This window comes from Vidua macroura, chromosome 4, assembly GCF_024509145.1.
Source record: "Vidua macroura isolate BioBank_ID:100142 chromosome 4, ASM2450914v1, whole genome shotgun sequence".
Classification (NCBI taxonomy): Eukaryota; Metazoa; Chordata; class Aves; order Passeriformes; family Viduidae; genus Vidua; species Vidua macroura.
The window spans coordinates 71,132,845-71,202,707 of NC_071574.1; the positions used below are offsets into that span (position 1 = coordinate 71,132,845).

A 69,863-nucleotide genomic window follows, 5' to 3' on the forward strand; every position below is an offset into this window, starting at 1 on the left:
CCAAGGTGGGGCTTTCCCCCCACCAGCTCCCCAAAATCCCCCTGGTTCTCCCCCCTTCTCCCAGCTGTGACAAACCACGCAGTCCTGTTTTTAAAACGGGGCCTTTCTCCATTTTATTTTGCCCAATAAAAATCCTTCACAGTCAGGTCGAGAGAGAGGAGAGTTGGAGATACGTATACATATAGATCTGCGTGTCTATTTATATATATACATACCTCTGTACAGATATATTTATATATTCACTGTAGAAAATGGCAAAGGCGGTAGCTCTTCACATCTGGAGAACCCAATGGGAACAGACAACAGGCCAGCAGGGAATTGGGAAGTGTGGTAGAGTTTCAACAAGAACCTCTGAAACAGATACACGTTTGCTGTACAAAAACCCCAGAATGGTGCAAGTTGCCTCTTTTTTTTTTTTTTTCTTTTTTTTTTTTTTTTAATTTTTTTCTCTTTTTTTTTTTTTTTTTTTTGTTCAACCTTTTGTCTTTAAACACACTTAACCAGAGGCAAAGTCAAGACAACAGTGTTTGGAAGTGACCAAGTGGACAGGAGAGACACCCGACTTTATGGAGTTTTTTTTTTAAATATTTTTATTTATTTTTTTAAGTATATATATATATTTATATATATATAATTTTTTAAGATTTTTGTTTTAAAATTTTTTTAGATTTTTAAAGATTTTTTTTAAAGTTTTTTTTTAGATTTTTTTATTAGATTTTTTTTTTTTAGATTTTTATTAGATTTTTTTTTAGGTTTTTTTTTTTTTAGGGTTTTTTTAAGAATTTTTTTTTTTTTTTTTTTGCAAAGTCTCATTTAAACGCAGTTCGGAGAACCAGCAACAGTCGACGCAGAGACAGAACAGTAACGGAGTCGAGTTCAGAACACTTCTGGTTTGAATTCACAGTCAGAGCAGAGAGAGAGAGAGGAAAAAAAGAGGAAGAGAGAGAGACACCGAGGCGTCAGGAAACGAGAGGGAAGAAAGCACGAGGCTGGGGTTGAATTTACACTCGGAGAGGTCCGGAATGGGACGAGGGGTGTCACGCAGGAGGTGCTGCAGAGGGGCACGGCCTGGCGCCAGCGCAGCTCCTGTTATTGCTGGTGAAGTGGGACAGCAGCCTCGCCCAACCCGCCCTCTTCCCTGTGGGGAGCTGGGCTTTGGGGGGACACCGACGGATCTGCTGGGCGACGGACGGCTCAGCCACCTGCATCGGTTTGGGGCGAGGAAAACCCTCCCCGGTGTGGTGCCCGGAGCGGGGCAAAGGCCAGCGCGGCTCCTCTGGGCTCACAGCGATTTCCAGGTCCTGGAGAGTGCAAACGAAGACACCTTGGAGGAGCCGCGGCCTCGGGCTGGGCTCTGCGGGGACACGGCTGCCTGGGAAGGGACTGCATAGACACATCAGCCGGGTGTGCAGCATCGGGCGGTGCCGGGACGCTCCTGCGCCGCTGCTGGAGCTCTGCCCGCACGTGTTCTGCTCCTTTCAGTCGCGGGAAAGGGGTGAAGGGGGCCTTCTCCTCCCAGCCTGGCGCTCAGGAATGGCAGAGCCACAGCGTCCCACTGGTTGCCACCCGAGCGTGACTCCGTGAGCTCAGACACCCCGGCGGCTCCCACGCGGAGAAGAGCTGCTGCAGGGACCCAGTGACAGCCATGGGATGGGCACCAGGAGGGCGTGGGTCACACCTCCTGGGTGTCCAGGCTGGTGGCCTGCTGGATGGGGGAAGCTTTGGGCTCTCCGGATAAACGGGGCCACCAAGCTCAGACCGCTGTGGTTGTTTAGAGCCAGACTGGAGCTTGCATCCCTTTCCGGAGGAGTTGAGGCCAGGGCTGGAGCTGTGAAGGTATTCACGGGAATGTTGGCTTGCCTGCAGGTGTCAGAGTTGGGAGGAGTCCCTTAGAAATCTTCCTGGAAAAACCTATTGCTTTGGGACAGAAAGCAGAGACTTCCTGCCGGAGAAAACAGATTTGTGAAAGAGCTGTGGAGACACAGCGTGGTCCAGACTCCAGACCTGGCACGATCCCCGTCACTGGGAGAACCAGGGAGGAGGATTACCCTGAAAATACAGGAGCTTGGTGCTGATGGCAGTTGGGACATCCTGTTGGGAAGCCAATATCTGCAAACAGCTGGATGTGATCCCAACCCCTTGATACACTGCAGGGTCCTGCGTGCCCCTAAGGACCTCGCAGACCCCTCAGACCCCTGTTTTTTCCGGAGGGTGGAAGGACCAGGGAGCTCCAGAGCTGGTGGTGATGGTGTGGAACCCTGTGCAAAGATCCCACAGGATTGCAGGCCATGGGAATGTCCCTCAGCAGGAAGCCAGATTGTCCTTGGAGGTAAAGCAGGGCTGATGGAGCTGCCGTGGGGATGTCAGAGAGGAGAGGATCAGTGTTCTGGAAAGCTCCTGGCAGCAGGGTTGGGATAACCCATTCTCAGTGGGGGCTGTAGCTCCAGCTTGTCCAGATGTACTTGGGAGAGCACTGGGAGAGGCACTGACTGCTCCAGTGGCATGGGGATGGTCTAAAAGGAGGCAGGAGAGCCTGGAGAGCTGGAGCAGAGGAGCAGCAGGGCACATGGACAGATCTTTAGCAAGGGGATTAGGTAAACAGTAACTTATATAAAGGGGTTTCGAGGCTTAAACTGAAGGTTTGGGTTATGGGTTGGGCTCTCTCCTATCCCAGGGATGGAGTGGAGAAGAGAATGGCTGGGGAGCAGAGGCACAGTTGAGAGGCATCTGCCCAAGGCCCAGACCTACCTGAACACTCACTTTCAGGAGCACAGATCTCCCACTGGCCTCCTGCCAGGTCCAGGAGCCTTCATGGAGCAAAGGCAGGTGGAGATGCCTTCAACACCCCAAGCAAGAGAAGTGAAGAGCACGCTGCCTTCACCTTGGAATTTGGTTCCTTGGTAAGGAAGGTGCTGAGGATGCCCTGGGGTGAGCTGTGGAGAGGACACCAAGGGGGCAGCCAGCAAGACCACCAGCTCTCAGAGTGCCCATTTTCCTGGACAATTCCCACTGAGCCAGAACAATTGACTGGACTCTTTAGTGGTGTCTGCTGGTAACCTAGAGGAGACCTATTGCTCTGAGATGAGAGGCATGAAGTTGCCTGAAGACAAGAGGATGCATGGCTTGGCGTGCATCCTCTCTTCTCCTCAAGAAGAAAGGGAATGGCATCCATCCCAACTCCTAGGAACAGCCCCTGGTCCATATTCTCCACGGGAGACGGGTGGAGCTAATTGGTGTGGCTGTGGAGAATACTGGTGTCACCAACTGGCGACGATCACCTCACCCAGGAACTCCTTTCTATCCTGTCCTGTTTTGCACAGGAAAGGCCCTTATGGACCTGTAAACATTCCCGTGTGGGACACAAGGAAATCATGTGCTCTGCCAGCTCTCATTCCCCTTTTCCTGCCCACAGCAGCCTCGTGTCTCTGCAGGAAAGCCGGGACACAGCTCCAAGCATGCATCCCAGTGCTCTGTGGAGATCTTTGGTCATGTTCTCGTGAGCTCGCTGCCTTGAGCTCGCTATAAAGTGCCACTGCAAGGGGCAGGAGGGGAGCAGGACAGTCCTTTCCATGGGCGGAGCTCAGGGGGACACTCTGGGAACCACTGTCTGCACGGAGTCTGGGTGTGACACCAGACGGGCAGAGGGGGACTTCACCCTTAACCAGGGGGCTGTTGCAAACCTGGCTCAGGGTGACAGCAAGCGTCAAAGCAGAACAGAGTGACACCAGGCCGAGCTAATCCCGAGTGGATTGCTTTCCTGGGAGGTGCTGAAGGCCAGATTCCCAGTGCAGCCAGGCCCAGGCTGGGGTGCTGAGCACCGTGTGTGCAGCGCTCAGCCCCCCTCGCCAACAGAGAAGCCACAGAGCCTTCTTGTCTCTGTTTAATCATCAACATACAGAGCTGGGCTCTTATTTACATCCAAATACACTTCTCTCTGTACAACAGCGTAAGAGCAACAATTCCATTCCCCTCTGGAGCGTGGAAACCCGGAGGCGAGTGACCACCACCAGTGACAGCAGGACTGGGGCCACCAGCTGCCAGCAGACAGTGGCAGGAGCTAAGTGGGGCTGTGTGAGGCACAACAACGTGCCCTGGTTGTGGTGTTCACCCTGGGGTGAGAGGGGTGTGCTGGAATCAGCCCAGCTGGGTTGCTGGACAGTAATAGCAGCCAGCCTTGGAGTGGTGGTGGAGCAAAGCAGCCTCGCTCACTGCAGAGTAAGACCTTCCCTGGCACCAGGACAGCCTGCTGAGCCCACATCCCCATGGATGGAAGCAACTGGAGCTGATCTGTGTCCTCTGTTTGCCGTGTGGATGTGCCTGGAGCATCACTGGACGCTGTACATGGGGGTCGTGTGACGCCAGAGCTGCTCCAGGACTGCCACCACTGGCCTGGCTCTCCCAAAAATCTTGGCTCGCATTGTCCAGCTGCACGTGTTGGGTATCCCAGAGCACCTCTAATGCTTGTAGACCCCGTGTGTGGGTAACTGAGCTGAGACCCTCACGGCCACAGCTTGTGTTGGTGGCCAGTGGCAAGTTAGGGAGGATTTTGGGGGCAGGACTTGGAGAATGACACAAGAGCCAGGATGTCATGCTGAATTCCACTAGCTCCAAGGTGGAGGAGACAGCTGGGGGATGGTCAAGCCCAAACTCTGGGTGGAATTGCATGGGACAAAACAATTCATCAGCCCTGCCTGAGCCTCCAAGAGACAGGCTGCCAGCCTCCTTGGCCATTCCCAGGATATGTCACCCAAACGCCAGCTTGGAACCCCTTGGCTGTCCTAATCCAGGGCTAAGACCCCAGAGCCTCAACGAAGCTTTTGATGAGAGATTTCCTCAACTTGTGAAAGTGTAAAAGATCTGGAAGGAGCCAGGTGAGCTTCACCTGGGCACAAACAAGAGGAATCCAGGTGTCTCACCATCATTTTGCTCCATCTCTGCTGAGCAAAGGGCTGGCACAGGGGAGAGGACTTGATGGGGAGCAGCACATCCAGTTGTGGGGAGGAATCCTGAAGCACAGGAATCCTTTGTGGCTCCCAAAACCATCTGTATTTTCTGTCACCATAGCAGGGGTGGGGTGGTTTCTGCAGGACAGTTGGGGGTGCTGCTTGGGGGATCCTGGGAGAATCCCGAGAGAGGGAAAACCAGCAGCAGAGTGTGTTAATGGGTGACTGCAAGGCTCTGTCATCCAGAGAATGTCCACAGTCAAGGTCTCTCAGATCTGGCTTGAAGCTCTGGGTTGATGTGATGCAGTGAGGAAGGTGGAGGGAGTGGGCCTTTCCTCCTCCAAGGTGTACAGACACCAAACACCTGCTTTGGGAAGGAGGACAACGTGGGCTTGTCCGATGTGAAACGAAAGCTGAGCTGGTGCAAGACACCAGATCTCCAACCCTGACACTGTGGGATGTTTGACTCTGCCTGGAAGGCCTGGAGTATGACATGGAGGAAGCTCTAGGATTTGCCTGGCCAGGTGCGTGTGGATGTCTCCCTGGGCATGGCAGAGTCTGCAGCTGTGTGGCACTGGCAGGCAGCTGCACTCCTTCCTTGCTGGGGTGCACGGCCTGATGTCCAAGAGCGCTGGAGCATCTTCAGGATTTGCAGTAGGGCTCTTCCCCACACCCATCAGAAGTCAGACCTGACCTAATCCCCCTTTTATGGCTGATCCAGGGAAAGGGGCTTGGCCTGAGCTTCCCTGGTGTTTTCCATGAGTTGTCTTCCTCCAGCTCCAAAGACATTGGCAGAACTGGTGGGAAAAGACAGGAACTGTCAGCTGGGATCTTGAAATGCCCTGGTCTTGGCACTTTTCCATTTTCAATGGCTCCAGGGATCTCTGGCAGTCACCACCAGTGGCACTGTCCGATGACTTGGGCTGGTGGGACTAACTGCAGTCTCCACTCTGCTCAGTCTGGAGCTCATCACAACAATGTTTGTTCTCAAACTGAAGGTCACACCTGGACATGAACAGGAGAGCTCTGGGGAGACAGAACCTGGAAAATGTGCGGCTTCAGGGCTTTTGTTTGGAAGGTCTTCAGCCCCTCAATGCCTCCAGGTTCTTCCTTGGTATGCACATGAAATTTAATCTGGCCAAATTTGCCCTGGAGTCACCTCACAGACATTTCAAGACATCCCAGTGCTAATTCTAATTTTTCTCTTCTAGCTGCTCCCCAGGGCAAAGAGCCAAAATCCCCACTCCTATTGATCCTTTGGCCAGCGCAAACTCCACTTTGCAACGTTTTTCTTCTCTTTATTGTGACTCGTGGTAAAAAATTGTCCGTGACAGGAAGAACCGAGCTCACCTTTCCCACATTTTAAAGCAGAATGCCAGGTTTTGCTGCCTCGGTGACTGTGCACGTAGGATTTGGTTTATTATTCTGCCAGGGCATAAGCACTTGCGTGATCTTAAGCATTTTCCCCTCTTACGACTTCTTTCATGCTCAGAGTTAGTAGCTGAGTATTTTCTTGGGCTAGGCCTGCGAGTTATTATCTCCATCCCTGGGGTGTGGGATGCCCCGTGGGATGGCTGCGGGTGCTGTTTGGAATGGCAGTACTGAAGGCTGGCCGTTGCAGTCCAGCTGTGATGCTGCCGTGCCCCCCCTGCGACTCCTGAGTGAGGCTTGAGTGCTGTTTTTTAAGCAGACCCTGGACCAAGAGAGTGCACCAAGGTATCACTTGTCTGGGGACAGGGTGGCACAATTGCCCACTTTCGGGGCAGATTGCTAAAGCTTCAGTTTGCATAAACATCCCATGGGTTTGGAGGCTTCCCCAAACCTCGATTCCATTGACTTTGGGAAGTAAGAGGGCTGTTGGGAAGGGAAACTAGCTCGGATTTCCAAGCTTTTTTCTTGCTGTAGCAAGCTTGGGTATAGAGTAAGAGTAAGGGGACCAAGGCAGAGGTGGGAGGGTATTTCTGCTCCCGGAGTTGGTCACAACCTGGGAGAGGAGTGGAACTGCAGGAGGAAACCACAAGGAAGTGAAAACGCAGCATATGTTAAGCTCTGCTGACCTCCAGAGAGGCTCCTGCTGGGACATCATTCCTTGTTGGCTTTTGTTACCAGGAGAGGCTCATCCTGCTCCTCAAGGATGTCCTAACCTCTTGCAACCAGGGCAAGAGGGAGTCGTCTGGTAGAGATATGTCTGGTTTCACTGAAATCAGTGGCCAAGCTCGCACTGACTTCACTAAGACCACCGTCTAGACAGGATACTTGATGCAGAGCACTCATCATCCCAAGAGCTTTGCTCCATTAGCCAATGTGGCTAAAAACGTCCTGGAAAAAAAAAAAAAAAAAAAAAAAAACAACAAACCCAAAAAACAACAAACCTGCCACTTTGAACTGTTTTGCTGCACGTAAATGCTTGGAAAACCAAAGAAACTGAATACAACCCTCTAAAACAACCAACTGAAGAAGGGTGAATTGTAGGAGAGGAGGTGGCAGCCTCTAGTGAACTAACAGTCAGGGCAGATTACAAAAGAGCCAATTGACCCTCACCAGCTGTACTAGGAAAAAACCCAGACGAGATGTCGCATTATCGATAGCAAACCAACGCACATCCGCAGTTATTTCACCTACAGAGCACAGAAGTGGAGAGTAAGGGTGATGGAGCCTGGTGGGACCATGCCCACACCGTTCCGACGGGAGCGCATTTTCCTTCGGAAGATCACTGGCTTGAGTAGGTAGTACATGCACAGCAATAAAATATTCCGTTGTGTCGCCTTGGTCCCCCCTCAGATCTCGGTGGACTCTATCCGCTCGAGTCTGGAGGGAGTCCACGTCTTCTTCTCCTCGGTGTGCGGGGGGCTGGTGGCCTTCGTGTTCATCTCATTGACCTTGTGCTCCAGGAGCTGGTTCTTCTGGTACATCTCCACGTAGTTCAGCTGCAGCTGCTTCTGGTACTTGATGACTTTCTCCTTCTCCTCCTGCCACGTGCGCCGCTCCTCCTCGAAGTCCATCACCTGCTGCTCCCGCTGCTGCCGCTCCAGCTTCAGCTCCGTCTGGAGCCGCTCCACCTCCCTCCGCAGGGTGTTCACGCTGTCCTCGCTCTGCCGCTGCATCTTGGCCTCGTCGCTCTCGCAGGCCAGTGGGTCCCGCAGCTTCTCCCCCAGGTCCCCGCCAAAAGACCCCGCAGGTCCCATGCTGGCAAGTGTCCGCTTCAGGCCGGAGACCTCCAGCTCACAGTGGTTCAGTTTTTCCCTCAGCACCTGGACCTCGCTCATCTTCCTCTGCAGCTCGCCCTCGCAGATCTCCAGGTTGACGCTCTTGGAGCTGTAGGAGTCCTTCAGGGTGAGGATCTGCTCCTCTTTCTCCCGGAGGAAGTTCTTACCTTCCTTGAGCTGCGACCGCAGTCCCACGATCTCATTGAGCTTCTGGGAGACGTCGGCTTGGGAGTCCTTCAGCTGCTGCTTGAGCAGGGAGATCTCACCTGCCTTCTGGCACACCTGTGGGGAGAGCACTCGTGAGGCTGGTGGATGGCAGCGAGGAGCTCCTTGTCCTCTGCACTGCCCACAAAACAGCCCTGCTCAAGCACCCAGCCTTCACCAGGACCCAGACCATGCCACAGACCTAGAGGTTGTCCCCCACTTTGTGTTTTTTCCTGGCTCTCAGGGACCTGATGCTGTTCCCAGCTGGAGTTGCCCAAACTGCCAAGCCCAGTGATGCAGTGCCCACCAGCAATGCTTCGCTCCTGCCTTCATTTTACTCTCCCACCCACAAACCCGCGGGGCTCAATTCCAAACCTTCTGCTGAGCATCTGCAAATGGCACATTTCAGAGCCTAATTAATCCCAGCTTCATTGTCTTTCCATCAGGATTAGCAGAATAGGGTCGTCTTGATTCTAGAGCTATGTTTTGCCTCTGCACCCTTAATAAATTTAAAGTTTCTAGCCTGTGCATGGAAGGATTAAAATTCTTCACATGCTCAAGATGAAAAAACGTTATGTTAGCACTGGCTATACAAGCAGACCTTGATAAAATGGTCTAAAAATAGGGACAGTAGGAAAAAGTTATGTAGGACTCAACAGGAGAACTAGAAAGAGGAATTTGTTTTTCAGCCTTTTAAGAGAGATCAACTTATTAACAACCGAAAAAAGTGTGTTACAATGGAAAACATGAGGTAAACATGGCTGTCAATGTCATTCTTAGCTCAGTTACTTTTATATCTTCAATTTAAAAAGATCAAATATCTGAAAACCGGTTTCAAGGTTTGCCCAGATGAAAATGGTAAAAGAATTTAATGAAAATCGACTTAAGCCCATTTTTTGGCAGGCACAAGTACCTGTGTGGAAAGACCTGTATTCCGTGAAACTGGTTTTGAATGTCACGACTTGGAGTGACCAGACTGTGAAGTCAAATTATTAACCAGCACAGGAGGGTGTGCACAAAAAGTTGTGCTTATTTTAGCTTAATTGAAATCAACATGCCTGGGACTCAGACAAATGGGGTGACAAGTGTCACCTGTTACCTGGAGGTCACCAACCCATGGCTGTTATCTGTGGGCTCCACTTAGGGCATGTGGGAGGTACTTTGGGTCACCAGATCCCACAATGGAAACCTCATTTACGGCCTGTTACAACAATGCTCTTACCTCCCACTTGGTCTCTTCAATCTTCGGGAGAAACTCAGCCTGCTCCTTCTTGAAAGCCACAAATTTCTTCTCCAGCTCCTCTCGTTGCTGGAGGAGTTGTCCCATGTCGTCCTGGAGTTTTTTTTTCTCCTGCTGGAGCTTGAAGATTTGGAGCTGCAGAGCCTGCTGAGCCCGCTGCGCCTTTTTGGAGACCTGCTGCAACTTGTTGGCATAGTTCTGCCTCAGGTCCTCCATTTCCCTCTCCCAGATCTTCTGCTTCTCCTCAAACACCTGGAAGATGGCCGCCTCGCTCTTGTCCAAGTTCCTCCGCATCTGCAGCACCTCCTGCTCCTTCTCCCACAGCCGGTCCTCCAGGTCCTGGATGATGTCGTCGGTCGAGGGCGAGTGGAAAGGCATCGTTTCGTTGAGATGGTTCAGTCTGTTGAAGGAAGAGGTGCTCTTGCTCGAGGACCGCCCGCTGTCTGAGGTAGATATCCCGTTGTATCCCACGATGTTCTTCTCCACGTAGGTGGTCCCGATGCGGTTGATGTGGCTCGTGGAGGCGCTCATGGGGCCCACGTGCTGGCTGTAGCCCGTGCCGTAGGTGGGCAGGCTCGTTAGCGAGTTACGGCCCGAATCCGAGAGCCCCCCGCCTTGGTTTGTAGTCCTGTTAAGGCTGCTCTTGTCGAGTCCACCCTTGGGTGCGGACGGGCTATTGCTGTTGGCATGGTTCAAGCTCTTTCTGTTCTCTGCCATCCCGTTGCTCTGCGGCGGGCAGAGGTTCTGCATGGAATGGAAGTTTTTAGGAACTACTGGTTTAAAGGCTGAGGGTCTAACTAAGGGCTCATTGCTCTGCAAAAAGGAAAAAGGACCAGGCATCAAACACAGCAGGAGGCTCGGTAACAACACACAAAAGAGACACATCGGCACAGGGTGGGGCTTATGCAGCTTGGGCTGGCTCCTTATCCCACCTTGTTACGCATTTGGGGTTGCACATGAGGGACCTGTGGTCACTCAGAGGGCAGCACTTTGCCTTCCCTTCCTCTAGCCGAAAAGAAACCGTCATGACTCACCCCAAACCTGCATGATTTTTCTCTAGAATACTCCTTGGGTTCTCTTAGTGCTTGTCACAAGGAGGGCTGCCCCTTGCTTGCCAGACCTGACCAAAATAACTCTAATTTTTTCTGATTATGTTTCTAGCCTTGAGGTTGCATTGCCCTTTTGCTGAAAGCTGAATTGAACCCTTGGATTAGCAGCCCTTTGGCCTCAGGAGCATCACATCTCCCTCCTGCCAGCAGTGACTGTGCCTGGGGGGACCTCATGTCCTGCTTGTCCTCAGACAGGAGCAGGTAGGAGCTGTGACAGCAGTGACACCAGGCAAGGAACATGCTGGAGCTGCTCTTCATTTGAAATTTGTGTTTTCTGTGGCATAAGCAATGCTGGGGGACAATAGATCGCAGCTGTAGGGGATTTAGAAAGGATTTTAAAGCCTTGCACATTCCTCTCCCATCAATGCTCCATTAGAAACAAAATTTTCCTCAAAATGGGATTGAGTCTCCCCTACTGCAGATTGGATTTTAGGTGAAAATTAAACTGGAGGAAGCAAAGGTATTCTGAAAATGCCTTTTAGGAGGAACAGAATAAGCCCCACTGAACAGGTTGCAGGCTGGAGACCAAGTGTGAGACTGAGATGGACTGCAGGGGCTGTTGGATTAACAACCCAGGAGAAAAGGCCACCAAATGCTGCAGAAATAATACTGGACACAAATTATGGAAATTACTGGAGCAGAGCAGCAGGCTACATAAAACACTGCTGGTCTGGGGCTCTGTTCCTCCAGGCCCGAGAGATTTCGCTCCCTGAAGCCAATATGAGCCATGAGGACTGGGCTGGGCTGGGAGATAACGTTTACAGGGGTAGTTCCCAAGTGTTTTTCCTTACAAGGGGCACTGGGATTGGGAACAGATGCTCATGGCTGCTTTCAGACAACGGCTTTAGGTGTCAGTGGGTGGTTGGAAACTGCCTATAAAAGGCACAAAACACAAAAAACAGGAATGGGACTCAGATGCTGGACCTACTGAAACAGGGGCCGACTCCAGCTCCCTCCCCATCCTTCAGGGAGGTAAGCACAACATCCCAGGGAAGCTGGAGTAGCCAGTGACTTAAATGAGCTGTATGTGGAAGACTTGTGGTCACACTCTTGGGTTCCTCAAGAACTAACAACGCCCCTGAAAGTCGTAAGAATTATATCATCTCTGCATAAAAATGTACAAAACAAAAACGAGACCATCAAGACTGCAGCGTTGCCCAAGGCCTCCCGGTCTGTGCTTCCAGAGAAGCACCACGGCCACCCAGCTGCTCCAGGAGTTTCTCACCTGGTCTAGCTTGCCGGAGATTGGCAAAATCTTTGGTGGGTTACCGGGCTCTCGGTACTGGGGCGGCGGCGGCGGCAGGTTCTTCTCGTTGTTGGTGGTCACGTTTCCGCAGATGTCCATCTTCACCTTCTCGCTCTTGCGCAGGTCGCCGTTGATGTAGAGGGAGTTGGAGACTTTCTCCGACTTGTAGGTCTTCTCCTCGCCGGAGTAGCGGTGGGGGATCTCCCGCGCGGAGTAGCCGTTGCGGGGCCCCTCCGTCTGCCGGCCGCTGCTCTGCGTCCGCGTGCCCACGCTCTTCATGGCGAACTCCTGGTCGTTGGCCACTCCGCTGCCCACGCTCCCCATGGTGCTCTTGGGGATGGTCTGGGAATACCGGGGGGCGAAGCCGTGGAAGTTCTCCGGGCTGGGGTAGGCCGGGTCACTGAGGACGGGCAGCGTCTCTAGCGTGGCCATGGCAGCGTAGGGGTGAGGTGGAGGCACAGCTCAGTGGCACTGGGACAAGGAGGGAAAAGGGTTGTTAAAGAGATGCCTTTTGTCTGCCGTGGCCTTTGCCGATCAAAATTATGTCCTGGTGATGGGGTTCTCCTCTCCCCTCGGAGGAGCAGCATTCCCCAAATCCCACCCACTGTTATCAAAAAGAGCTCCTAATCTTCTCAATCCAAGGGTTGTGGTTCCCAGGGGAGTGAGTTGCGTGGATTTTAGTAGGCACGGCTCTACAGCATCGGTGAGACACAACCGTTTGCTGTGCCCAAGCTTGAATTGTTTCTGTCACTTTTCCCAGGTTTGAGTAAATTTGTGTTCCCATGGGGATGGAAGGTCTCCATCCCTGGTCCTGGTTCATACATGTGCTCCCCCCAGCACATCCCTTAGGGATGACACCACAGGGTTTAAGCAACACAATTTTCTATCTTTCTTGGGATTGCTGCTCGCCTGAACTTGAGCTTTTAAAAAGATGCTTCTGTGCAGGTGGCATCCTAAATTTTCTTTTAAATCCTTATTCCCCTTCTCCATTTGATTCTTACTTAGGCTGTGCCCTGGGTTGGCCAAAACTAGGCCATGAGACATGGATAACATGCAAATAGTTGTCTTTCATTAGGGTTGTCCTGGGACCAATTATCCTTGGGACCAATTCTCACATGTCTAGATGCTCTTCATCAGCTTTTACACAAGGGTGTAAAATCTTATTTAAGGAAGTAAAAGACCTACAACAACCTTTTTTTTTGTTGCTTCATTGAATAATGGAGAATCCAAACCTGTACCAGGCAAGGATATCATTACCTGAAGGAAGGGAGAAGGTGCATTGCAAATTTTGACTGATTGAACCAGACCTAGAGGAGCAAGGTCAGTGGCTTGTGGACAGCTGTGGCCACTCAGCTGACCACTGCCCACCCGCCCTACTGAGTTCATTGACTCGGTCCCCATGGGACAGAATGGATGCTTTTCTTTTGTCTCAGGCACCTTCAGTTCCAAGTTTTCCAGGATAACCCATCCTGACAGTGTGGAGACTAAAGCAGGACTTAAGGGCAGCAGAAGGTGCAGGTTTCCCTGTGGATGGGATAAAAATAGAGGTGCCCTTTGGAGAAAGGTTCAGGGATGGCAGAGTTCAGCAGGAAGGGGAGATGGAGAAAATCCCCATTTCAGTGGGGTTTTCCCTCTCCTTGGGGTAGGGATGTTCATTCAGCCCTCCCTGAGCAAAGCAGAACTGGGTTTATTTCCCTGGAGAGCAAGCTGAGGTCTGGAGCTCAGCTCCCACGTGGTGCCTCACAGGGCCTTGCTATTTGCACTAATAATGGAATGGAAAAAGAATTAAAAAGGTTAAAGCAGGGTCTGTGCTGCTCAGCTTTGCTTTTATTAAACTGCATTTCTGGAGGATTCTCCTCCCCCTTTCCCAGCACCCTGCCCTGACCAAAGTACAGCCTGAGTGGCAGATGTGGCAACTGCTGTGCCAGAGGGAGAGGACACAGAGCTGTTGAGATGGTATTAAAGGTCCCTTCCAACCCAACCCAACCCAAACCAACCCATTCTGGGATTTTAAGATCAACGAGCATTAAGTGAGTACTTTGTGGCCCCTGCTGAGGACACCCTGCAGTTTGCACCTCTGTCCCCAGCAGATGATCTCATGTCATTCCCTGATGAAAGTCTAAAGACCAGGCAGTAAAAGGAGGATCACATGAGCACGTGGGGGGATCCACCACAGCCAAAACACGAGTGTTTATTGGTCATGAGTGACGAAACCTCTGCCAGCAGCAAGAAGTGGCAGGGTCTGGTCACGTATGCGGCATGTGACATTTGGACACGTGCTCCCAGCAGCACTCAAAGGCTCATGACCCCGTCACACCCTAAAGACACTTCCCAAAGAACATCCCCACTGACAGTTCATGAGTGCACAATGCCCAGGGGTTAATCCAGGTCCTTGCTGAGCACCTTGGCTGGGCTGTGGGGTGATGAGGAAGGATGGAGAACACCCACCTGAAGCCGCACTCAACCACTTCGGATTTTATGAGTCAAGGGAAGACTTTTTGTCCTCCTAATTTAGGAATAACCTGCTTTTCAGTGACTTTGGGAATCTTTATAGGCTGTGACTTCTTTTTATGGGACACCAGGCACCACGGGAGGGATGTGCTGGAAGGTCTCAGCTCCAGACAAGGAAGTGGCATTGTCTCCTTGAAGTGCTCCCCAGCCAGCCAGGGAGAAATCCAGGTTACTTTTCCCTCACTGGGTAAATTTCACAGTGACATTTGCACATTTACATTGACTCTCTGAGGGCAGGATGAGGTCACTGGAAAGTCTGATCCTTCCAAAAGAAAAAAAAAAAAAAAAAAAAAAAAAAAAAGGCCAACACAACAAGCATTTTCTTTTAACTGGGAATCATCCAAGAAAATATTCTGAAAAAAAAACCCTTGTTCTTAGCTTATGTTTACTGCAAACCTGGGATCTGATAAACAGAGCATACAGACAAGTGTTACAAATATGTTACTAAGGAGATTCCAGAAGTGCCGAGAGATGCCTGACAGTACAGCTTTGTTTGCCTAAAAGGGCCATTTTTTCCCAGGAACAACAGCCCTTGGGTTTGTATCTTCTGGCCAGTTCCCAGTCAGATTTTACATTGGTTGTTCCTTGGCAGAACTGTGAAATCACATTTTGAGCACAGGAATAACGTTGCCACGCTCCGGCACAGAGCAGGAGAGTCTTTTTTTCTCCTTCCAGGTCTGAGGGAATGTGAGGAAACTTCCCCAGGACATTTCTTCTCCTTAAATCTCATCATCTCTGGGGCAAGAGGACAAGAGGGAATGGCTTCAGACTGACAGGGCAGAGTTAGATGGGATATTGGGAAGAAATTCTTGACTGAGGGTGGGCAGGCCCTGGCACAGGGTGCCCAGAGAAGCTGTGGCTGCCCCTGAATCCCTGGAAGTGCCCAAGGTCAGTTTGGATGGGGCTTGGAGAAACCTGGGCTAGTGGAAGGTGTCCCTGCCCATGGCAGGGTGTTGGAAATGGGATGAGTTTTAAGGCCCCTTCCAAACCAAACTATTCCATGATTCCACGATAACTGCTTCCCTCCCATGGGAGCATGAACTGAAAATTCATGTTTGAACTTTTCACAGACTTTGTTTGTGATTCCCGGGGGTGCTGAGCCTGTCCATGAGTTTTTGCCAAGTGTTTTTGCCTTTATCAGCATTTCATTCCCAAGTCCATCCTTTTGGAAGAAAGAAGAGTCACCCTCGAGCATGGCTGGGTGACCTCTCTGACCAGGGACACTGGGAATCCACACACTCCACATTGCACCACCTCCCCATCCCATCCAACCACAGTGGCCTCTTGGCCTTTCCTGCAGCAGCCTCGCCTCGGAGGCAGCAATATTTTGATGCCTGATGCAGAAAATCTGGGGTGAAATGTCCTTTTCCCCAGCTATGCCAAGCAAACTCTGCATGTCCACCTCTTACCAAGGTTTCCCAACGTGCCTGCAGCTCCAGGACATTCGTAGATGTTATTGTAAGTACAGTGATTTGTAAAATAACAACTGCATCTTTCCACTTGCTCCACCCAAACCATTCAGTGAATGCCTTCCAGTTAGAAAGAAGAAAAATTGCTCTGAGATAAGCAGCTGAATGGTTAACTAAGACTAAATTATGGAGGCCTGGCTCTGTTTCTGCCTGAGGAGGTTAATTGTTAACACTCTCCCAACAAAGGCCTTGGGGAGAGAGACACAGCACTGGAGAAGGGAATCAGTCATCGGTCTTGAGCACGAGAGCTCCAGCAAAGAGCCCCAGAGCAAGGCGGGGCTTGGCACACGTGCCCATCCCAGGCATGTGGTGCTGGCAGCACGGGCAACAAAGGCACCTGAAAGGTCAAAAATTCCCCCCCTTGCCAACTGTGGTAACAGGTGTGCCCCTGACCTTCATTAGTCAGGTTTGTTTGCGTGGGCTTTAACGAGCGAGCAGTTACTGACACCAGAAACCCTGCTCTGTTCTGTTGTTTTTTTAGGGGCAGGGCCTACACCTGCCCCGTGTTTACAGCTCTGGGGTTGGCTCTGCCAGTTTGTTGGCAGCGCTGCCAAGGGGTTGGTTTGGTTGGAGGAGAAAAAGTCAGTATGTCCTGCGGTGATGGAACAGGTTAGAGAGGGTGGGAAAAGAATGGCTGTGATAATTTCAGCTTCATCCAGGAAGAGACGTGGAGTGGGAAGGACAGGAATGGGTCAGCAGTGAAGACACAGACCCTGTAAGGGAGCAAAGCCACCTGTGTCCAGTGAGGCATTAACAAGCCCTGGGAAAAACCACCACTGAAACCCAAGACTTGGACTTGTAGAATCATAGAATCACAGAATTATTCAGGTTAGAAAAACCCTCTAAGACCACGGGGTCTGACTGTTCCCACAACGCTGCCAAGGCCACCACTGACCATGTCCCCAAGTGCCACATCCACATGGCTTTTAAATCCCTCCCAGGATGGGGACTCCACCACTGCCCTGGGCAGCTGTGCCAGGGCTGGACAACCCTTTCCAGGAAGAAATTTTCCCTAATATCCAGTCTAAAACCTCTCCTGTTTAGAGGCTGTTCCCTCTTGTCCTCTTAGTTTCAGGTGCAGCTTTCAGTCACATCCCTCTTCCTCTCCCTCACCTTTTCTTGTACATCATGTCCTCCAAAAAGGCCACTCAGCTACTGCTCTGCCTCCTGTGTGTCACAGGCTGTCACTTGCCACCTCCTTATGGCCGTGCTGGTCCCAAACCTGGCTGAGAGCTCCTCCACTGGGATTGATTCAAGAGGCAAGGACACCACAGCTCCCCTCCCACCTGGCTCCAGTGCCCCAGCACCTCCTGTTCTCCTACACCCTTCTCAAATTGCTCAGTCTGAAGAGGGGAACAGAATGAGCTTTTCTTGCCTCTCACAGACATTTTTTCCAGCCCTCAAGTAACTCTTGTGGCTCTTTTCTGCACCTCCTCCTAGTCCTTTCCCCCCATCCTGGCTTGGTGGCTGCCAGGTTTTCCTCTGCCACTGGAATACGGCACGAACCCACTTGAACCTGTCTGCAAAAACATGCAGATCTCCAGCTTTTCAACCACAAGCTTTTTCCACAACCAAAAGCCAAGTGAAGTCAGAAGAACAACTCCTGCTCCTTCCCCAGGTCACAGACCTCTCTTTTCCCATTCATCCCTGCACTGCAGATCTTTTTCTAAAAAGCAAACTCAGGAAGGCAGCTTGGAGGGTCAAGGAGTGGCAGATTCTTGCAGCCACCCTCAGACACCTCTTGGGCTGTGGGGCTGCTGTGCATCTGCACATTTTCCATCCTTCTGTGCAAAGGACTTGTGATTGGATTGACTTTTGGACACAATCCTGAGTAACGTGCCCTAGCTGGAGCAGGGAGGTTGGACTTGGACTGCCCAGCATGGTAGCCCTGCCTAGGAACATCCAATTTGGGAATGTGGGGACCACCCTGACCCTTTCCAGCTACGCCTGTCCCAGCACCTGAGAGCACTGAGGGGTCTGCAGAGGGACCTGCAGCATCCTCAAAGCCCTCAGCCCTCCCAGTACAAACCCATTTCTGAGACAGGAAGATCACACTTTGCTTTTCTCTCCTCAAGAGAGGGGGTGGCAGGTTTAGGGGCAGGCAGGTCCCGGTTTTGGGGGCTGCACTTCCTCGGGCTGCTGTGGGAAATAAAAGTGAGCCGGCTTAGAAACATTTCCTTTTCCTTTCCGCCTGCTAATGAGATAATTACAGCCTTTTGTATTCTGGGAAACTACTTTCTCATTATGGGGGCCGCATCAGCTATTTACATAATAAGCCTGAAACAAAAGAAATGAGATGAAAAGACCCAGTTGGCTCTTCCTTGTTGGGCTGCCAAGGGACAGCCCGGCAGGATGATGGATTCCTGCATCCCCAAAGCTCCTCTGGTCTGGAGTGGGTGGCAGCACCTGACTCAGGATGTCCCCAGCATGGGATGCTCCTCACCCTCAGCTGTGAGGGTCCCCAGGGTGCTCAGAACCAGCTCTTAAAGCACTCACTGCAATTCCTGATGGCAAAGGATTTGGGAGGGTGGCCACGAATCCAGACCCACATCAAGGAGAGTCATGTCAGCGTCTGTGGGGCTCACAGCGGCACCTGGTGACAAGTCCCACCTCCAGAGGTGTTCGGTACCAAACTGGCCTGTCCCTTGTCCCATCTGCTGTGTCCCAGTTTCCTCCAGCTGTGGTCATGGGACAATCTGGGTACCAACCTGTGCCATCCCATATCCCATATCCCATATCCCATATCCCATATCCCATATCCCATATCCCATATCCCATATCCCATATCCCATATCCCTGTTCCCTGTTCCTTGTTTCACTTTCTGACCAAAGGACATGATGGGTACCAGACTGTCCCATCCCATATCCCAAATTCCAAATTCCAAATCCTAAATCCTAAATCCCATATCCCATATCCCATATCCCATATCCCATATCCCATGTCCCTTGTTTCACTTTCTGGCCAAAGGACATGATGGGTACCAGACTGTCCCATCCCATATCCCAAATCCTAAATCCCATATCCCATATCCCATATCCCATATCCCATATCCCATGTCCCTGATTCTTGTTTCACTTTCTGGCCAAAGGACATGATGGGTACCAGACTGTCCCAGCCCATTTCCCTGTCCCCCCAGCTGGCCAAGGGATGCATTGGTTACAAATCTGTCCCATTTCCCATTTCCCATTTCCCATTTCCCATTTCCCATTTCCCATTTCCCATTTCCCATCTCCCCATGCCCCAGCTGGCCAGTGTGTACCAACCTGTCCCACCCCATGTCCCAGTTCCCTGCCCCCATAGCTGGCTAGGGGGACACTGGCTACCAAACTGTCCCATCCCACATGCCCATGCCCTGTCCCCCAGCTGGCCAAGGAACTCTCTGTGCACCAAACTGTCCCTGCCAGCCTCACCACCTCTCTTCCCCAATAAAGGCCCCATTGTTCCCTGACAAAGCCTGAACAGTGCAGCCTGCTCCACCTTCCCTGGCCAGTCCTCCCACTCTGCTATCAGTTTTCCTCCCTCAGCTGGTCGCTGTGTTTAGGGGACACAGTCTGCTGCCACCCTGTCCCCATCCCCCAGGACGTGGCAGGAGGGGGAATCGTGGCAAAGCACAGCCACAATCTGCACTGTGGAGCACACGGCCTTGGCTCTGTGCCCTCCTGCTTGTCCCGCCTTCCCTCTCAGCTCCCTGAGGGTGTTCCTGGAATGGACACCCAGCCACAGCTTCCTGGAAACCCTTTACTGACAGTAAAATAAGCAGTAAATCGATCTGGGCATGGCTGCTGCTCATCCTGAAGAAGCTGCTCCACCTGTCCCAAGCCCACCTCCTCCACCCCAGCTCCTCATCTCTGGGTGTTTTATCCCAGTTTTAATCCACAGGATTTTCTGGATCCGAAAAAGCAGGCAGAGTGGAATTAAAAGCCAAGCACCTGGCAGGTCACGCCAGTCTTGAGCTGTTCCAGTAAGGGAAGAAATCAAAATTATTCTGAAGGCTGCAGCGAGGTGGGCAAAGCCCCAGAGAAACCTCGGCAGGTGACATGGGGGTGTGACAAGGTACATTTCTACAGTCCCAGGGAGGTTTTTTTGTCTCATCCTTGGAGGTTTTCAAGCCCTGAATGGACCAGCCAGGGTCCACCAGCAGCAGGATGGCCTGGAGAGCTCCTGGGATCCTTTCCACCAGGAATTATCCAGCCATGGAGTATTTTGCAAGCCACACTGGATATCCACCAGCATTGCCCTGGCCAAAGTCCTCATCCTCAGGGGGATTTTTTCCCCCCTTTTCCTCATCTGCTCTCAGAACCCTGGGTTTGGATCCAGGCTGGCATCCTCCAGGATGCACCTGAGGGCAGATAGGAAGGATTTTCCATGACCTGCCTGATCTGTCCCCATCATCCCAAGGGGCAGCAGGACAGGACGGCTTCAAGCTCAGCCTGAACTGCCATCCCAAATCCTGTGTGTCCATCTGGAAGGGTTCATCCATGCTCTCATCTGTGACCCTTGTGACTGCCCCCAGAAGATACTCAGGGCCAGCTGTGTCATTGTCCCCCGTGAGGTCCTGATGGCAATCTCTGCCCAGAAAAGCCCCAGCTTTGGTGGCACAGGGAAAACTCCCTGGATTCCCTGGGTACAGGGCAAGGACAGTTTGATGGAGCAGCCTCAGTGCTGGCTGCAGCCCTGAGGGTCTGGCATGCCCCATACCATGGGATGGACTGCTCGGGGTCATCCCAGCCCTGCGTGCCTCAGTTTCCCCTTGTTAAGGGGCTGCCAGTGGGATCCAGGGTGAGATTTCCCCACTTTGAACAATCCACCTCCGTGCACCCCATCTCTGCTTTGATCCCCTGGTGCAAACACAGCCCAGCAGGTACTTCTCATCCCTAAAAACCATCTGGAAAGGGCCCCACCAGCTCAGCCCTGCACTGATACACTGAAGATCCTTTGGAAAGGTGGCTGGAGATGAGGTGATGCCAGCTGAGCCTGAGGGACTCCCCAGCACAGGGGATATGTGGAAGCTCCTGGTCACCACTGAAAGTGTCCCAGCACAGAGCTGCATCCCTTGCCTGGCTCTCCAGCACCTGCCTGAGCATCCTCACACATCCCCACACCCCAAATCTCAGGGATCCCCGTGTGATCCCCTGCTCCAGCCCAGCTCCGTGGCCCCAAATGCCCTCTCTTTGTCACCAGACACCCCTGTTGACGAGATGCTGCCGGGGGCGGACCCAATCCTGCCCTTTGGGATGAGCCATCACCCCCAGAGCGGTTCCAAGGAGCCGTCCCCCGAGCCCTGCCTGACTCTGCCTTCCCCAAACTTTGTCCAAACCTCTGTCCCCGCAGGAAGGACAACGAAGGGACCGGCCACCGGCTGCCACCCGCCGCCCACGCCACCAGCCCGGCCGTAATTTATCATTAACTCGCCCCGAGGAATTTCTTGGGCGCGGAGCCAGCCCGGGAAGTGCTCGCTCCTCCCCGGCCACCACGCTCGGAGCAAGCCCCCACAGTGGGTGCCTTGTCCCCAGCGCCGGAATTAGCGCTGCTAAACCGGAGCGATGCCCTAAAATCCGCTGGGGTGCAAGGTCTCGGTGCTGGGGGGGTCCCATCTGGATCCAGGGGGGGTTTATAGAGGGGGAAATCGCAGCTTTGCCCACCCAGCTCCGCGCACCCCATCTCTGACCCCCGCGGCGAGCGCAGCCCGGTGTCCCCCCCCCCCCCAAAAAAAAAAAATCGCCTGCAAAGCGTCCCACCAGCTCAGCCCTGCGCTAATCCACCGCAAACCCTTCGCTCCCCTGCCCGGCCCCAAACAAAGACACCCAGCGAGAGGGGGAAGGAGAGGAAAGGAAAGATCCCACAAAAATCCGGCACGGGATTTACCTGCGCAGCCCAGGGGTGCATCCTGCAGCTCCCCATCCTCCGCCGACCGCGAAATTCATTGTTTCCCTGCGTGGTATCCCGGGAAAAAGTCCAAAATAATACCTGCGGAGAGCAACCTGCTGCTGGGCTGGGGCCAAGGGCTGCCCTTCGCTCGGTGGGATTGGCCACGGCGCCCGCAGGAGCTTTAACTCTTTGTGCCCACCTCCGGCAGGGATTTTGGGAAGGGATGGCTCCGTCTTCCTCAAAGGGGAATTTGGGGCCGATGGTTTGTTTGAGCATAAATGGGAACTTTGGAGTCAGACGCTGGGTTTTCCTGAAATACGGGTTTGGAGTTTGCCTTTTTCTGTTTTCAGGCGGGGATTTTGGGGTCTGATGGCTTGTTTCTGCACAAACAGGGATTTGTGGATATGGAAAGTTTTGGGGTTTGCTCAAGTAGGGATCTGTGGATTTGGAAGGTTTTGAGGTTTTGTCAAATAGGAGTTGTAGATTTGGAAGGTTTTGGGGTTTGCTCAAGTAGGGATTTGTGGATTTGGAAGGTTTTGGGGTTTGCTTAAATAGGGATCTGTGGATTTTGAAGGTTTTGGGGTTTGCTCAAATTGGGATTTGGGATTCAGAGGCTTGTTTTATCTCAATCAGGGAAATTGGGGTCAGACCATGTGTTTTTCTTCAAATGGGAATTTTGGGATCTGACATTTTGGTTTTGCACAGAGAAGGTTTTGAGGGTCTGACAGGTTGTTTTGCTTAATTGGAATTTTGGGATCTGACTGTTGGGCTGTTTCGTTTTAATAGTTTTTTTCTCAAATAGAGAATTTCAGACTCTCAGAACTTGTTTTCTCTCAAATGAGGAATTTGAGATTCAATTTGCTCAAACAGGGATTTTAGGATCAGACAGCTGGGGTTTGGCTTATTTTACAAATAGGGAATTTTGGGGTCTGATGGCTGATCAAATCAAGATTTTGGGATCAGGTCACTTATTTTGGCTAAAGGGGGATTTTGGGGTCTGGCAGCTGGTTTTCCTCAAATAGGGATTTGGGGTCTGACTGTTTTGTTTTTTGTTTGTTTATTTTTCAAAAGGGGATTTTAGGGTCTGGGGGGGCTTGTTTTGGTGCAAAATAGAGATTTGGGGCTCTAAGAGCTGGGCTGTTTTCAAATGGAATTTTGGGGTCTGACAAGTGGCTTTTTTTTCAAGTAGGGATTTCTCAAAACAGCTCGTTTGCACTCAAATACTAATTTTGGGATCTTTCTATCTTCTCAACTTTGCCATCCTTCTGGGGATGCTTCCCAGCTGCGTGGCTGAAATGAAAGGCTGTGCAGAGCTCTGAAAGAGGGGCAGAGAATTGGGATGAACGGGATGATGCATCCATAGAATGGTTTGGTTCGGAAGGGACCTTAAACCTCATCTCCTTCCAACCCCTGCCGTGGGCAGGGACACCTTCCACTATCCCAGCTTGCCCCAAGCTCCATCCACCTGGCCAAAAGCTGGATGTGGATGCTGCCCTCTTTCCTTTCCATCATTCAGAGCAGAGCCCTGGTGGCACAGGATGGCCCGGAGCTCCTTTTCCCACTTTCCCAGCTGCCGGCGCTGCGGCGGGAGAGCAATCAGGCTTCCCGTCGGGGGCCGTCTTGCCTCAGCACTTGCTCTGGATTATTTGCAGGCATGGAGGGAGGGAAATAAAGCCACACAAAGCTACCACTTATTTAAACACATTTGCTCAAGTGAATTTTCTGTTGGCAGGATGTCTGGGGATCAAAGGAGTCGCCGGTCGGGGCCTCGCAAACGGAGCCGGTGTTGGTGGGCAAATAACAGCGAGAGCAGGAAAACAGCAATAATGCCAAAATAATCAAATATGGGTTAATGTGCACTTAAGCCAGGGCAAAACACGCTGCTGGGGTGCAAGGGGAAGGTGTAAATTATACCAAAATGCATTCCTGTGGAGATTCAAGCTCGCAATTTTGCCCTTAAGCTCCAGAAGCGGAGAATTCTGACAAACAGGCTGGTTTTGGGGATATGTGTGCACCTTGTAGCCACACAGACAGAGAGCCCTTTCCATCCCTGGCACTGCTCTGGCAATGAGCAGAGCTGGCTGAGGAGCTCTGCTGGGACGTGGACCCTTCCCAGCAGTGGGATTTGGGGAAGCTGCCCGAGCGCAGGAGCCTGTGGCTGCCCGGCAGGGAGCTGCAGCAGTTCCAGATCTCACAGGAGACAGGCAGTTTCCTGACACTGCAGCTGCAGGAGCTCGTGCTCCCTTTGGGAGCTGAGTTATGTCTTAGTGCTCCCCACAGATGAATAAATCATGACGGGAGAGACTTTGGAGAAGGCTGGAAAATCCAGGATAACCCGTGCTCCTGGCGCTCTCAGGTGGGGTGTAAATGTTTGAACCCCCAGCTCCCATTTCTAACCCAGGGCTCGGGTGGCTGAGCCAGGAACCTCTCTGCCCACCTCCAGCAGAGCCCCTCCATCACCTCTGAGAGCCAACAGAGACCCCCAGTTCTCACCCAGCACCCCTTTGTGCCAGGGCTCCTGCACAGCCAGCTGCACCCAGGCCACCGTGTTTCCCTGTCCCCATGGGACTCAGCCACCAGGACTTGATCTCAGCCCTTTGTGGGGTTTATCCTTCTCTGCTCTGTCCTTTTTGGGTGGCCGTGGTCAAACTGTGTCACCCAGACCCAACCAGCTGAGGTGACCTCCAGCCTGAGACTACAGGGTTGGGTTTACCCACCTAAAAATCCTTCCCTACCCAGCCACCATGGCCTTGCTCTGTCTGGGGCTGAGGCTTTGAACATCCACCCAAAGCCTTCTTCCTCTTGAAGAAAGGAAAAATTTACTCTTCCAAAACCCAAACTATTTGTTCCCACGTCCTTCTGTTTTCTTTTCCCTTTTCCTTGCAGGAGTGGCAGCCCCCTGGCTGGGTGATTCCCATTCCCTTGGAGCCTTTCCATTTCAAGATCCCCGAGCTCTCTGAGATCCTTGGAGTGCACCTGCAGGATTGGTTCAGTGTTCTTTGCACTGATCAGAGAAGGAGAAAAACATCAGCTGCAGTGAGGACTGGAGGAGCATGGATGGGCTGGGGCATTCCCCAGGGAACAGGGGTGGAAAGCCTTGATGTGCTCAGGCGTGTGGCAAGGCAGAGGTGGAGGTGGGAATGGGAGCAGAGACAGCGGCTCCCTGCACTGGCATTTCTTCCTTGAAAGCTCTGGGGAGATGCTTTTCAGAACACGACATCCCAATGTGAGCAAGAGCCTCCCTCCTCTCTTCACCCAGACTCCTTTATTTAGAGGGAAGATCATTTTCAAAGCCTTGAGGAGCAACAAAAACCCTAAATGAGGGTACCCTGGCTGTTGGGCAGACTTTCAGGCCACGAATGAAGTGGCATCTCCATCCCAGGATGTCTGAGTGCCTTGGCTGGGCAATGCCAGCCTGCTCTGGTGATGAAGACAGTTCTGAATTTGTGCTGGAGGCCTCCAGAGCTTCCCAACCAGCACAACAACTTAAACCCAGCTCAGACCTCAGCTGTGAACTGACTGTACCTGTAAGTGCTTGACACCCATCAGGCTGGGCACTGAAACCAGAATTCCTGCAGCATCTCCTTGCCAGGCTCTGTTTCAAGCTCTTCCCCCCTCTCTGTTGCTAAAGCAGGGATTTCCAGCCTGGTTTTCAGAGGAAAGACTCTGTTTTCTGTGACACTCAATGGGTGTGGAACATCCAAGGGCTTCCCTGTGTTTGTGGAGAGATTCTGCCTTGCCTGATTCGTTGCGAGTGCCCTGCAGGGATCACAGGGACCACAGCCAAACGTGCAGGATGGGGCTGGTAGGGGAGCATGGCTACGCCATGCCAGGAAATCCAACCTTCCTGCTGGGAATGCTGATTAAATCCCCAGCAGCCTGCACAGCCTGAGCATGCTCCGTGGCTGAGCTCCCAGAAGAAATGGCAGGATGGCACCCAGAGTTTGTTTGTGCAAGAAGGAGCTGGTTATGTGATGAAACAAACCTTCCCTGCACCTGGGGGTTCCCCAGCACAGGGACATCCCACTGGTCTGGAAGTTAAAATGCTGGGAGAGGCTTTTCCTGCTCATTAAGCGGAATAATTTGAGCCTGTGTGAGACCTCCTCATACCCACACAGAGCTGGGGATGGGAGAGGACCTTCTCCAAGCTGCCACAGAGGGTCCTGAGGCTGGGTGGACCCCAAAAGCTGGGTTGATGCCAGCTGCTGCAGTGGGGGACACTTTCCATCTCCAATCCATGACATCTGCCTGCTCAGCTTGAGCCAGCACGAACAAGCCAAAAGACTCTGGTTTATGTCATCCAGAGGGATGGTTTCCTATTCTGGAAAAAAACATCCCTGCTGGTAGAAGCTGTCTCCTCCTGTACCAGCACAGAGCAGACAAAGCCTCGCAGCGCTGGCAAGCCACAGCCTGGTGGATGGGCCAGGGCTTCCCATAAATCAGGAGAGGCTCCTGCATCTCCTCCTGTGGCTGCTGAAAGGCCAGAGTGTGAGCTGGGTGTCCTGGCCGTGGGATTTGGGTCAGGCCTGAGCTGCCTGCGGGGAGTTTGTGAATTCTCAAGTTTCCCAAATAATGTCTGGAGCAGAGAATTGTGGAATGCTAGGGTCATGGAATGGTTTGGATTGAAAGAAGCCTTAAAGATCATCCAGTTCCATCCCTCTGCCATGGGCAGAGACACCTCCCCCTGGCCCAGGTTGCTCCAAACCCCATCCAGCCTGGCCTTGGACACTTCCAGGGATCCAGGGGCAGCCACAGCTTCTCTGGGCACCCTGTGCCAGGGCCTGCCCACCCTCACAGGGAACAATTCCTTCCTAATATTTAGTCCAAATCTCTCATCTTTTTGTTTAAAACCAAGCCTCATGCATCCTTGGTTTGATTATCCAGAATGAAGGAAACAAATCTCCCACTCACAGTCCCAAAGCATCAGGCCAGGCCTAGTAAAAATAAATTGGAGCAAACCAGCTTGCAGCCAGGAGGGCCAGGTTTCCACTGAAATCACCAGGTGTCCAAGGATCCTGTTTGGAAGTGCCCTTTCTGTCCGTATCAGGAATTAGGGATTTGTCACAACCCCCTTGGCCCAGGGTGGGAGGTTTTTTGCAGGGAGGAACATCAGGCTCAGGACTAAGTTATGTGTGCTCATCTTGTCCCGTCCATCTCCATCTCATCTCCATCTCCATCTCCATCTCCATCTCCATCTCCATCTCATCTCCATCTCCATCTCCATCTCCATTTCCATCTCCATCTTATCTCCATCTCCATCTCATCTCCATCTCCATCTCCATCATCTCCATCGTGGCCAGCCTCTGCTCTGGGGAAGAATTGGTGGCTGAGTGGCCTCAGCAGAAGCAGGAGGATGAGAAGCCTCAAGTCTTGGGAAAGATCTTCTGGAGGGGCAGTGGGACACCAAGCAGGAAGCCTGGAGCACCCCTGTGGTGGCTCCCAGGCCTCTCTGGGTGGGACACAAGGTTGATAGTCCCTTTCCAGGCCACCAGGACCCAGCTGACACAGTCCATGGAGCACAGGGAGGGGCTGAAATGCCACCTGAATCCATGACCCTGGACTCCTGGGAATTTGGATTTGCAGTTAATGAATGACCTGAGTGCTACAAACACATCCCCCAGGTACTGCCTCCCTCTTTGTCCTCGGAGGAATGTGGGTATTCCCTGCCCTGGGGACACATTCCTTTGCAGTCACTGGCACTGACCCATGACTGGAAACCAGTTTCCCCAGTGGGTGAACCATGATTTTGCCTCCAGTTCTGCTCCAGCCACCATCTCCCTGGCTTCCTTTCCTTTAGGCTGTGTGGCCAATTCCCCCATTTCCCAACTCTCTGAACTCTGAGGGATTCAGCCTCGCTCATCTCCAGGCTCATCCTCCGCAATCCATGCCCCGGCTCGGATGCCATGCAGAGAAAAAAAAAAAGAAGGAAAATTCTTCACAACCCAGAGTTGCAACTTTGGTGGCATCAGTATGGCCCAGAACTCGGAATCACCCCTCTGCACCACATATTAATCCTTAAAAACAGCAAGACAAGATCCAGGTTTGGCCAGGTAGAGGGATGGAAGAGGGTGGGAGCACAGAGCCAAAATACGTGGTGCCTGTACAGGGTGATGCCTCCAGGCTGCTTACCAACCCTTCTTCCTGAATATTTGTGGCCAAGGCAGGGTTTTACTGCTCATGCCAGGGGATTGGGTCCCCCCTGAGCAGCACTGGTGGTGGGGGACACCTCTGTCCTGGTGTCCCATGGCTTGGACCTCAGTGGCCTGTGGGCAGTGGGACAGAGAGACTTTGAAGTGACAAAATGGAAAACCTCAGAAAGGATCCACAGGCAAAAATGAAAACTTCTGAAAGGATCCATAGGCAAAATGGAAAATCTTGGTAAGGATCCACAGGCAGAAAGGAACACCTCAGAAAGGGTCCACAGGCAAAATAGAAAACCTCAGAAAGGATCCACAGGCAAAAATAGAAAAGCTCAGAAAGGATCAACAGGCAGAAAGGAAAATCTTGGTAAGGATCGACAGACAAAATGGAAAATCTTGGTAAGGATCCACAGGCAAAATGGAAAACCTCAGAAAGGGTCCACAGGCAAAAATGAAAATCTCAGAAAGGATCCACAGGCAAAACTCCCTCTTGAACTGGAGGCATTTTTGGCTGTGATCACGCTGTGTTTTCGCCTGGTCAGGAATGACTTTGTGGATCACCTGGGAGATCCTCCTGCGTTCTGGAGCAACCTTTGGAGCAACTCCAGCGTTTGTGACCCACCAAGCCTTCACCCTGCAGGGACAAGCCAGCTTTCCTCTGCAGTTTTCTTGCATCCTCAGCATCCCCAGCCCGTTTTTGGGAGGGTGCTCCATGCAGGTGCTCCTCCACAGCAGGAGAGTGGAGCAGTTGGCTCCTGGTCCAAGCCCCAGGAGATGCCAGGGATGGGGGAAACCTGGCCCCAACGTGTCCCCCATCCAGGAAGAGGGGCCTTTTCCCAGCCCTGCCAATGCCCAGCCATCACCTTCTCCTCCTTCACAGAGGGATGAGGGATGGGGAAACCCAGGAATGAGATTTCTCTGGAGCTGCCCTGGTGCTCCCAGCCTGTGGACCTCACCCATCACCTTCTGAACGGAGAGTTCAGGGCGAGGAAGAAAAAGAAGGAGTTGAGGGGATGGGCCAGGGAGGGAAAATTTCCATAGCTGCATAAGAAAGGTGATTACATAAGGGCATCCTGCGTCATCTGCGGCTGGCATCTCCGGAGAAGTAATTACATCTGCACCACACATCTAAAGAAAATATTATCACGTTGCCTTCCAAATTCTATAATTAGCTCTTGCAAGATGTGTGCCAGGGGCTTTATCATTCAGTGTACGTTGGCTTTAGAGCCAGGCACAGACACACAGAGGTTTTTTTTTTTTTTCATTTGCCAGCTAGGAAAATATTTGGAGTTTAGTGTGGCAGCTGACCTGAGTCCCCCTGGAAAGGGCAGCTCTGAGGGTTTGAAGTGGTGTGTAAAGAGTGAAATATTTTCCTGGTCTCCCTTGGTGCCTGCTGGGCCGTGGGGATCCAGCAGGAGGGCAGGAATGGCAAAGCCAGAGCTTGGCTTTCCCTCCTCCTTCAAATACTCTTTGATTTCTGCCCTGATGCTCTGAACCTTGGGAAGGCTTTTTTTCCCCTCGCTAAATAAATGACCTGATTTGCAGGGAGGTGTTGCCCTCACAGGTTCCTCTGCTCTGTCATATAAAACAAAACCCTTTTGCTCGCCCAGCTTTGGACTTCAGAACCAACTTTGGGCTTTGAACACTTCTCCCATCCCTCCAGATCCTCGGCAAAAGGAAAAAGAGGCTTTGAAATGGAAGCAGAGGCTGCAAAGCTCTTGGTTTGATGGAGGGCTTTTCATGTGGAGCTGGAGATGGCCACGGGACAAGCTGGCAGCACGAGGGACACGGCAAGGGCAGGGATGGATGGGAGGATGGATTTGGTTTCCTTCTGTTTTCCATTTGCTCATAACCAGCCTGGGAGCCCTGGAAAGTGCCAGCAGCTCTGCTGCAAACAAAACAGTGAGGAAATTTCTCCACATCTCCTCCGGAGAAGCTCCTCCAGCAACGGCTTCAGCTGGAAAGTGGGGCTGTGCACGACCAGGAGAGTGGGAGGGAGTGCCAAAATCCCAAGGGCTTGGTGAGAAAACGGTTGTGTTGTGTGTGTGAGAGTGTGTGTGTGTGCAGCTTGGATAAAGCATCCTCAAGTGGAAAAACATCCTCTCTGTGCTGGCCTCGTGGAGTGGGGTGGTGACAACTCCTCCCTGTTCCTCAGTTTTGCGTTATTTCCACTCAGAAGGGAGTGGAAATAGAGAACTGGAGGATGGGGAGAGAAGAGGATCCAGAGCTCAGCAGAGCCCTCATTAGGGCCAGATCTAATGAAAGCTGTGAGCTGCCCTGTGAGGACTGCCCAGGGGACACCAGGTGAGATCTGCCCAAAAGGACCATTTTGCTCCCATTCACGACCAATCTCAGGAGCTGCTGGATGTGTCGGTGATCAGAAATGGTCCTTCCAGGAGAGGAAAACCCAGAGTCAGAAAGCAAGCATGGAAAAAAAGAAATCCATGATGTCCCTAGTGAGATATCTCCAGCCCTGCTGTCCTCTTGTGCTTTTCTACAACACCCTGTGATGGATGTAAAACCTTTCTCCATTGCCCCAGTCAGCCTGAGGATCATCATCACAACTGAGTCACAGAATGGTTTGCGTTGGAAGGGACTTTAAAACTCATCCAGTCCCACTCCTGCCATGGGCAGGGACACCTTCCACCATCCCAGGTTGCTCCAAGCCCTGTCCAGCCTGGCCTTGGACAACTCTAGAGTTGTGACAGCCACAGCTTCTCTGAGTAACCAGTGCCAGGGCCTCACCAGCCTCACAGGGAAGAATTTATTCCCAATATTCCATCTAACCCTGCCCTCTGTCAGTTTGAAGCCATTCCCCCACATCCAAAGTCCCTCTGCAGCTCTCTTTTAGCCCCTTTAGGTACAAGCTTTGTGGCTTTAATTGCTCACCTGAGCTTTTTTTTTTTTTTTTTTTTTTTTTTCTGATGGGGCTCCCCATCAAAAATGTGGGGTTGTGTTGTGTGGCTGCACCTTTGGGGACAAAAAGCTGCTGGCCTTGCCCTTCTGCCCTAACCCTGCTCATGTCTGGTTTTTCACTGCTTCCTTCCCTGTGCTCCTGGGGAAGCCTTAAAAAAAAAAAAACAACCCAAAACCTCTTCTTTGGAAATTTTCCCTCTTCAGCACCAGAGTCCCAGGGAGAAGGTGGGGAATGATGCCCCATGGTTCTGTGTGGAGAAGGGTGGTGTGGGAGCAGGGAGAAAGGGAAAGCAGCTTTGTCAATGATTTGCAGAGCTCCTGCGTGGTTTGGGTGGTTTCATGGTGAACATGGGGGTGCTGGGTCAGTGCTTGGATTTGATGACCTTTAGAGGTTCTTTCCAAGCTCCACCATTCTGTTCCCCTGTACTCGGCGCTGGTGAGGCCGTGCCTCGAGTGCTGTGTCCAGTTCTGGCCCCTCAGTTTGGGAAGGACGTTGAGATGCTTGAGCACGTCCAGAAGAAGCAACAAGGCTGGTGAGGGGCTTGGAACACAAACCCTGTGAGCAGCGTTTGAAGGAGCTGGGGTTGTTTAGCCTGGAGAAGAGGAGGCTCAGAGGTGACCTTATTGTCTCTACAACTTCCTGAAGGGAGGCTGCAGACAGGTGGGGTCGGTCTCTTCCACCGGGCAGCACTGACAGAACAAGGGGACACAGCCTCAAGCTACATCAAGGAAGGTAGAGGCTGGATATTAGGAAAAAAATTTCACTGAAAGAATAATAAAGTACTGGAATTGTCTTCCCAGGGAGGTGGTGGAATCACCATCTCTGGATGTGTTTAAAAAAAGACTGGACGTGGCACTTGGTGCTGTAGTCTAGTTGAGGTGTTGGGGCATGGGTTGGACTTGATGATCTTGGAGGTCTCTTCCAACCTCATTATTCTGTGTTTCTGTGATTCTGTAATTCTGTGATTCTGTGATCCTGTGATTCTGTGATTCTGTGATTCTGTGATTTTATGTTTCCAGAGGAAGGCAGTAATTCCTACTTGGGGCTGTCCATCCATGCTGAGCCAGCCCAAAATCTGTGGCCTAAATCCAGGCAAAGATTCCTGGTGCTTTTGTGCAAGGATTTGCCAGAGGAGAAGGCTGCAGCACCACCTGCTCTCTCCACTCCTCACTTTTCCTCTCATCCCTACCTTGAGCTCGGGGAAGCAGAATTCCTCAGGCGTGCATGTAAAATGAGAAGCACTTGTGAAACAAGCTCCAGAGGAGCTTGGCACATGTTACAAGCTTGCACTTCATAGATTTGGGACAGAACTCACCCCGGCACAGCGTCCTCATTAATTTCTCTGAGCTGGGAGCAATCCCACGCCGTTCATCTCACCTGTGCTGCTGACAGGGGCTGCCGTGGGATCTGCCTGTGCAGACACCAGGAGGATTCCCAGCATTTTTAGTTTTTGGGTTTTTTTTTTGGTTTCTTTTTTAATGAATCTGTGCTGACAAATTGCTCAGACATTCCCAGGAGGCTCTGCAGGAGCATCAGTGGCTTTGGGGCAGCGTTTCAGACAGGACCAGAGACACGGCCAAATGACGCACAGATGTGGAGCTGTGTCCTTTTTTCAGTTTTTTTTTAAAGCAAAAAAAAAAAAAAAAAAAAGCCCCAACCAAAAAAAAAAAAAACAAAAAAAACAAAAACAAAAACAAAAACAAAAACAACAAAAAAAAAAAAAAAAAAAAAAAAAAAAAAACCCAGGAAGCAGATGAAGGTAAAAATAAAGGAGAAAAGGAAGAAACCCCTTCCTCAGGCAGTGGTTGGTGGCCTAGAGAGCTCCCTGCTGTGGATGTAATTGATGTTCAGTGTTTGAGGGGAATCTTGGCAAGTTCATGGACCAGAAATCCATCAGGATCTGCTGTAAATTGCACAGAAGGCAGATTTGGGAGTGCATTGAGAGGATATAAAGCAGGCTGTCAGAGTCACCCTTTTCCACCTATCCCTGCCCATTGCTGATAGAATTGTTAGGGCTGGGAAGACCTCTGAGATCATCGAGCCCAGAAATTCATATTGATTTTCATCCCTAAAACATTAAGTGCCCCCATTGTGTCCCAGGAATGCAACAGAAAGAGCTGTGGAAATTCAAATTGTTGTAATCTGGAGGTGCTTGTGTTCATGATTCCACGAAAAACAAAAACAAAACCAAACAAAAACCCCCAACCCCCAAAAAACCCAAACAACAAAAACTTAAAACAAAGCAAAAGGAAAAAAACCCACAAAAAACAACAACAACAACAACAACAAAAAAAAAAAACCACAAAACCAAAAAACCAAAAAACTAAATGCCCCAAAAAACCAACCCCCCCTCAAAAAATGCAAACCATACAAACCACCAAACACCTTCGTATTTTGCTAAACTAAAGGAAATCAGGGAGTTTTCCACGCTGAGGATGGATTAGCTGTCATGAAAGCAGCAAAATCTGCACGGTAGGACAAGAAATTCATCTCCAGCTGGAAGGTGGGATGGTGGGGAAGGGGAGATGGGGGCTGATTTTTTGAGCAAGCCGTGGGAAGGAAGAGGCTGCTTATCCCATGAGGAGATGCTGCAAGCCCCAGTTCCCTGGTAAGGACTGGAGCAACAGCGTGGTGCACCCCAGGCCACCCTAAATGTGGTTTCCCCGGACACAAGGAGAGGAAACGCTGCCCCAGGGCCCAGCTGGAAGCTGGAGAAGCCCCATGATGTCACTTTTGCAGGTGGAGGGGTCCCAGGAGCTTGGGGGGACATGGCCATCATGCTGTGCTATGGTCCTTAGAGCCAGGAGGAAAGAAAACTCTGGAAAAGCTGTCCATGACTTGGTGAGGAGCTTTAAAACTTGATCTGTGTGCATTTAGAGCAGGGGGATCACCCTGGGGCAGGGAGACCCCTGGGTGCTCAGAGAAGAAACAGGCAGAGCTTGGGAAAAACATCTAGAAGGGCTGGAGAGAGCCCAGGGAAGGGAGCAGAGCTGGGGAAGGGTCTGGAGCACCAGGAGCAGCTGAGGGAGCTGGAAAGGGGCTCAGCCTGGAGAAAAGGAGGCTCTCCAATATTCCCTGACAGGAGGGGACAGCCAGGGAACAGGGACAGGAGGAGAAGGAACGGCCTCAAGCTGTGCCAGGGGAAGTTTAAATTTGGATATTTAGGAAAGTTTCCGCCCCAAAAGAGTGGTCAAGCATTGGAAAAGTCTGCCCAGGGCAGTGGTGGAGTCCCCATCCCTGGAAAGTTTTAAAAGCCGTGTGGATGTGGCACTTGGGGACATGGGTCAGTGCTGGGGGAATGGGTGGACTCGATTATCCTGGAGGGATTTTCCAGCCTGAACAATTCTGGGATTCTCTCTGTGCACGGCTTCTTGCTTTGTCTCTCTGGCTCTTGCTGGTCACTGTGATCCTGCTTCCCTCATCTCCTCATCCCCACCCCGTGGGGCTGGCACCTGTCTTTTTCTTTTCTTTATTCTTTTATTTATTCTTTTACCCTTGGGAAAGGTCTTTTTCTTTTTATCCCTTCTTCAAGCAAGGCACTGCTGAGATGCCTCTGTGGGAGGAGGGTGAGGGCTTAACCCCCCCCCCCCCCCCCCCAAAATATCAGTGGTGCTAAAAATAGCCAGGCTTTTCCCGCTCACACTGACTCACCCGTCACAGACCACAAACCCCTGAGTCACGGCAGGGGCTGTGGGGAAATCATCCTTCCCTGCTCTGCTCCAAACACAGCGTGTCTGTGTGCAGAGTGACCCTTGGGCACCCCGGGAGGGACAGCCCTGTCCCCCTGCGGGGCTGCTGGGGTGGGAGAGGGCGCTGGGCTGTGTCAGCATGGCAGCACGCACGGGCAGGGCGAGCTGGGCGTCCTCACCCTCTCCTGGCACCTCCTGGGGTGCTTTTTGGGGCTCAGCCCAGCCACTGGGGGTTTCTGTACCTGCAGGGGCCTCCCCCTCTGGAATAAGGGGCCAAGCAAGAAGTGGGACCTTGTGTGTGTCCGTTCAAACCCCTGGTTTGACTCCCACTCCCTCCTGCAGCTCGCAGCCCTCTCCCATCCCTTCCCGAGTGCCAGAGCTTTAACCCCACACGGGAACAATTCAAAATGCCTTTCTCAAAAGCCTCACTTAGTGCTCCCAGCTAAAGAACAGAAATGAAGAGAAAAAAACCCCAAATTATTCTGGAGGTGTGGGGACTGGGGGTCCGTCCAGCTGCCTCTGGGATCACAGCCAGGAGCATCACGACCTCTGAAAGCCACAAGGTGACCCCAGGAACCCTCACAGCCACCAGGGAAGTGGTGACCACAGGAAATGGGGCAGAGGACGGGGAGGAGGGGATCCATGGTCCTTTGGTGCCAGCCAACCCCCTTTTCCCTGCAGGAGACATCCCACCAAGAGCTGTCCCCTCTCCAGCACCCAGATCCTCACGATCCTAACCCAGCATTCCCAAAACTCTGCACTTTGGTCTCTGGGGCCCTCTCCCACCAAGAGGAAGGATGTGCTCACATCTCCCCTGCTCGGTCCCAGCAGAGCAGAGACCCCCATCCCACAGCTGGGGTTAAAGGAAAGGTTCTCGCCGATATTTTGGGAGCTGCTTCCTTCCCCTCCCCTCCTCCAGAATAGCTTTTTGTCTTTGGGTTTATTTTCTTTGTTGCCTCATAAAGGTTTGACCCTGGCGTGTTTTGAATGGACTGGGAGGCAGCATTGAATTCCTCCTGGGATGTGGCTGCCTCGGGCACGGGAGGGAGGAGGGAATTTCATTGTGTCCAACCTTGCAGACCTTCGGGGAGGAAAAGCAGCGGCTTCTCCTGCTGCGGTTTCTGTCCCGTGTCCCCTGCCAGCTCCTCCCTCGGCTCAGCCCCCTCCAGCCACCCCCACTCGTGTCACTTGTCCCCGGCAGAGCTGCTCGGTGACAGCTCCCCCAGCACAGCTCCTCGGCAGTGGGAAAATGGGATATCCATCCCCTGGTCTGACCCAGACTCTTCAGGGGTCTTCACCCCTCTGCTGCAGCTGATCAAAGTCACCACAAAATCCCTGTGGACCCCACAGATGGAGCCAGCTGCTTCTTGTGTGTTTGCAATGTCTTAAAATAAAGAATAAAAGCAGCTCTGTTTGATGATCACAGAACTCACAGAATGACCAGGTTGGAAGAGACCCTCAAGATCATGGAGTCCAACCCAGCCCCAGCACCTCACCTAAACCCTGGCACCCAGTGCCACATCCAGGCTTTGTTAAACACATCCAGGGATGGTGACTCCACCACCTCCCTGGGCAGAGAATTCCAGAACTTTATCACCCTTTCCATAAAAAACTTTTTCCTAACATCCAAGCTGATGTGGCCCCCTGAGCCACCAAAGGGTCTTGGAGAGCTCAGTTTTCATTTGGGCTCTCTCTTTTCTGCCCAAAATGCTTAAGAACCAACACTGGCAACCAAGGCAAAACTCACTGGCATCCTGGCTCAATAAAGCTGTGGAATTTACTCCACAATTCAGTTTGCAATTGGCCATATCAGCTCTGTCCTGGACATTCACAGACGACTGGGAGGAAGCGACTTCTAATTTGATTTTACAAAATTAACAGCAGCAAAATAACTGCAGCAGCATTGCCTGTGCTCAGGCTGGAGATCAGAAAATCGCTGATAACAACCAAGGGGAAAAAAAAAAAAAAAAACCCTCAATAATTTCTGTTCTGGCTTCAGAAATAGCAGGCTGATATTCTCATATTTCACAGGGACAACGAAGTGCTTTCTAGTCCATTAGTAATCCAGGAAGACACTAAATGGCATGGCCTGAGGAGAAACATTTTTAAACAGCGGGCTCAGATTAATTTGCTCCCAAGAGTCCCGTGGAAGCAGGATGAGGAGAGGTATGGGCTGCTGCTCATCCTCTCTAAGAAGACCTGGGATTTCTCTCGGATCCCAGAAGAGTGGAAAGATGATAATTACGGGGCAATATTAAAAAAAAAAAAAAAAAAAAAAAAGGTGGAGAAAGAAGAATTGGAATGATGCAGCTTAGCCTGGTAGAAAGGGATGCAGGATTAGAGGGATGGAGCGTGGGAAGCTGTCAATATAAATAGATGGCTCATATAAAAACTGCATTTCACAGACTCCTTCAGCCTCACCAGGGGCAGGTTTGGATCAGGTGACCCCAGCAGCACCACAGATGGAAATGTGCCCGTGTGAGGAGCTTTGGTTTGGGGTGTCCTTTAAAAAATGAGTTATCCCAGAACCAAGGAATGGTTTGTGTGGGAAGGGACATCGAGGCTCATCCCATTTCCAACCCCCTGCCATGGGCAGGGACACCTCCCACTGTCCCAGGCTGCTCCAAGCCCTGTCCAACCTGGCCTTGGGCACTTCCAGGGATCCAGGGGCAGCCACAGCTTCTCTGGGCACCCTGTGCCAGGGCTCCTCACCCTCACAGGGAAGGATTTCTTCCCAGTATTTAAGGTAAATCTGCCCTCTGGCAGTTTCTAGCCGTTCCCTTTGTCCTGTCACTCCCTACCTGCCCTTGCTGTCCCTCTCCTTTTGTCACTGAAGTTCGCAATGGGGAGTGCTGGATCTCGACTGGATCCCCAGGGACTGGGACAGGGATGATCCTCCCGGCCTCCCTCCTTCCTGTGCAGCTGCTGCTTGGAGGAAAAGGGGCCGGGAAGACGAGAATCTCACTGATCCCATCCCATCTCCCCCCGAGCCTCAGAGCTTTTCAGGGATGCCTCCCACCCAGAGTTGTCTTTGGATCCCCCAAAAGGTTTGCTGCCGTCAGAGGACTGATACTGCCTGCTCCCTCCTCGCTCAGTCTAATGCTGTTTCATCCTCCATGAATTTTTGGCAGGGAATTTTCAGAAGGGAATTATGACCTCTGAGAAAAGCGGCTTCACTTGGTTTATCTTTAACCCAGTGTTTGAGTCATCTCCAGTTGCATTTCGAGGTAGAGTGGAGTCACATCCCCGCATCCCTTCACCCCATAAACAGGGACTTTAACCCGCTTTAGGCTCTGTAATAGCTACTCTGGGCATTTTGGTGGCTCTGAGGCACTCCAGGAGTTAAAAATCCCTGCACCAGGCTGCGGTTCCCCTCTGGAAGCTCCTCTGCAGCTCCACCAATCACCAGGACACTTGTGAAAGGTGTCCCCGAAGCAGGAATCACCTCGCTGCTGCCATTCCCACCTCTTACGTGGGACACGCCGGCCACTGGCCACCCCCAGGGAGGCAGAATCCCCCAAGGTAATTCATGGCAATTACTGCAATCAGCTAATTAGCAAACAAGATCGATTCAAATGAAGTTGCGGTGTCAACAGCTATTATGCAAGCTTGTGTTTGCCGGAGGAAAGCCATCCTGAGAGTCCTGGCGGTCAAAAAGCCCTCGGGGGTGGGAATTGAGGAGAGGTAAAAGGGATGTGGGGGGTAGCAGGGAAATTAAGGGGTAAAAAAAAAAAAAAAACAAAACAACAAAACATCGCTGAGACAAATTAAGGAGGAAAAGTGTTGAGAATGGAAAGTGATCCAGGTAATTGCTTGTGAACACAAAGGGGATGATGGAGAGGGATGATTCCCACCAGCCAGGTTGGGATGAGGGGGAGGAGTCAGATCTTCACTGGAGAATTACCCGGGCTCCTCCGTAGGGATCCCCCAGAGGTGGGAAGCAGGGGAGCTTCTCCGTCCTGGAAAAATTCCAGGGTGAAACACCCTGGGAAGAGCTCTGTGCTCCCGGCCACAGGACACCCACCAGAACCAGCTCGCCGGTGACAACCGATTGCCACTTTTGGGAGCGGGTCGCCAGCCTGGGCTTGCCTGGGATGCAGCGATCTCCCGAGGGGAATTAGAGCCAGGCTGGCTCCATCATTTCTCCTTCGGGAAGCGCAAGCCTGAAGCTGGGTGGGACACCGGGAGCCGGAGCCTGGTGTAAAGCCTGCAGAGACATCCGCTAATCCTCCCCTAAGCCCGCTGTGATGGATTTAAAGGGTGTTTTTGTCGCTCGCCCCCGGGATCAAGATCCTTAGAGGATAAGCGTCCGGAGGAAATGAAGGGATTCTTCTCCCCGCAGCGGGGCACGAAAGGGAGAAGCGGCTCCCGCTGGGATGTCCCCGGGGGATGTCACCTCCCCCGTGCTGTCCCTCGGAGCGCAGGGATGCTGCCCTGAGGCCGCGCTGGAATTCGGGCAGGAGTTGGGCTGCCCGGCTCGGGAGCTGCCGGTTTTATCCCAGCAGCTGGCCCACAGAAACATTATCCGGCAGCCCAAAGCTCTGCCTGCCTTTTAAACCCTGCAGGGGTGCAGAATGGCTTTGCACTCCAAAGGCAAGGCTGGAGAGCTGGAGGAAAGGGTTTTCCCTGGTTTCTGTCCCGGTCAAAGCCGGCGCTGGGGCTGTAACACCGTGTCCTGCCTATCCTCTTCTCTTCTGAGGATGAGAGGGAAAGACGTCAACGGATCGATGGGAAACTTCATTAAAGAAGGAAAAATCAAGTTTTCCAGCTTTGAGGAGTAACCTCTGAGTGGTGGATGCATCCACACAAACGCTGGGATGGCTGTGCCAGGAACGTGGGCATTGACGGCACGGGGTGGCTGCCCAGGGATGGCTCGGGTGACCTGCAGAGCTTGTTTTTAAAACAAACAGATCCCTCCTATCGCCTGAAATCCCGCACCTCCGCCAGGAGGAAACGTGTGGAACAAAGAAACGCCACCATTAATCAGCTCTGGAGCTCGGGGCTTGGCTCGGGGACCTCTTCCCAAAGCCACGTACCCACCTCCCACGGCGCTGGGCACAGCCCAGCCCTGCCTGGAGCCGGGCTGGCTGCTCCTGCTCGCCCCGCACATGGCACCGAGAGGGAAATAATCGCTCCTTTCTTTTCCAGCTATCAGGAATGCACCACACCTGGTGCCCCTCGGGGAGTGTTTGCTGTCCCGGCGGCCGCCAAGGCCGGATTGTTTGCCCGGGGATTTTTTTTTTTTTTTTTTTTTTTTTTTTTTTAAAAACGAAATATTATTATTAAAAGCTAATTTGGGCCCCTGAGAGCGTGGAGGGGAAGGCAAAGCTCTTGGCTGGCACTGAGGAATGTCAACAGGCTGGGGGTGGGTTTGCCTGGTCCCAAAGCCCTCCTGAGCTGCAGGAGATGAGTTTGTCTGGGCTCTGCTGGAAAACAGACAGGGGGATTACCACACATGCAGGTGGCACGTTCACCTCTTCAGCCACAAGATCGGGGTTTGAAATACCTCAGCCTAGTCCCCAGATTAGCTCCCAGCCCATACAATCCCTTGGGAGGCTGCAGAGCAGCCTGGCAGAGGGAAACTGAGGTTAAGGAATGCGCCAAGGACGGCATCGAGTGCCAGTAGCAGGGAACAAAACAGATTAAAAACTTTCCACTTGGGACTCAACAGCTCTAAAACCACTCCTGCGTGTTGGGGACACCCTGATCCCCAAAGAGATCAAGCCCTGGGGTTTGGAAAAGCACCGGGAGGGAGGAAGAATGCGGCAGGCGGGAGGAAGAGTGCAGCAGATCGGAGGAAGGAGCGGAACAAAGTCCTGCTGTGCAGGGGCTGGCTGGGCACCAGCTGGGCAGCAGTGATTTATTATTTACATTACTGGAGGAGCTGGGAGAACATCAGGGTCTCCCTGAGCCTGGCACCGTGCTCAGACGGGTGTTTATGTCCTTGCTGAGCGGCACCGGGTGGAGATGTGGATTTTCCTAGCAGAGACCTTTTGAGAAATGTGTTTGTTGGAGGAGGGAGAGATTTGAGCCAAGAACAGATCCTGGTCTTTCCAGAGCCCCCCTGCCCTGGGCAGGGACCACCAGGGACCCCCTCCCCTGGGCAGGAGAGCCTTGGGGTGCAAGGGCCTGTGGGGATGCAGCTCTGCCCATCTCATCCCAACATCCCTGATGATTTTTCGGGGATGTTTTCATCCTCTCCTTTCTGCCCTGGTGTCTCTGAGCCACCTGAAGGAGCCGTCCCAGCCGATCCCCATAACAGGGACAGCCTCTCCTGTCTTCCCATCCCACACTTTGAAAGGTGATGTGCACAGCCTGGCCAAAACAAACACCAACGTGTCCCTGTCCCTTGTCCCCTGTCCCTTGTCCCCTTGCCATTCCTGGCACTGCAGGGGAAGGTCTGAGGTGAGGCAGCCGCTCCTGCCATCCCAGCATCTCCTCTGGGATGGCTTGGCTGCTCCTCCAAGAGCTTGCCAAGGGCAGAGCCGGGCATGTAATGAAGGCAGCAGCCCACGGGGAGTGGAGGAGCCTGTGCTAGATCAGCTGATATAATTAGAAAGCAGGGACAAGGAGAGATGAGCTCCTGTGCCCAAAAGCTGGGCTGTTTTTCCCCAGCTCCAGCAGCTGGGCTAAGAAAAGCTCCGACCTCCCCCTGTGCCAGAGCGTGCCTGGGGGCACTGCCATGGCTGGGAGCATGGGGAGGAGATCCCACATTCCAGCTTTTCCACGGATGGGGCATCTACAGCCGCTCTGGCCAACAGCCACCACCATCACCTCGGCCAGTCAGTGTCCTCTTGCCCCCTCAGCTGGGCTCACCAGGACTGGGCAGCATCAGCCCCCCAAAACCACTCTCCAAGTTGACTTTGCTAACCAGCTCCATGTCCAGGTTGCGTCTCCTCATGTTTTGGTTCAGGCAAGAACCCCCAAATGGCTCCCAAATTGCCCCCAAATGGGCCCAAAATGACAACTTGCTTGCAAAACCCTCATGCCAATGCCCGTGGTGGTGGGGAGATGGTGGATTTGTATGGGAATGTCTCCACCAAATGAGACGATAGACTGGGAGAGCTGGGAGTGTTCAGCTTGGAGAAAACTCTGGGGAGATCTTCCAGCACCTTCCAGCGCCCAAAGGGCCTCCAACAGAGCTGGAGAGGGACTTAGATGGGATATTAGGGAAAAATTCCTCCCTGTGAGGGTGGGGAGGCTCTGGCACAGGGTGCCCAGAGAACCCCTGGATCCCTGGAAGTGCCCAAGGCCAGGTTGGATAGGGCTTGGAGCCACCTGGGCTAGTGGGAGGTGTCCCTGCCCGTGGCAGGGGGGTGGAATGAGATGGTTTTAAGGGCCAGACCATGAAATCCCAACCCCACAAGCCAGAGTTTCCCCATGGAAGAAGGAACTGGATGAGAGATCTCCATCCATCTGCAAACCCATCTGGTCTCCTCTGGCAGCACTGACCCCCTCTAACAGCCCCCAAAACCTCCAAACTCACCTCACAGCAAGGATTTAATAGGATTTGGCAACAGGGGACCCCTGGCTATTAGGGCAGTGCAGGACACACCTGGGCAGGCTGGGGCAAGCAATATTCCTGCTGGATCTCTGGGACATACCCAGCTGGTCAGGAGAGGAAGGGATGGACTCTTCTCAGGGCTGGAGGGAACGTGGAGAACCAGAGAGAGAGAGAGGCTCTACAGCAACAAGGTACCTTGGAATCCTGAGCCTGCAGGGAAGATCAGTCCTGTGGGTGTTTAGGAGAGGCACGTGGGTGCAGGATGAGACCCAGCCTGGTGCACTGGGCTCGTTCTCACCTCCCCTCCAAAATAAACCCCCCCCCATCCCATCCTGCTCCCAACTTGTCCCTGGCAGGCATGGATCTGTTGGGCATCACTCCACAGACCTTCCCAGCAGGGAAGCAATTCCCTCCAGTGCTGGGCAGACAGTCAGTCACTGCTTATCCCAGGTTTTCATTGCTGGTTTGGATCATTATTTGTATTACTGGTGCTGAGCTTCCAGAGGAAAACAGATCCTTGGGCCCCATACCAAGGGATTTGGTTAATTCGTCACCCGCAGACGCGCAGATATTTATTTAAAAGCGCCTCTTGTTATGTTACTTGGCAACTTCTGAGCCCGTGTGTTTCTCCAGCTGATAAATATTTGTGAGGTTGGTTGTGTGAAGAGCAGCATGTGTTAATGATCTGATTGCCTTTTTCCCGGGCTCCCTGCGAAGGGAACGGGCTCCGTTGCCCATTGGTGGAAAAGGAGCTGGAGGTGCTGGTCACCAGGGACTGGACATGAGCCCAGGTGTGCTCAGGTGGGCAGGAGGACAAGGGCACCTGGATTTTTTTCAGGAATGGGGTGGCAGCAGGGCCAGGGCAGTGCCTGTCCCCTGTGCTGGCACTGCTGGAGCATCTCCTGTCCTGGGGAAACTTCTGGGCCTCTCACAAGAAAGACCTGGAGGGGCTGGAGAGAGTCCAGGGAAGGGAACAGAGCTGGACTCAGCACCAGGAGCAGCTGAGGGAGCTGGAAAGGGCTCAGCCTGGAGAAAAGGAGGCTCAGGGGGGACCTTGTGGCTCTGCACAGCTCCTGACAGGAGGGGACAGCCGGGGGGGTCGGGCTCTGCTCCCAGGGAACAGGGACAGGAGGAGAGGGAACGGCCTCGGGCTGGGCCAGGGGAGGCTCAGGGTGGACACCAGGAAGAGTTTCTTCATGGAAAGGGTTGCTAAGCATTGGAAAGGGCTTTCCAGGGAGGTGTGGAGTCACAATCCCTGGAATTACCCGAGGAATGACTGGATGTGGCACTCAGTGCTCTGGTTTCGTTGGGGTGGTGCGTGGTGGCGTTTGGTCAAAGGTTGGTGCTCAGCGATCCCGGAGGTGTTTTCCAACCTGAGTGAGTCTGGGATTCTGGGATTACACCTGCCTAAAGCTGGAGCATCCTGCTGGCTCTGGAGCATTCGCTGGCCTGTGATCAGGATTTGGCCCTGAAGGAAAGAGAGGCTCATAACGGGCTCAGACAAAACTCATCCTTCTGACTCAGGAACCAGAAAAAGCCAACAGGACCTTCATGGGGTTTGGTGAGATGGAAACTCAGCCACAATCCCTGAGAACCTGATTACCAGCCTTGCAGCCCTGCAGGAACTCCTGCATGGCTCAAGGGGACTTTCAGTTCCCCCTGCCAGGACAGCCCTTGGCTCCAGCCCAGCCTGGATCATGAGGCACGAGCCATCCCGATTTCCTGATAGCTGCCTTAAGTTACCTTTGCTTTCCTTGCTCTTTAGGGAGCTCCTTGGACCTTCTTCCCACCCATGGTGGGGCTCAGCCTGGTCCTTTCCCCCATGGAGGTGCCCGGGGCTGTGGGGTGATGCAAGAGCTGAGTTTTGGGTGCTTTGGGGAAGCACCTGGATTACCGCAGGATCTCAAGGTGCTTGGTCCACCACCACCACCTCCAGGATGGAGCATCACAGCCTACCTATGGCTCCTGGTGCCACCGTGTCCTGCTGGAACCGTGGAACCCTGGAATGCTTTGGGATGGGAGGGACCAGGGATGCCACTCCCCAGACCAGGATCCTTGGAAAGGGCTCCCACGAGCAGAGGATGAATCCAGGGGCCCAGCATGGCTTTACCCATGGAGCAGAGGAGTGGGGGAGCCGCAGGGGTTGGGGGGGGTCCCTGCCTGCTCCCCAGTCCCAGGGACAGGGATGTCTGGGCCCCTGGCCTCGTGCTTCCATTTCACTTTCAGATCCCTCAAATAATAACCGTGTTTGCCAGCTCCTGTGACAGGAATGACTAATGGGAAAGATCCTCTGTGAAGGGAAACAAGAAATCTCCTCGTTTCACCCTTTGTTTGCTGGATTTCTCTGACAGCCCCGGGCATGGCTGGGCTCCTCTCCGGGAGAAAGCAGATTTTAAGCCCTTCATCAGCTCCAGCAACACCCTCTTAACTCTTAAGCTTCCCTGTCGGGATACAACTCCATTCATGAAACTTTTCTGCAGCCAGTTTATCCACATTCCTGCTCCATCCACATGGAGTTATCACGCAGCAGCGAGTGCCTCCGACTGCTGATGCAACGTGGTTTTCACAGTGCATGTGGAAAACACCCTCCCCATCTGCCTGTTTTTTTTGCAAGTCAGGGGACCTGCCTTTCTGCCTCTTTTCCCGTTTTTCCTCGGGATGGGTGATCCAAGGTGCCTTTCTTGTGGTGATGGCAGCAGCAGGGGATGCCCGGGGCTGATGCTGCAGCCCCCAGGGACAGGGGGGGCTCTCCCAACCCCACCTCTTGTAGGACTAGCTGCTGCTGTCTCCCAGATCCCCACAGCCAGATGCTGGACTTTCAGACGCTTCTCTCCCTGCTCCTTTTACATCTGGGGGGGGGGGGGGGGGGGCTGGGAGCTGATCCCTTGGGACGCCAGCAAGGAAGAGTTTGAGGAGTGGGGATCCCTCCCCTGCACGGAGAACTGAAGCCACACAGGCACCGCGCCGCTTTTAAACGCCCCGGCGAGCCAGCAGGGACAATTCGAGCCCCTCCACACACTCCTCCTCTGCCCTGTTGCCATCGCAAAGCCGACACTGGGGACAGCGTGCCCGCTCCCCTTGCGTGAGCCCGGACACGGCAGGCGGGGAATCACACGGCTCCGGCATTTCCACGCCTGTTCTCAGCCCGTTCGCCTCGCAGCCTTTGCAGAAAATAAATTCCCCAGCCAGGCTGAACTCGGATGACAGCATCGCTGCTATATTTAGCCACGGCAGATCGCCGCTCCAACCAGGGCCACACATAAACAAAACCCCCGGCGCACGGAGCCCGCCCGGAGAGGGCACGGCCGAGGGATGGAGCAGCCTCCCAGTCCTGCCTGCCCCAAACTGGGGGTGCCCTGCGTTCCCCCGTAATTCCAGCAGCTCCCTGGAGGGCTCGGCGCTGCCACAATCCGCCGCCGGAGCAGGTTTGAGGATGAAGGATGTGCCGGAGGGTGTTGGAAGCGGAGCGCCGAGAGCTGAGGGAGTTGCCAAAGGTTATCCCACGGGGCAAGTGGCATCCCCCGGCTGGGACTGCAGCCGCTGGCTCCCAGCTGGAATTCAGGAAGCTGTCGGCACCCCCCCCGCTCCCGTGGACTGTGCTGTGGGGCAGAAAATGCCAGAAAATGCCCCGCTGGAGCTGTGCCCGCCCTTCCTACCTCCGCTGCACATCTCCCTGCAGCCTTCCTGCGGGCGCCTGCCTGCTCCTCTCCCTGTCCGACCCAGCTGCCCGGGGGATCCATGGAGCTGCCCGGGGATTCACGGGGTGTGGAGCAGAGGGAAGAGGTTGTGGATGTGCAGCAGGGTCCGTGCCTGGCTCACTGGCAGGCCTTGTCCTCCTGCCCCGGCTCCCCACGTGGGGAGGAGGATGGGGATGCTCAGGGGGTGCTCAAGGAATGCCCAGGGGGATGCCCAGGAGGGTGTGGAGCATCCAGCAGCCCAACACCCTCCTCTGGAGCGGAGGGATCACCTGGCCCGGGGGTCCGCTGGCAGCCACAGGTCCCCAGGCCAGGCAAAGAGGGTCCCTGCTCCCCCTGGGCACACCCAGAGCCGCGGATGGGGCTCTGCGCTGCACTGCAGCAGCTCCAGCCCCGCTCTCTCCCGGGGAGGTGGCAGAGGGGATGCCCACCTTCACCCTCCCTCCGCGGCAGCGCCCGCTCCGCCTGCTCCAAGCCCGGCTGCCGGGCCAGCGAGCCGGGAGGAGCGGTCGGGAGGAGCAACAAGGCGCTCCTCTCCTGCTGGGGATGGAGCCCGTGCACCCCCAGGAGCAGCGGGCAGTGCGGTGGGCGTGCACCCACGGCCTGGGGGCCGCGGTGGGCGCGGGGGGAGCGCTCGATTCCCTGCAAGGCAGCGGTGCCTCCCGGGGTGATGTCCCAAGCGGGGATCCCCGTGTCGGGGTGCGGAGGAACGCTGGGTACCCACGTCCAGGGGAGGCATCGGCGCCTCCCGGGGTGAAGCCTCAGGCGGGGAGCCCCTTGCCGTGACGTCCCCCCACGTCCTCCCTCCCTCCCCACCGCCGCTGCTGGGCGAGGGCCACCCAGCACCGAGGCAGATGACATAATTCCCAGCAACTGCACGTTAATCACTCGGCCGCCAGCAACCTCCTCGCCGCGAACGCAACCCCCAGCCCCAGCCACCGCTCCCCTCCCTGCCATCACTGCCAAAGAAATAAAGAAATAAATAAGAGAAGCCGAGGGAAAGGTGACGAGGGGGGAAATAACCTGGCCCTGGCACTGGCACACAAGTCTGCCCCCCCGCCGCTCCTCCCCGCCTCGCACTCTATTTTTGGGTGCTGTCACATCCCAGTGGCCCCGCGGGGCCAAATCCAGGCAGCTGCGACTTTAGGCACAAACACGGCTCCCTCCCCTCCATCACACCCGAAATCGGCGCTGGCAGCCCATCCTCCACCCCACCCCCTCCCCAAAATCCTCCCCTCCCCCCCCCCCCCCCCCCAAATTACATCTGGGTGGGTGGTTCAGGCGCGCGAAGCTCCAGCATCAGGTCCCCCACCTCGCTCTCTGTGCACCCCACCTCTCCCCACCCCCAGGAGACCCCCCCCCCCCTCCTTGTCACCCCCCACCCCATCCCACCTCCCCCCCCTCTCCCAGCGACGCTTCCCAGTTCCTCCCAGTCGCTTCCCACCCCGAGCCTTACTCTTGGCGGGGATGCTGGGGCTGCGCCGGTGCCCGGCAGCGATGGCAGCGACGCGCAGGAGCGGGCAGGGATCGGGCAGGGATCAGGGATCGCAGCCGGGCGGCCGCTCCCGTCCGAGGGGTCTCATCTCATTTTGTCCTGTGTCACCAACACACGCACACACACACACACACATTCGCAGCCACGTTTCCCCCCCCTTCTTGCGGCAAACGGCGGCCAGCCCCGACCCCACCCCCTGTCACAGCAGCAGCCTAACAGCGAGGACCGGGAGGATGGAGGAGGATCTGCTCGCCTTCCCTTTAACTCTTCCCTCGCCACCCCTCCCAGGACAGGGCTCTGTCCCCGTGGACCTGGCTGGGGATGCTGGGATGCTGCTTGCGCCTCCCTCACCTCGCCGCCTTCCCCCAAAGGGCCCCGGGATGTTTGGGGTCTGCCGGTGCCCTGGCTCCGTCCCCCGCAGCCTCGTCGTGCCTCATCGCCCCCGTGCCTCCCAAGAAAGAGCCCCCGAATACAGCTGAGCCCTGACATTGCTGCAGGCAGTGGGGCAGGGGGTGTCTCGGGGGCACGGCTGGGGTTTGAGGGGCACGGGCAGCCCCTGGGTGACAGACGAGGTTGGGGCGTGGAAGCCAAGTCTGTCTGCCTGTAGCCACCACGAAAATCCTATTTTGGTCCCTATTTCCCCCCACTTCCCGGAGCAGAGCCCCTTGGGGTGGAGAGGGCACAGCCTGAACCCCTGGGGGTCTCCAGTGGGGGTGGGATGGGGATGTAAAGTCGGTGTGGGAGAGGAAACAACTTCTCCCATCCCTCGGAGAATCCAAGGACCCGAGCTTGCAGGGGGTGGGGACAAACTCCCCAAATCCCCTCTTACACTGATGAACTGAAAAAGGGACATGCAAATGGCCAAGGGCTGAAGGCAGGGCAGCTCCTGACTGTGACACTGCACGGAGTTGTCTTCTCCAAGGAGAAATGAGAGGTGCCAGAAGGAAAAGGGAAAGGGAAAGCTCATGATGTCCCTGCTCCCAGTTCAGGTCCTGCAACACACTCTGCTTCTCCCCTCGGCCTTTCCATGGATACATGGAGGTTACTCCCCTCCTGCTCATCTGTCAGGAGTCCCAGGAGGGAGGAAAGAGGCAGGAATTGCTGCCACTGAATTCTGCAGCTTTCCAGGGAAACGGCAGGGTGGGTAATTAATTATTCCTGCTAATAGTGCCGGACAGGCCCTCGGCTGCTCCCCCAGAACCACAGGCTGTGAGTATCTCCCTGCACAGGTTGTTGCTGACAGCGCTGCAGGGGCTGTGTGTGATCCTGCTTGGATGGAAAGGGCAGCTGAGGCTCCCTGATTCACTCACAGCCCGTCGCCTTTGAGGACCGGGATTAGACCGGCTGGGCAAAGCCACCTCTGCTGTGGGTGGGATTCTGCTGCTTCCCACCAGCACTGCCGAGCAATGGAGCAATTTAAGTCCTGCAGGGACAACTGGGGAGGGTCTGTCCTGTCCTTCCTGGGCAGCCTGGTCTGCTCTGAGCCTGGCAGTGCAGCCTCTTCTGGGAGTCACGCAAGGGTAGGAGGTGTCCTACAGGAAGCTCATGGATATTTTCGTGCTGCTCCAGCTTCAGATGAGCCCTGCTCCAGTTGTCACCACAGCACGCCCCTCCAGGATGGAGCACCAACGTGGAGCTGCACCTGATGGGAGGTGAGCTCCAGCTGCCCACTGCAAGGGGCACTGGGGTGCTCCTGGACACCCTGAGGGGATGAACAGGGGGAGCCTGCACGTGTCCCCCTCCCCAAAATGGGTCATGCCTAGGCTGGGGCAGGTCCAGTTTTGTAGCTGAGAATCAGAATCCCAAAATAATTTCGGTTGGAAAAGACCTCTGAGTCCCAAAGTTAACCCAGCCCTGCTAAGGAGAGATGCTCTGATGGTGTTACAGCCCCACCAGGCCAGCCCAGCATCCTGTCCCCAGCTGCAGCTGTCCATGGACACCCAAGGAAGACCAAAACGGGTCAATATTTCCCCTTGGCATTCTCCAGCACCTCCAAGGGAGAGGTTTTTGCCAGGTCCAGACATCCCTGGGAGCTGAGAACCCTCAGTGTGCTGTGAGTCCGTCCCCACTGCAAGGTGCTGCCTCCTGGGGTGTGTTGAAGGCCGGAGCCTGTAGGACACCCCCATTCCCTCCCATTCCAATCACTGAACCTTTGGATAAGGATTATCCCAGGACCAGCACCGGGGCTGCAGGAATTTCACCCTCCTCCTCTACACCAATCCCTCCAAGTGCTTGCAGGTGCAGATTCCCCGTGGCAGGCTGGGATGAGCTCTCTCTCCAGAGGACAGCACTCTGCCCCCACTCCTCATCCTCACCCTGGCCCTGCTAACATCCCGAGTGGACTTTGTTTTCCCTTCTCTGCCGAGTGTTTTGCGTGCCTTGCTGTGGTTATCATGCTCCAGCCGTCAGCTTGCAGCGAGTCCCCGGGAGAAGGTGCCAACTTTAACATATGCCTGAACAGTTCTTTTCAGACATATACAAACTGGAACAATGCCTCGCTGGGAATATGCTTGTTGGTGCAATTTGCCAACTGTGGCTTCAGATCTGCTCTTTTCAGCACGCACCAACTATTTGTAGACGGTGCAAAAGCCGCGATCGCCGCGCACGGATGGGGTCTCTGGAAGGCTCTCTCCAGGCATGCAGGAACCAGCAGGGAAGAGAATCAAGGGCTGGGCAAAGACCTCTGAGTATCACAAGTATTGACCAGGTCAAACATTTTGCTTCTGAGAACCTCAGTCCTTTTTTCCCTTTGCTTTAGGAAAGCCAGCACTGATTTCTCCACTACCTGAGCCGTGAGCACGTTCTCACCTTGTGCAAGCAGGACTTTGCTCAGCTCACCCTATTTCCTGGCCTCAGACATCTCCCAGTGCTTCCTCCATCACTGGTGTTCACCTTTCAGGTAGGACATCACGGGCATGTGACTCTGGTGCCACTCAGGGTGTCACCACTCTGTCACGAGTGGAAAAAAAAGGCTGACCAACCTTGGCTGGACATTCCCCTCACTTCTTCCCTTGGGTTTGTAGGCACCACGGCGATGTTTGAAGGAAATCTGGGAAGATGACAACAAAGTGGGGCTGGGCTTGTGCCCAGGGAGATGGCCAGGCTTTCCAAGCGGGCGGCAAAGCAGAGGAATTTTCTCCCCAGCACCGATGAGGACGCAGCTCTGCTCTTGCCCACGTGCCAGCCTTCATCTTGCAAATTCCCAGGGCAGGGATCACATCCTGTTCCCTGCCCGTGGGACAATGGATGCGGAGGTGCCCACGAGCCAGCGCAGGAGCGGGAGGGTCAGTGCTGAACTGCCTGTTCCCCATGGAGCACTGCCAGAGGCGCAAGTGTTTGAGACAGCAAACCATCAAGGGACCATTGTTCACAGCAACCTTGCTGGAAATATTTGTGTGTGTGTGTGTGTGTGTGTGTGTGTGTGTGCTGGCATCCAATTTGGCAATGGTTACTCAGCACAAGTGGGCGGCCTGTCCCTTTCTCTCAGCTGGAGCCTCCTCCTCCTCACAGGGACCCAGAAGAGGGATGAAAGGAGAGCAGATGGTTTGGGGGTGCTCAGAAATACCAGTGCCAAGGGCTGTCTCATCATGGCAGGCTGAACACGCTCAAGACCAAGGAGGTCTCTCCAAGTATTGGGGAGATGCAGGAGGTCTGCGAGCAGTTCTTGGGGATATTGATGGTTTTGTTGGATTTTGAAGAGAAGGACCAGAAAATGAGATCTTCGGGGTGTCATGTCAAGAAGAAGAGATCTTTGGGGTACGGGGTTCTGTATCAAAATTTTTCTTTAAAAGTCCAAAGGAATTTGAAGAACTGATGTTGGAGATGGGCTTTGGGCAAGGGCCTGGACAGAACAAGGGGAATGGCTTCCCACTGCCAGAGGGGAGGGTTAGGTGGGATACTGGGAAGGAATTGTTCCCTGTGAGGGTGGGCAGGCCCTGGCACAGGGTGCCCAGAGAAGCTGTGGCTGCCCCTGGATCCCTGGAAGTGCCCAAGGCCAGGTTGGACAGGGCTGGAGCCACCTGGGCTGGTGGAAGGTGTCCCTGCCCATGGCAGCGGTGGGATTAAATGACCTCTAAAAGACTTCTGCCACTCAAACCAATCTGTGATTTTATGCTGAAGGGACCCTGCTGGCTTTGCTAGGAAGAAGCCTCAGGGCTTCCTCCAAGTGAGGATCCAGGGTTACGAGCCTGCTGAGCTGGCCAAGGCAGGCACGCTCCAGGTTATCTCCTCTTTCAGCACCACACCAGATCTGTCACAGTCCTTCCACAGAGAAATTCCCATTGAAAGCTTCGCTGCTGCTCTCATCCCTGCAAAAGTGAATGGAGAGATTTGTCCTGACCTCCGTCCCCCTCCACAGCTCCCGGCATTTCGCTTTTCTCCAAAGCAACTCTCTGCTGCTAGAATCAGCTGAGATGAAACCGAGCTGGCTCCTACACACCTTGGAGCTCAGGCAGGGCTGCTTCCCACACAGTGTCTTTCACCCAAATTAAACAGCTCCCAGCTGAGCCCTGCCATCCATCACGCCAAGCTGCAGGCACAGCTCGGCTCTGGCAGCTTTTACACCTCTGTGGGTTCACGTTTAGCGGGGAAAGAGCAGGGACCTTTCCTTTGTGAGTGTGTTCCAAGGGGTGTGCAGCCTTGGAGGCCGCGGGGCATCCTTGGGATCACGCTGGAGTCAGTGGGAAATGTTGTTAAAGACAGCCAAGACCTGGGCACTGAGGGCTGTTCTGTTGGGAAGAAATCCTTCCCTGTGAGGGTGGTGAGGCCCTGGCACAGGGTGCCCAGAGAAGCTGTGGCTGCCCCTGGATCCCTGGAAGTGCTCTAGGCCAGGCTGGACAGGGCTTGGAGCAGCCTGGGGTAAAGGAAGGTGGAAAGCCCCAAGTTGGAAGGAGATTATCTTTAATCTCGTGACTCTACGATTCCCTGATTTTCAGGCTGCAGTGCTGGACATTCCTGGGTGCAGACTGCCCGCTCCTGGTGCTGTCACTCCTCAAGGACGTCCTGCTGACCACACCCTGGTGCCCACACCAGTGCCAGCTGAGCAGCAATCCCAGCTCCTTGTCTGTGCTGGTCTGAGCTCAGTTCAGTTTTCCAGGTGGTGCCTAAGAGCTCTGTAGGCGTCCCGGAATATCTGAGGGCACCTACAGGGAGGAGGCAGACAAGGAATGGGGTCTCCATTGGCATCACCTGTGGTGGAGACCCTTGCTGGAGACAGCCTGTTTTGAGATTGAGGTCAAAACCTCATTGAGTTGGGGTTTTTTGCTGGATTTTAGGAAAAATCTCCTCACTGAAAGGGTGGCTAATCATTGGAACAGGCTCCACAGGAAGTGGTGGAGTTGCCATCCCTAGAAGTGTTCAAAAAACGAGATGTGGGGATATGTCTTGGTGGGAGTGGTGGCAGTCAGTCAAAGGCTGGCCTTTTTTGGGAGGTCTTTTCCAACCTGAATGATTCTATGGGTCTAGAACAAGTCTAGGACTTGTGTTTCCATCTATTTGAGGTGGGAAATGGAGTTTGGGCCACCTCAGCCCCCTGTGCCAGGCACATCCGTGCCCGTATCCACACTCATGCCAGATAGCCACAACCAGTTGTGCTGTGGACCCCCCTGCAGAGAGATTTCTGGGGTTGTTTTAGCACCTCTCCCCACACGTCTGAGTGGCAGAAGAACATCTTCCAGCTCCTTAGTGTAGGCTCTGGGCTCTCCAGAGCAGCCACTTCAGCAAGGTGGAAATCTCTGCCTCTTTGCCACAGAAAGGCTTCAGGGGGAAAACATCGTTATCCTGATTTCTATCTTTTTTTTTTTTTTTTTTTTGGGATCTGCTTCCTTGGCTGGCAGATCCTCCAGCCCCTCACAGTCTGCTTGCTGGAGAGCAGCCTGGGGGAATGACCTTGGCCTCAAATTCCATCAGGAAAGGTCCTCGGTGAACAGGGCTGCTCTCAGAGTCACAGTTTACAGGCATCCTCGGCAACCGCCTTGGGCTTTTTCCAGTCCTCCAGGGAGAGGCACAGTCCCAGAAATCAATAACTGAGTTCTTTTGAAAGTCAGCAGGACTCTAGCATGATCCAAACCACTCTCCTCAGTGCTTTCTCTCTGCTGAAAGCAAAGAAGGGGTCCCTGAGGGAGAGCCCTGGGCTCGAGCAGCCTGAAGGGGAGCAGCCCTGGCCCTCTGTCCCATCCCCAGGGCTTGGTTTGCTCAGTGCCCACTGTGTCCCATCCTTCTGGGCACTGACTGCCCCAGAATGGAGCCAGGCAAGGGGAGCCAAGCAGCCTTTGAGGGAAAATACCTTCAATTTTAGTGGAAGCAGCGCCCCGAGGCTCTGCTAAAGCAGAGAGAGCCAGTCCCTCCTTGTGAGCCCCCAAAACTCATTTCATCTTCAGATGTTCTCCCTCACTCTCTTTAAAACTGGGATTTCTTTCCTGACTCCAACAGCTCCTTGTTGAACATGCAATAACCACCCAGACCCTCCCACATCTGTGTTTCCCCCTCCCCCAAAACACCCATAACTTGCTTTATATTAATTTTATATTAATTCCTCTCCCAGCAGTGCTTTCTCCACGTATCTGGGCTACAAGGCTTCACCCAAGCTTCAATTACTGACTTAGGAAGTCTTGTTCTCCTGCCTCATTCCCATCCTGCATCTCCCTAAAAAAAAAACAAACAAAAACCACCATAAAACAGCAGCTGAGGACATCCCTTGGTGCAAAGGCACCTCCTGATGTTGGGACACCACAAAGCCTGACACATTCTCCTGCCCAAGGACGGGAGCTGGGCTCGGAGCCCAGAGAAGATGTTTCCCTCCCATTAATGGGATGAATTCATGCACAGCCGTGCGGGATACGCTTTGTGAATGAAGGCAACCAAGAGGCTGAGGGATGCACCAGCACCAGAGCTCCACATCCCACCAAAGGTCAGTCCTGCACCCCCCTCCTGTGCCTGCGCTGCCAAGGGAACAAAGGAAAGCTGGAAGAAGCTCAGGAAAACGCCACGTTTTTAATGGCCTGAGAGAGCTGACTCGTGGCCAGAGATGCAGAGAGCTCGGGTGGGTTTGTGCAACAGCAGGGAAGGGGTGAGTGGCTCGTGGACTGACCCCATTTGTGCTGTGAAGACCTTTTGGGGGGCTCATGGCTTTGCCAGAGGAGCTGGAAAAAGGCACAGGGAGAGGCAAGGATGGGAAGATGGAGCTGCCTGAATTCCCAAGTTCACCCGTTTTTTAGCAGTGAGGGTGTTTTACCAGCTGGACAACTTACAATTGGATCCTCTCCCAGTCTTTAAACTGAGCCCATCTGTGTTTTTAAATACTAAGTTTAACCCCAGAAATGATGATACAGACTGAAAAAAAATCAACCTATTAGCCACTTTCTGGAAAGGTCTGGATCCCTTGCACTTCATGACCCCTTGGAAAACACAAGGAACCTCTGCACCTCTCAGAAACAAACTCCAGGATGTTTGAAAATCTGTTTGTGCTGCGTCCAGAGCGAGGTAGCAACAGCTGAAGGTCACAAGCACTGTATAAATAGAAAGGAGGTTTTGTTGTGACATGTCCATCCGGAGCCATTGCTCCTGGCTATGCCATCTGGGATGGGAGCAGGAGCCTGTGCATCCCCACTGCAGGAAAGAGAAAGGGATTCTGTCCTTGCAAGGATGATACCATGGAAAGGGGGGCGAGAACCACGAGGTTGTAACCTCGCTCCTAATTTTACCGGTTTTGAAGAAAAATCAGAGGTGTGATGGAGCTTTGGAATGCAAATCCCTCCTGTGGGGTTTCAGTCACACACCCAAGCAGGGAGAAAGGAAGTTTTCACCCATGGAGAGCATTTTCTGTCTGGGGAGTGGTTTGCAGTGACCGTCCTCTCATTTGGGGACCTCAGTGTCCCCATCAGAAGGGGTAAGAGGGGTTCTCTGGTGGCCTTCAGCGTGTGCTGGTAGGATTTTATACCAAGCTCTAACCATGTGAGAAAGATCTTTTCTGGCCAAAATCCTGCTTAATTCCATTTCCCTGCTCCATCCATCAGCTCCCTGTGCCTGACATTTGCCTTCCTCACGTATTTGGGTGATAAATTCTTCACGGTCTGGAGCTTGGTGCAGAACAACAACACCGGGAGGTTGCCTGAAACCACGGGTCATGATGACTCCAGCAACACCCTGTGGATGTCAGGAAAGAAGGGCAGGAAGCCATGGGGGAGAAACCTCTGGAATCTTGGTAAAACCAGTGGGAATGAGACACTGGGATGCAAGAGCTTGAGCCAAGGAATGTGGCTGGGCAGGTGAAGGTGTTTGCTGATGCAATTCCTGCAGCTCTTGAGGCAGTGAGAGAGGAGAGGAGATCTTGGCTTTCACCTCTCGGAGAGAACTCCTGGTGTTCCAGGGAAGAACTTGGAGAGGGGCACAGCCTGTAAACTTCAGACATCATGGCTGCGTGGTGGCCAGAGAGTGGCTCAGCTCCGGCTGCCTGTTTTGAGATTGAGGTCAAAACCTCATTGAGTTGGGTTTTTTGCAGGGAATCTGCTTTCCCGATGGAAGGAGCAGTGTCCTGTCCTGTCCCAGCACAGCTGAACCCCAGTGAGACCCAGGCTGGGGACCAGAGAGCTGTGAGTGCTTGGTGAGGGCCCTTTTTTGGGAGCAGATCCTCTGACAGCTGCTCAATGCTGCTGCCTCCTGCTCCGTGATCCCACTCTTGGGATGTCTCTTTTAGCCACAAATACAGACCAGGAGCAGCACCCTGCCCCCAGGACAGCCCTTTTCCAAGATCCAGGTTGTCTACACCTCTTTGAGCACGAAAAAATGTGGATAACAACTCCCCAAATTACCACCTCCTGCTACTACTGGCTGGAAGGAATTTGCTGATCCAAGGAAGAGCTGGAGGTCAGGGGTGCCAGAGCCATGGCAGGGTAAATCCAGGGCTTCAGCAGCACAGATGTGTTCCAGCTTCTCCCACTTCAACACAGGCTTGCTGGATCCATTGTTATCTTCCCACAGGATTATTTTTACCAGGTGATGAGGATCTGGAAGTCTATTGAAGCACCTAAAGGTGGCTTGTTGGAAACCCATGGGAATAAAAGGAGGAGAATCCCAGCTTTTTTTTTTTTTTTTTTCCCAGCCTGGAGGGAATGAATGTTTCTCCCTCACCTTGAAGGACAGCTGGGTGCGTGGCATTATGACCACAGAGAGGAAAATCTTTTCTCTCCTGCTCTCACTGCTGCTCTGGTATTGGATTATATGATGGGTCACACCTATTGATCACAGCAGGCTAAAAAAGACACAGCCCATAAATAACTCCTGACATCCCCAGCTGGGCCAGAAATCCTGAGCAAAGGGCTCTTGGGAGAGCTGCTGTTGGTGTTTCTCTGTCCTTCTCCTCTGGGAAACGCTGGGGACAGGTTTGGGTTGAGCCAGATGGTTGCAGTGTTTTTGCAGGAGTTTTCTTAGCAGGGGCTGGGTTATCTCAGTCCTTGATCCAGCCCAGCCTGGAAGAGGCTGGAATGGGGCACTGCTGCTGCCCAGCCCCGTGCTGTTCCCATGCCAGCACTGGGTTAGGACATGAAGGCAAAGGTGACTCTGGTCTGCTCTCCCTTCCCCCAAGTGAGTCATTCCTTGTGCTCAGTCTGCCCTCTGAGCCCACGGAACGCACGATTTTGGCACCAGGAGCTGTAAGAAACGCACGGCAGGGAGACCAGAGTGGGGGGATCAGGCTCAAGGAAACAGCCCCAGATGGTTCTGGGGTGGAGGAGCAAAGCCTGGTTCCTGCAGGGCACCAGGGACCCACCCCAAATCCAGGCCAGGGACAGCAGCAACCCCCTCCTTAAAGCTCTTCCTGATGCTCCACCGGGTCCCTCGTGCTCCATGTGGCCTGACCACGGTGAGGGACACGTGAGGAGAGGAGAGGACACAGCCTGGCACCATCCCTCCCCCTCCTCCCCCGTTCCCTTGTTTTTACACAGCTGAAAAAAAAGAAAAAAAGCATTCCCCACGTAACGATGATTCGGCCAACAGGTCAAGCCAAGCATGACAGAGCTCATTCTGGAGCTGGGGTCAGGCAGCAAATTGCCTCAGTGCTGCTGGCACCGGGATCCCTCTGCTGAGGGGCCAGTGGGGTCCCCCCAGCATCCTCTGGCTGCTCACCCCCTCCTTGCCCTGGGTTTTTGGGGGGCTGGGGGGGTGGGGGGGTCCAGCCACTGCCAAAGAGACTTTGGGAGCAGCACCGTGCTGGTAACTCACAGCCTTGGGGCATTTCCCACTTTATCAGAGCCCGTGGCAACATTTTTTCCCGATCCAAGAGTTTTCTCAGCTTGCAGCCTTTTATGGGGCACACCGTGTCCTGCATTTATTTCCCTGGCAGAGGGGAGGAGGCAAGAAATGACTCCAGGGGGAGCGGGGAGCTGCAGAGCCCTTGCAGGGAGCCAGGCTGGTGCTGAGAAAGCTCCAGAGGCCTCCCAGGCCCCGATCCGAGCCCAGGGAATAAAATCCATCCCGTTGCAGGGAGCTGGAGAGTCAGCCAGGGAGGGGAAGGTTTATTTAGAGAAACAACCGTGGGCTGCCTGCCCACACCAGGCTTTTAGCTGATGATCTGCACGTGCCATGCTTGGGGGCGGCTGGGGGAAGGAGTCCACTATTAAAAGCCTGGCAGAAGCTCTGCTGAATCCTGCTGGAGCTCGGGGAGGGCTTGATCCAGCAGGATCCCACCTCCAGTGTCACCTCATCTGACCCCGGGACCAAACCAGAGACAAATCCAAGGCAGCTCGCCCTCTTTTCTTCCAGGGGTGCACCCGGCACTGGTGGGCAGCACCAGCAATTCCTGAGAAACCGGGTCCTTTGAAGGATTATCCAAGATTTGTAATGTGCCCAGAGATCCACAAAAGCCCCGAGCATCTTCTGGGAATAGGTGAGGAAGGGCTGTGCTGAAGGGAGGGATGCTCTGGAGAGGATGGAGCTGTGCAGATTCCCACCCTCCTGAGCTGGGTGCAGCCTGGACCACCGATGATCCTTGGCATTAACGGTGATCCGGGCACTGAACCCACCCCCTTGGCACTTCTCATCCCTCCAGACGCCTCCCAGCGATGTGAACAGCACAGGATAATCCATCTCCTTCCCTCTCCATTCCTTAACACGCCCTGCTCCGGGGACGGCTCTGTCCGCAGTAATTAAGGTGGAGATTCCTCCCGCAGCCAAGGGCACTTCCCGGCTCATTAACACCAGGCAGGAGGGAGAGAGAACACGGAAAAAACAGTGCTGGGTGTACCTGGGGGTGCTGCTGCTGGAGGGTGCCCTGGATGGGGACACGGATGGGGACAAAGCGCTCAGAGCTTTTGGGATCTCGGGGTTGGTGTTTTGGGGTCAGCCACGTCTGTTTGCGTTGGAACAGTGGGGAATCAGCACAGAATCATGGATTGGTCACCTCAAAGGACTTCTGGTTCCACCTCCTGCCATGGGAAGGGAACCTCCCCTGATGCCTTGTGAAGGCTGACCTAACAGAGGTTAGACAGAGTTAAAGAATAAAGCAGGGATTTATTAAAAGGATCTCCTCCATGGATCCACCTTGGGCAGCACCAGAGCCCAGCCAGGGCTGCACCCAAGAGGAACCAAAATGGTCACAAAATGCACGAGCGCTCCCGGGGGCTCTCACTTTGATCAGTTCTGCTCCATTTGCATATTGGGGTTAATTGTCCCATTCCAGCTCCAGCCCATGCACTCCCATCCTGCTTGTTTTTCTCTCTTCATTCCACATTGTGCTCTTGGGCTGAGATTTGGATCATTTGTCCTTGGTCCCCAGCTGGAGCAGGAATTGTTTTGTCTCCCTGCTCTGTGCAGAGAGCTCACCATCCCATAATGTGAAGCTCAGACCCGCACACTAAAGCAGCACAGAAACTGAAAAATAGAAAAGCAAAAACCAGAGGCATCACGCTTATCCCAGGTTGCTCCAAGCCCCGTCCAACCTGGCCTTGGGAAGCAAGATGAGATGTGAGGAAGGAATTAACACCATCAGGAATGAACACACGCCCAGCAGGGCCAGATGGGCTGCAGCAGGACCAGGGGCTGTGAGAGCAGGAGCCCACCAGAGCACATCAACCTCCCCTGGACAAGGTAATTCTGACACAGCTCAGAAGAAAGTGGCCATTTCTTGCCCCAGGCACTCACCTGGCACCTGCAAACCCCCCCCCCCCAGCTGGTGCAGAAGCAGGGAGTGCTGCTGTCAGAGGGGTCAGGCAGGTCCAGGGCTGTGGTTTCGTGTCTCTGGGAGCTGCTCCTCCTTTCTCCTCACAGCTCAGGAGCTGGGGGAAGGATGCTGAAGGACCTGCCAGCCTCACCCCACCGGGCTCTCTGGAATCCAGCAAGAAATACATTAAAGGGACAGTTTGCCACAGCCTTTCCTTCTCCATAAGGGTAGAGGTGCTTTTCCTACTCTGAGTTTACCTGCGGGAGGTGACAAAAAGGGAAAAAAAGCCTGCATTTGTGGGGTTTTCCCTGAAAACACAAGCCCTGGAGCAAACCCCAGACTGGGGATGGTCATTCCTACGTTCACTGCCCAGCACCAGGACCACCAAGGAACAGAGCTGGTCCTCCACCAGGGAATCAATCCCAGAATCACAGACTTGTCTGGCTTGGAAAGGGCCTTAAAGACCACGCAGTTCCACGCCCCTGCCACAGGCAGGGACCATCGCTCTCCTCCTGCCTCTCTCACAAGGATGTGCTGTGCCATAACCCCCCCAGCAGCCACCTGGGATGGAGGAGGGGAATCCAGGGTCATTAGTGCAAAGAGGAATGAGGCCAAGAGGGCTTTCATGCCTCAGCATCTTAATTGAAATGGGTTTCCCATCCTCCTCCCCCTGCTCCCAAGCCCAGCACATCCAGGCTCCTTCAAGGGCATCTCCTGGCTTGGTGCTGTGCACTCTGCATCCCCCATGAGCCACTCACATCTCTTTAATTAAATGTCAAGATATTCAGGTTGTTTTTTTTTTTACCTTTTAAGTGCCCTCTGCTCGGAAAGATCAGTGGAGAGCTCAGTTATCATGTGGTGAGGAGTGGGGCAGCTGTGGGTGGGGAAATTGTGGGGAAACTGTGATCACAGCCAGGCAGGATCCCCTGAAATCCTTTGGGTTGGTTATTTGAAAGGCTGGGTATCAGGGAAAGGTTCTTCCCCCACAGGGTGCTGGGCACTGCCCAGGCTCCCCAGGGAATGGGCACAGCCCCGAGGCTGCCAGAGCTCCAGGAGAGTTTGGACAGCACTGCCAGGGATGCACAGGGTGGGATTGTTGGGGTGTCTGTGCAGGGCCAGGAGCTGGATCAATGTTCCTGGTGGGTCCCTTCCAGCTCAGGAGGCTCCATGGTTCTGTGATCTACCAAACACAGCTTGAGGTGCAGCTCCTCCATCTCCAAAGGCAGGGCTGGTCCTGGGGCATCACCCCCAGGGGAAGCCAGTGCTGTCCTGCATCAGTGTGGGGTGTCCTGAAGGACCAGAACTGCTTCCCTGCAGCAAAGGGCAGCCTGGCATGACCCTCCAGGGGTCTGGGGACATCATGGATTCCCAGAATCCCAGAATCCCAGACTGATTTAGGGTGGAAACAACCTTGAAGCCCATCTCGTTCCACCCCCTGCCATGGTAAGGGGTACCTTCCACCATCCCAGGTTGCTCCAAGCCCTGTCCAACCTGGCCTTGGACACTTCCAGGGATGGGAAGTGCACAGTTGAGGCACTTCCAGCCTTTTCTGAGTCTCTACAGAGTCCCCTGCAGTCACCTCCTCCCCGTGTGCTTCGGATCTCCCTGGGAAAGGCGCAGTGTCCGACATGGAGAGGTGCCAAAAGTTCTTTCTTGCAGCCGATGGAGGGCTGGATGCCGAGTGCTGGCACTCCCAAAGGATGTTTCTGTACAATTTGTCCTCCCAAGGAGACCTGGAGATGAAGCAGGAGAGGAGGGAGCAGGGCAGGAAGCTGCAGGCAGGACACATTCATCACCTCCATCCTCCCGTGGTCCAGTGCCAACCAAAAATCCACACGGGCTCCTGTCCCAGGCCACCCACATCCTGACCCACCCAGATCCCTGCCCCAGCCTCAGACCTGGCCAGGGTCAGTGTTGCACCTGGGAAAAGCCTTTTTTAATCTTGATAAACTTTTAAATCTCAGTGTAAATCCTGCAGAGGTGACAGCAGGATTTGGGAGTCGCCCTGGTAGGATGAGATGTGGTTTTGTCACCTTCTGGGGAGCCCACAGTGGGAGTCAGCTTGAAAGTCAGAGCAATTTACTGTTCCAAACCAACCATAATTTCTCCTTGAAAGCATTCAGGGAGGCTTCTCTGGTGGTGATTGAGGAGGGCAACGAGGCTGGAGAGGGGCTTGGAACACAAACCCTGTGAGGAACAACTGAGGGAGCTGGGGGTGCTCAGCCTGGAGAAAAGGGGACTCAGGGGTGACTTTATCCCTCTCTACAGCTCCTGAAAGGTGGCTGTGCTCAGCTGGGGTTGGGCTCTTTCTCCAGGCAGCACTGACAGAATGAGAGGACACAGCCTCAAGCTGCACCAAGGGAAATACAGGTTGGATATTAGGAAAAAGTTTTTTACAGAAAGGGTGATAAAATTCTGGAATTCTCTGCTCGGGGAAGTGGTGGAGTCACCATCCCTGGGTGTATTTAACAAAGCCTGGATGTGGCACTGGGTGCCAGGGTTTAGTTGAGGTGTTGGGGCTGGGTTGGACTCGATGATCTTGGAGGTCTCTTCCAACCCAGTGATTCTGTGAATTCTGTGAATTCTGTGAATTCTGTGATTATGAGCAGGGAACTGATTCCAGCCTGGATTTCCATCCACATCCATAGGCTGCAGTGGGACCTGACACATTCCATGTGCACAAACACCAAAATTCAGGTGAGGAGAAACCAAAATAAGGAGAAGAAATGGTGCCTGTGTCTGGGTGGGGGACCCATGGCCCGGTGAGAAGGAGGCTGGAGGGAAACACATCCCATCTTTGGTGAAACCCTTCAAAATGTCCAAATGCTTGAAGATAAAAATTTCAGACTTTAGAAACTGCTTAGGTTGGATGCCAGAAGGACGTGGGCAGCTGTCTGGACTCCCAACACTGGCGTGTAGATGTCAGCCCAGTGGGAACCACGAGCTCCCCTGGGATGCTCAGCCTTGGTGGGGCTGCTCCTTCTCCCCAGTGCAGTTTGGGGACTGGGTTCTCTGGGAGGCATCACAGTTCCTCTGGTGGGATCTCATTATGTGATGAGCTGAACATCTGGATTAAAATAGATCAAATAGTCACTAAATCCTAAATAAGCCTGGGAGCTCAGCAGCAGCCATATGCTTCCTGCTGACAAGCTAAAAAAAAAAAAAAAGAAAAAAATCTCTCCTTGCCATTACCTCACACTGCAGCAGTGTTTTATCCTCCTCCAAGCCAGCTCAGGGACAAACCTCCCTGCTCTGCCTCCCCAGCCCTCTCTGCTCTGGCCATCCTCTGGACCAGCAGCCTGAGGCTCTTTTAGGAAGGGATGCCTGGAAATGGGAACTTACCCCACTGTGCAAAAGATCTGGTGATGGGAATGAAAGGAATAATATTCAAAGGAAGATGAAAAAGGAAGAAAACCAGAGCTTTGTTGTTTAGCCTTCAAAGGATGCTAAATGTCCCTTAATGTTTGGGGTTTTAGGAAAATCCTGTAGGAACACAGTGAATATTGATGTTTTGTTGTCTGCATCCTTCTGGGGCCAAGAGGAAAGCGGAGGTCAAGTGGCCTCCAAGAGCTGGATGGAGAGCATGGAGAGGGTGGGATGGACCCAGGGGTGCTGCAGGAGGATGCAGGACTCATGGAATGGTTTGTGTTGGAAGGGATCTTAAATCCCATCCCATCCCACCCCTGCCTTGGGCAGGGACACCTTCCACTGTCCCTGGTTGCTCCAAGCTCCATCCAGCCTGGCCTTGGGCACTTCCAGGGATCCAGGGGCAGCCACAGCTCCTCTGGGCAACCCAGGCCCTCCCCACCCTCACAGGGCAGAATTTATTCCCATTTATTGCCATCTAAATCTCCCCTTTTCAGGGCAGACTCGAGGGAGGACTCAGGGGTAACATCACAGCGCTGCCTTTACCCCCTGCGAGCACAAAAATAAGGTGTGGCCACTGCCTTTAGGTCATGCTCCTTATTGAGCTAAGCAAGACAAGGGCTGAGGTCCTGGGAGGCCTTGGCAGGCTTGTCCTGGAGCTTTTTTTCACCCTTTTCAGCTGATTTTAGCTGAAACGGCGCATTGCCCAATGGTCAGATCAGCATCGCTGGTGTGGCAACCAGTCAGGCCACCAGATTTCACCCAAGCCTTTTGCAACTGCGTGGTTTCACCCTAAAAACATCCAACCAGCCAGGGAGGGCCTGACTAAAACCAGGGTGGGGGGGGGGGTTTCTCTGACCCAGCAGTGCTTCTGCAGGTGGTTGTGTGTGAGGTATGAGAACAGCACCAACCAGGCCACCCTGCCACCCTCACCCCCTGCAGCAAAAAAAAAAAAAAAAATCTGCGGCGCTGGGGACTTGCCGCGGTCACTCCGAGGAGGGGCGAGCACAGGGGAGGCTCAGAAGCCTGTGTGCAGCCACCATAATTGAATTATTGATGGGAATTAGCAGCAATTGGATAATTTGGGAGCTGAGCGTCGGATTTGTTACAGCAAAGGCTGACAAAAGCGTCGTGGCTCGTTGTGGTTTGCTGGTTAATGAGACCAAGCTCGAACTCCCTGCCCCGTGCACGAGGCTTTTGCTGCCTTTTTGCCTCCTAAATTGCAAGTGCTACACTTCAAAGATAATCATCTGGAAATGGCATGGGAAAATCAGGGCAGGCCGTGACCTGAGTTAGCTGGAGAAATTCTCCTTCCTTCTCTGGTTTGAGGAGAGGAGGATGGCGGTGGCTGAGCTGTGTTGGACCAACCATTGATTATTGATTGATAAATAGATCAAACGGGAGCAAAGAGGCGTCCCACTGGTGTCCCCTTCTCTCCATCACCCACTGCTATGACTGGGTGAATGAGGCAGCCCAGGGGCAAGAATTCACAGAGGCCAAATCCCTCTGGGAAAGGTCCAAGGGCCAAATTTGGGCTCATTGGTGCCTCTCAGCAAAGGGAAGGGCCAGACTTTCACCTCTGGGATGCACAACCTGAAGGAACCAGCTCTCCATCTGCAGACACATCTCCCCAGATTCCTGGTTTTCCTTGGAAAAGTATTGTGGGTTTTTTGTTGTTGGGTTTTTTTTTGTGGTTTTTTTTTTGTTTTGTTTTGTTTGTTTTTGTTTTTTTTTTTATTTTGGATTTTTTTTGTGTTTTTTTGGTGAGTTTTTTGTTTTTATTGAGAGGTTTTTTTGGGTGCTTTTGGGGTTTTTTGATTTTTTTTGTGTTTTCTTTTTTGGGGGGGTATTTTTGTGGGTTTTTTTTGGGTTTTTGTTTTGTTTTGGTTTTTGGATTTTTTTTTTTTTTTTCTGCAGAAGGGGCTGGCTGTACCGTGACAGTGTGGGATCCACGCACTCCTTTTTCCCTTCTGGCCGACACCTCGTGATTCTGCACCTGATCTCCCATTTCTTCCAGAAGGGAAACGAGGGGGCAGGAGAGGAAATTACACCCGCAGGAGGGAAACCGCTCACCAAGTCACCCCGTCAGGCTTTGTTCCAGCTGTGAAACACCTCCCTCCCCGTTACCCTGCCTCCTTTACTCCCCGCATCCTGGGAAAAGCCTGAATTTGGGGCCGGGGGAAGGAGCGGGGTGCTGGGGGAAGGGATGCTCTGCCCGCATCGCCTCCTGCCTGCCTGGGGCCGATCCGTGCCGTGCCGGGTGACGGTGATGCGCGGCGACACTCGGCTGTGCCGGCGGGGACACGGCAGCCCCCGCCAGCCGCTGCCCCTCCCGCAGCCACAGCGCCCCGGGAGCTGCTCCAGCCGCACCCCGGTTCCCCCATCCAGCCCCCCAGCCTGGGGCCGGGCGGGCTGAGGGGTCCCGGAGCTCTGGGGTGTGCTGGAGGGAGTGGTAAATGCGCTGGGGAAAAGGCTCCAGGGACTGGCTGGGGGAGAATTGCCCCCTCGGATGGGGCTGTGTCCGGGGCAGGAGCGTTTTTGGGACACCTGCCTTGTGGATTGGGGTGATGGGCTGGGGGAAACACGCCAGCTCCTCGTGGTTCAAACTCTCCTCCATCCCCATCCTCCCATCTGCCTTTATCCACTCCCATCCTCTTTTTCTCCATGCCCAGCCTCTATTTCTCCATTGCCATCCTCCCTTTCTTCACCTCCAGCCTCCTTTATTCATCCCCAGCCTCCTTTATTCATCCCCAGCCTCCTTTCTCCATCCCCATCCTTTCTTTCTCCATTCCCAGCCTTCTCCTTCTCTCTTCCCAACCTCCCCTTTTCCATCCCCAGCTTTTCCTCTCTCCTCAGCCTCTCCTTATCCATCCTCAGCCTCTTTTGCTCACCCTGAGCTTGCCCCTGGCTGCCCTGGCTTTGACCTGGCCCCATAAATCCCAGCCCTGTGCCACGGGGCCGAGCTCAGGAGCATCCCTCTGCCTCAAAGCCTGGAGCCAGGAGCAGGACGAGGGGAGCCAAGCGCAGGGCACAGGGAAGCTAAAAGCAGTGTGAGAACACAGCCCTGATTCCTCACCCCGGCTCAGGCAGACACAGGGACATGACCCAGTTATTTGATGGCAGCGTTTAACATTTCCCCTGCAAGGCAAAGCCAGCCCGGCTTCCTCTCCCTCCCGCTTCCCAGCCAGGCAGCCCGGCCTGGATCGCTGCCTTCCCGGGGCTTAAGAGCTCATCGGGCTGGGATGGAGGGGAAAATGTGACTGTGCAGCCTCATCAGGCGCCCAGATGTGCTGCTGATTCATCCCACAATTGCGTAAGCCCCGGCAGCGCTGCTCCGGCCGGGAAGCAGCTGCTTCCTCCAGGGGGTGCACGGGGTGGGGGGGGACCCCTCCAGAGGAGGCAGAGAGCTCAGGGTGGGGTGCAGCACCCCAAAAACTCCACAGAGAAGTGAAGGAGATGGGAGAGACATCGCTGTCATGGTGGGAAGCAGGTGAGCAGATCGAGGAGTGCTCAAAAAAGGCACCCCAAGGTGGCCAAATCAACGCTCCCACCTCCCTGTTCAGTGTCCAGAGGGTGTTTGGCCTCTCTGAGAGATGCAGTGGCCCTCCTGAAGGGACAAAGGACAAATCTCTCCGGGGTGCTCTGTGCACTCGTCCGTGTAATCGTGTGGATATAATTTGATTATCCCTTCCTTGATGTTTAGCATCACAAAGGGAAAAGCTGCCTCGGAGCTGAGCCCTTGGAGCCACCACTCTGGGACTGGTCTGGGGGAAGAAGGGTCTGAAAACTGGCCTGGAGAAGCTGCAGCAATTTGGGAAGGCTTTAAAAACGTCCTGCCCCAGTCCCAGCTCCTGGCTGTGCCTGTGTTCAAGAGACATTTGGACAATTCTCTCAGGCACACGGTTTGATTTTTGGGATTGTCCTGTGCAGGGCCAGGAGTTGGACTGATGAGCCTTGTGGGTCCCTTCCAGCTCAGGAGATTCCATGATTCTCCCAGCAGCAAACTGGTCGGGCTCCTCTGGAGAAGATACAAAGCCCAGGTACTGCTTTTGTTCCAGGGCCCACGAAAATCCATTTGCTTTCCAAAAAAGACACAGGCATTGATAAGAAAGACCTGGATAGACCAGAGCTTCTACACAGTCACCCTGCAGAGCAGAGAGGTCTCAGTGAGGCCCCAAAACCCCTGATCTGCCTTAGCAAGGGGAGTTCAGCAGGTGGGATTTCACAGAAAACGTGTGTGTGTGTGTGTGTGTGTGCACCTTTGAGTGTGTCTGCACACAAATAACACAACAGAGGTTTTAGAGGTCAATGCTGCACAAAGCAAGAGCAGGACACACTTATGAAAAATCCCCTGGCAAGATGAGACTAAGTCAGAAAAACATCCAGGGACCTTGTAAAGGACTTCAGTGCCTCCTGCACACCCATCCCCACACTCAGCCTGTGCTGCCGTGTACCTCTGCGAGTCTGGGATTTATTTTTTTTGGCGGGGGGGGGAGGGATTTGGCAGGCTGGTGTTTCTGAGGATGACCAAGACCTTGGCCAACCCTTTGACGAGGCCACCTGAGCATCTCATGGGCAGCAGGTCCCAAATCAGAGTCACCACGCAGGGGAGAAACCAGGAAAATGCTGAATCTGGTACAGCAAGAGGGGGAAAAAAGCCCTTCAGTGCCAGAGGCGGTGGGTGAGCACATGGAGAAGGGGGTGGCGGAGCCAGTCTCACCCTTTTGGGATGCTGGGAGGAGGGGGGAGGCTTTTTCTTGCAAGGAAAGTGCTCAGTGAGTCACCCAGGAGCAGAGGAGTGTCTGGCTAAGCCGGGGTTTAGCGCCGTTCTAAGCGGCTTTAGGAGCGGCGAGCGCGGGAGAAGCGCACGCAAAATAAAAGTGGGGAAAGAAAAACAAACAGTGCCAGTGGTTATGTAAGGGATCAGAGGCTGCCCACGTGCTCCCTGGGGTCCTCCAGCCCCGCCCCGGGAATGCTCTGATGGGTTTTGGTTCATCCTGATCACCCCTCGTTAGGAATTTTTGGGGCGGGTTTGTAGAGGAGTGAAGGAAGGTGCAGAGGTGTGATAGCTCCTGTTGGAAGGGGGACAGAGGAGGGTTTGAATGGGATTGAAATGAATTGTAACATTAAGTGTCAGAGTCCAGGACATCCCTCTGGCTGCCCTGGCTGCCTCAAGACCCTGGCAGGGGGCTTGGAGGCCTTGGCACGAAGTCAAAAACACCTGTGGCTTCGATTTTACCCTGTGGAAAAAACTGCCAACTCTGCATGAGGAATTACAAGCCACAAGGGTTTGAGTAGTGTGGTAGTTGAATTAACACAGGGTGAAAAAGTAGAATTTTGGGGCTTTTTAGAATGGGGTTCAAGGGGACGAGATGGAGGGATTTGGGCATGCCCTGACCTTCTTCTCCTTCTTCTTGCTCTCCATGTCTTGGTGTGATGGTGACACTTTTCTATTGGTTTCAGGTAGAGACTCACTGTCTAACATAAATTATAGATATTGGCACGTTATTGTAAACACAGCACACGGAGTTTTTGGTATAAAATGTGAACACCGCCCTGAGGGCAGACAGAATGCCATGGCCGAGCTGCTGGACAGAGCTCAGCAGGGCAGAGAAAGAATGTTCTAGATAAGGGAAAATAAACAACCCAGAGAAGCCGACCCTACGCATTCAGACTCCTTTGGCTGCACGGGCTGGGAGAAAAAGACTTTTACAATCTTGGGGTCATCCCAACACCCGGACCCCGAGAATTAAGGGTGGCTGTAAAAAGGACATGGACAGCTCCTTGCTGGCTCCTCTGTCAGGACACAGAACTGGGGACAGATGAGCAATCAAGTGACACTTGGGTAGGAGAGATCAGGCAGAACAGAGACCTGCTCCCCACCACCTGCACAGCTAAACAAGGAATTACCGCTGCCAGATGCTGGAAATACAAAACACCTACATGGATCCCAAAAACTTGGCACCTGATAATCCCAGAAGGCTCTTCCGAAGATTCAGCTTCTGGCTTGTGAAAAAGAGGGAGAGCAACTTTTCCATGGGCAAGGACAAGGGGGAATGGACTTAAACTGCCAGAAGGGCAGGGATGGATGGGATATCGGGAAGGAATTGTTCCCTGTGAGGGTGGGGAGGCCCTGGCACAGGGTGCCCAGAGAAGCTGTGGCTGCCCCTGGATCCCTGGAAGTGCCCAAGGCCAGGCTGGACAGGGCTTGGAGCCCTGGAAGGGGGTGGAATGAGATGGTCTTTGAGGACCCTTCCAACCCAATTTGTGATTCCACGATTCTAAAATCAATTGCAATGTTTTAGATGTAAGAGGTCACCTGAATTTCCCCATTGGGTTGTCTTGGGCAGGTGCCTCCACGTGTCACTGTAAGCCTTTGTCACATCCTGCTCTGTGCCTCAGTTTCCCTGCTCTGGAGCTGGGCGGAGTCACACACAGCATGCTGCAAAACGTGCAAAAGCAGCTTGGATGGAAACTGATGGAGTTTGCTCCACAGAAAAACGAATCCCTGGGAGGAGATGTTTGCTTTCCACACAGAGTTTCAGCCTGTCATCAAAGCAGAGTCAGAACTGCCTTGTTTGGACAAGGCCATGGGGAAGGATTTTGACTTCTGCAGCTGAACAGAAGGTTGGTGTCCTGCAGCTTCCTAGGAATTCCCATCACTGGAGGAAAGGACACCGCTGACCACCACTCTGCCCCCACCAGCCATGCCAGGGAGGTAAGGTCTCACCAGGAACCCCTGGAATTGTCCCTTCACATTGGAAAAAGCCCAATAATGACACAAGAATCCCCTGACGATGCCTGAAGACCCGCTAGACCAATTATGCTCTCCAGGGCTGCTTTTCCTCCAGTGGCTGCTCCTGTTTGGTCCTTTCCTGCTCCCCAAATTCCACCCTTTGCTCACCCTCGACGCTGTTTTCTCCCCGTGGAGAGGATGAGTTGTACCCACGCTGCTGTCACATCCACCCTCAGTTTTTCCCTGGAAAAACCATCCTCATCCAAAGCCATAAAACTCCTGACTGAGCCACCCCTTCCCATCCACTCCCAGGGTGCACCACTCCTAGAAAAAATGGGATGATACTGTCATAAAAACCACTGCTGATCCACTT

The 69,863-nt window shown here is 53.6% G+C and overlaps 1 protein-coding gene across 2 annotated transcripts; it reads right to left on the bottom strand.

Annotated features, from left to right (window-relative positions):
* Window positions 1-771: 771 nt before the first annotated feature.
* Window positions 772-47,339, bottom strand: LZTS3 (leucine zipper tumor suppressor family member 3). Of its 2 annotated transcripts, none has more exons than XM_053975219.1 (4): window positions 47,199-47,339; window positions 11,928-12,419; window positions 9,576-10,406; window positions 772-8,431 (listed from the first exon to the last, which is right to left on the bottom strand). In XM_053975219.1, the coding sequence occupies exons 2-4, from the start codon at window positions 12,378-12,380 to the stop codon at window positions 7,721-7,723; spliced, it is 1,995 nt and encodes a 664-aa protein (XP_053831194.1). In that variant the 5' UTR covers window positions 12,381-12,419; window positions 47,199-47,339; the 3' UTR covers window positions 772-7,720. The 2 variants fall into 2 exon arrangements, with proteins under 2 accessions (XP_053831194.1, XP_053831195.1); XM_053975220.1 differs by lacking the exon at window positions 47,199-47,339 and adding an exon at window positions 21,795-21,860.
* Between the last annotated feature and the right edge of the window lie 22,524 nt (window positions 47,340-69,863).

What these genes read in the sequence shown, in the direction of transcription:
- LZTS3 (XM_053975219.1), bottom strand. Translation starts at nt 12,380, where the DNA reads ATGGCCACGCTAGAGACGCTGCCCGTCCTCAGTGACCCGGCCTACCCC. An exon ending in TCTCCGGCAAGCTAGACCAG is followed by an intron (nt 10,407 to 11,927) that starts GTGAGAAACTCC and finishes TCCTTTTTGCAG; the next exon opens with AGCAATGAGCCCTTAGTTAG. An exon ending in TTGAAGAGACCAAGTGGGAG is followed by an intron (nt 8,432 to 9,575) that starts GTAAGAGCATTG and finishes CTCTCCCCACAG; the next exon opens with GTGTGCCAGAAGGCAGGTGA.